Source organism: Ziziphus jujuba, chromosome 4, assembly GCF_031755915.1.
Source record: "Ziziphus jujuba cultivar Dongzao chromosome 4, ASM3175591v1".
Classification (NCBI taxonomy): Eukaryota; Viridiplantae; Streptophyta; class Magnoliopsida; order Rosales; family Rhamnaceae; genus Ziziphus; species Ziziphus jujuba.
Window position 1 is genome coordinate 6,262,138 of NC_083382.1, and position 60,948 is coordinate 6,323,085.

At 33.7% G+C, this 60,948-nt stretch overlaps 3 protein-coding genes and 2 long non-coding RNA genes across 16 annotated transcripts; 1 reads left to right on the forward strand and 4 right to left on the reverse strand.

The window, feature by feature from the left end:
• Nucleotides 1–22,056: 22,056 nt before the first annotated feature.
• LOC125421920 (uncharacterized) lies at nucleotides 22,057–25,405 on the reverse strand. The gene is made up of 3 exons (XR_007240374.2): nucleotides 25,175–25,405; nucleotides 23,281–23,504; nucleotides 22,057–22,839 (listed from the first exon to the last, which is right to left on the reverse strand). It is a non-coding gene; the product is annotated as an uncharacterized LOC125421920 (long non-coding RNA).
• A 187-nt stretch (nucleotides 25,406–25,592) lies between these two features.
• On the forward strand, nucleotides 25,593–32,157 carry LOC125421919 (uncharacterized). 8 transcript variants are annotated; one of them, XR_007240369.2, is made up of 8 exons: nucleotides 25,593–25,885; nucleotides 26,497–26,743; nucleotides 27,461–27,548; nucleotides 27,902–28,010; nucleotides 28,208–28,530; nucleotides 28,732–28,797; nucleotides 28,906–28,975; nucleotides 30,789–32,157. It is a non-coding gene; the product is annotated as an uncharacterized LOC125421919 (long non-coding RNA). The 8 variants fall into 8 exon arrangements; XR_009638696.1 differs by having other exon boundaries at nucleotides 25,604–25,885; nucleotides 26,925–27,548; XR_009638700.1 differs by lacking the exon at nucleotides 27,902–28,010 and having other exon boundaries at nucleotides 25,606–25,885; nucleotides 26,925–27,548; nucleotides 30,789–30,880; nucleotides 31,755–32,157.
• A 9,333-nt stretch (nucleotides 32,158–41,490) lies between these two features.
• LOC125421918 (disease resistance protein RPV1-like) lies at nucleotides 41,491–46,173 on the reverse strand. Of its 2 annotated transcripts, none has more exons than XM_048472056.2 (4): nucleotides 45,347–46,173; nucleotides 43,903–45,010; nucleotides 43,251–43,538; nucleotides 41,491–43,152 (listed from the first exon to the last, which is right to left on the reverse strand). In XM_048472056.2, exons 1-4 carry the CDS (start codon nucleotides 45,847–45,849, stop codon nucleotides 41,605–41,607), a joined length of 3,447 nt encoding a protein of 1,148 aa, XP_048328013.2. In that variant the 5' UTR covers nucleotides 45,850–46,173; the 3' UTR covers nucleotides 41,491–41,604. The 2 variants fall into 2 exon arrangements, with proteins under 2 accessions (XP_048328013.2, XP_048328014.2); XM_048472057.2 differs by having other exon boundaries at nucleotides 41,491–43,149; nucleotides 45,347–46,172.
• Nucleotides 46,174–48,661: 2,488 nt separating this feature from the next.
• LOC107416357 (uncharacterized) lies at nucleotides 48,662–49,329 on the reverse strand. The gene is made up of 2 exons (XM_016024843.1): nucleotides 49,140–49,329; nucleotides 48,662–49,029 (listed from the first exon to the last, which is right to left on the reverse strand). Exons 1-2 carry the CDS (start codon nucleotides 49,327–49,329, stop codon nucleotides 48,662–48,664), a joined length of 558 nt encoding a protein of 185 aa, XP_015880329.1.
• Nucleotides 49,330–53,709: 4,380 nt separating this feature from the next.
• On the reverse strand, nucleotides 53,710–60,392 carry LOC107416378 (pre-mRNA-splicing factor ATP-dependent RNA helicase DEAH7). Of its 4 annotated transcripts, XM_016024863.4 has the most exons (13): nucleotides 60,235–60,392; nucleotides 59,491–59,711; nucleotides 58,659–58,807; nucleotides 58,389–58,486; nucleotides 58,010–58,118; nucleotides 57,650–57,827; nucleotides 57,291–57,520; nucleotides 57,033–57,209; nucleotides 56,378–56,449; nucleotides 56,089–56,265; nucleotides 55,830–55,891; nucleotides 55,570–55,722; nucleotides 53,710–55,482 (listed from the first exon to the last, which is right to left on the reverse strand). In XM_016024863.4, the coding sequence occupies exons 2-13, from the start codon at nucleotides 59,705–59,707 to the stop codon at nucleotides 53,886–53,888; spliced, it is 3,219 nt and encodes a 1,072-aa protein (XP_015880349.2). In that variant the 5' UTR covers nucleotides 59,708–59,711; nucleotides 60,235–60,392; the 3' UTR covers nucleotides 53,710–53,885. The 4 variants fall into 4 exon arrangements, with proteins under 4 accessions (XP_015880349.2, XP_024928631.2, XP_060672539.1 ...); XM_025072863.3 differs by lacking the exons at nucleotides 59,491–59,711; nucleotides 60,235–60,392 and having other exon boundaries at nucleotides 58,705–58,807; XM_060816556.1 differs by lacking the exons at nucleotides 58,010–58,118; nucleotides 59,491–59,711; nucleotides 60,235–60,392 and having other exon boundaries at nucleotides 58,705–58,807.
• Nucleotides 60,393–60,948: the final 556 nt, after the last annotated feature.

A 60,948-nucleotide genomic window follows, 5' to 3' on the forward strand; every position in this document is an offset into this window, starting at 1 on the left:
TTTTCTATATATACATTGATTTTTCAACATCTAAGCCTCTGATGTCCTAATCACCTAGAAAATTGTCACAAATAGTCTGTTTAAAAATTGATTTTCCTTTTGTAACAAAATCACTAACGAACATTGTGAACATGTGTAATTTTCTGCATCTGCTGGCAGAATACAAATAGCTTCTATAATTTTAAAAAAGTAAAAGGATGGGACATATATGTTGAAATCATTTATAAGTTAGTTAATCATATATGAACTGCGATTTGAGTTGTGGTCTTTTTCATTTTATTGGTTGCCTTATTGAGGATTGTACAGACATTTTGAAAGGTTTCCAAGTCCTCATTTTCAATCCAGTCTGCATTAACTTCCATATCGAGTAACCAACCTTGGGTCCTTCACTCTGCTCAACAAGTTAGGTGGCCATCTAAATTTATCATCATATTAATCCCTGCTCAAGATAGGTGACCATTTAAATTTACTCGAATCTTCATCTTCATCTGTTGAGAACAAATCAGGTGAGATATCTAGATACTCGTCTTCATTGTGCAGGTTCAAATCCTCACTTTCATCTACCCTGATCTACTTAGGTTGGCATCCAGATCCTCATCTTGATTGTGCAGTGTCAAATTTTCTATCTCTTGCTCACATACCAAACGAACGCCACAATCAAATCCATTGTCTGTGAAGACATGAAAAGCACTGTCATTGAAATCAAAAGGAAACTCAATTGAAGTGCAATTGCTCTGCCAATTTGAATGGAGGTAAGTAAAATAGCCGAACATGATCATTGCTCCTACATGAGAATTCAGCATCCATGAGAAGTTTAAGTCACAAGTTTTGTCCCTCGGTTTTTACATTGCACATGCTAGTGAAACCTCCTACTATATTTTTACTATTCTCTTTTCTTCTTTTAATTGAACCAGAGAGAGTAAAACCAATCCATTTACTGCTGCACAACTTTGGATCTAGATGTAGACTTATAGACAGCTGATAACTTCTATGAGAAAACCAGGCTGAAACTTCATTTCCAGGAAGAACAATATAAAATCTTTTGCTTGGATTAGGGGAGTTCTGTCATATTTAAGAAGAATCATCATGTGGAAGCTCTGGTCCCAATGATTTTAGATTTTCACAAAACTTCAAATCAAGAATTCCAAGCTTGGATAGTTGAGTGATACTATGGCATGTAGGCAAGAAAGAGTTATGGCTGAGGTGTAACTCTTCTAAAGAAACTAAGAAACCAAAATCTTCAAGTATTGCTCCCTTGACAAGATCACAACTACTTAGGTCCAATTTTTTCAAAGACCAGAGAAAACCTGAGATTAGACCTTTGCCAACAATGATATTCATTGTATTTTCCAATTGTCATGATTCTAAAAATCCACCTCGAAAACATAGTATCTTAAGGTTCTTTAGAAATGCAATGGAAGGTGGTAAGTATTCTATAGAAGTGCAGCCAAGATGAAGCTCCTCCAAACTGTTTAAATGCCCCAAGTCCTCTTGTAATCTGCACAAAGTTAAACAATAAGAGAGTTTAAGAACTTTGAGAGAATATGAACCGGTTAAGCTTGGTGGAAGATTTTTCAGGCTATGGCAATGCTCTACGTCCAGTAAAGCAAGCCTTGAAAGAAGTGTAATGGATGGATGAATCTACACTAGATTTGAACAAATTATCAAGAATCAATTTCTTTAAATTTGGAACCACGTTGAAGTCTCCAAGCTTTTCAAAATTCTTTGAACCACTAGGTCAATGATTTTCAAATTGTATAAAGGCTGATATAGATATATATATATATATATATATATATAAATAAAGAGAGAAGATATATTTATTTCATTAAATAAAATATTTAAGTTGTAAGTTTCAGAAGAGATTAACAGCAAATAAGAGGCTCTAATGGTACCTTGATAAAGTTGTTCAAAACTTGTTTCAAACTGCTGCACTGCAATTCCAGTTTAACAAGTCGATATGGTTGGAAACTTGATGGAAAACTTGTGAAAGGAAATCGAAACCATTTAATTATATGTAACCCATTTGAAAGATAAAACTTTTGAATCGGACATTGCAACGAAAGTGAGCAATCTTAGTATTTTTCATTTTTGAGAAGGCTTCCCATCTGATCTGTTTCCATATATTACCACCAACCATCCTATCTTCAACTTCTTCCGTTCCCTAATAGTCGAGATCAAAACAACAAGAGTAAATCATTTTTCTTCCAAAAAAAAAAAAAAAAAAAAAAAAAAAAACAGAGAGTAAATCATTAAAGCATGTTTAAGAGAATAAAAAGGATATAGGAGAAAATATTAAACTTGCAAGTAATTAAATTATTCTGTCTTGAAATTGAGGGCAAAATTTCTTTAATGAAATATGTAAAAACAATTTTTCAAGGACTCTAGAATAAACATTTTCTTTTTTTTTTTTTGGAAGAACCATCATCCTACTTTCCTAAGTTATGAGAGTTTGACTCCCAATAGACGCATAATTTCATACCCTTGAAAATCATCTATAAAACAAAAAGTTAACTTTTCAAGAGAAATTTCCCGCAAGAAGTTAAAGAAATTTTTTTTTTTTTTAATTTGTCTTTCTCTTTTATATAGTTAGTTCTAATTTTTTTTGTTTTTTTGTTTTTTTGGGTTTCATCTATTTGACTGGGAAAAAAAAAAAAAAAAAGGGGACTTTGAACTCTTCTTCCATATAGGACCCACATTCCTTGGTGGTCAGTCAGTAAACGCTCTGTTTGCGGCACATGGTTAGAGTAGTGGTTGAGTAGTTTTGTGAAGATTTAGGCTGGCAAATTTTCTTTTCTTTCTTTTATGTTTTTTGATCTAAGTCGGTAGATAAGATTTGTGGGTCATGGACCTATGGACTATGGTATGCTTCCCGATTGAACATTGGCCTACACAACTTGAAATATTTATAATATCACCCCTGTAGTTTGATGAAATATTCAACTGCATCCCAATATAGATATAGTTAGGAATGTTAATGGGGCGGGACGGGATTGGTTTTTAAAATCCTATCCCCATCCTTGTTGGTAATTTTCTATCCCATTTCCGCGGTTTTTTCTTTTGTTTCAAAGGCAGAGTAAAGATGGGGATTTCCCAATCAGGGATGGGGCGGGACGATTTTTCCCGTTTATTTTTTTTTTTTATATTTGATATAATTTTTTTTTAAGAAATTTATATAATTTTTTTATGAATAAAATATAAATAAAGTGACTAAAATGCAATAAAAATAAAATGAAATACATCAAGGTCTAAAAAATTACAATTATAATAAAATACATTCTTAAAAATACAATAGTCCAAATACATAAAATACATAAAAAAAAAGTAAATATATACGGTCCCGGTCTGACCCCGATTTCGGACCTTAAAGATTTATTCCGAGCCCGTCCTACGATCCCGATTTTTCGAAAAAAAACTATCCCGTTAGGGACGGTATACCATGGTTTTCGGGGTGTGCGGGGCAAATTGCCATTCCTAGATATAGTAGCATGGTATAGATATAATGTATGTAGAGTCAAGGTATTACAGTAGAGAAGCTACATGAACATTTGCAGAGATTACTCAAATGATAAAGAAAGGGTTAAAACTACAAAGGTGATTTATTAGCCAGCCAACTAAAAATTTGGCATGCTGCTGCTAGCATGTAAAATCATGCTTCTTCTGTAATATTTTTTCTTTTTTTTTTTTTTTTTGGCGCTGAAATTCTACTGTAATGTTATGGTATGCTTCTAGATGATAGCAACAGGATCGGCCCTGACCATCGCCTGGTCCGCAATGATACAAGCCCTATTTTGGTTAGGATAATCAGTTTTCAAAATATATATTTTAAATATTTTTTTAATTTTGTGTAAATAGTTAATATAGTTTAAAACATTGAAATATTAATTGTTTTAGTAAAAATATTAATTAATATTGTCATAATTTGTTTTCCCCCCTTCTCCAATAGAGTTATAATTTTGTGTGATTAATCTTTATATTTCTTGGGTATATATGACAATATTAATTGTTTTAGTAAAAATACTAGATGGGCCCCTTTTTTTCACTTTAGGTTGTTCTTACTAATTAGCCATTAATATCTTTCAATAATACTGTATTTTCAAAACAAATAATCCAACCATAACTGTCCTTTCCCCCCCCCCCCCCCTTTTTTTTTTTTCTCTGTCCAATAAAACTATAATTTTGTATGATTAACTTTTATACTTCTTATATACCAAATCTATTTCAGAATAAAAATTACTATTTTTGTTCATTGTTTTTAATTTATTTTAAATATTGATAAAATGCTAAACTATAAAGTTGGCCCAAGTACCCCAAAATTTCAGGCCGGCCCTGGATAGCAAGTACTTGGACGGTAGAAATATTGTTCCCTTGGACATTCATATATAAAAGTCTGCTAACTAGTTAGTCATCCATTCAATGAAGTTGGATTTCGAACGGATATTTTCATGTTTTCACTTGATTCTAAAATTATTATGAGTAAAACCTCTGTTTCTTATACCAAGAGAGTTCCATAATTTTTAAAATGCTTCTCCTATTTTAACATGAAAGCCAAAGAGAACAATCTACTGTGTCTCAGCTTTCACACATACAGGTCCCTATGCTACATTGTTCTGATCGATCTATTAGTTACTACGAACTATGTAGTTTTCTTTATGGTGGAGAAAAAAGGCAACTCTGTTACTATGCAACAAGTTCTATATCACTTAAAGAGCCTGGACCCCTGCTTTGTGATTACCAATGCTTGATTACTCGTCGTCATTTCTAAGAAATACATTCTATAAAGTTACTTGTTTATGTTTATCATTTATCAGTATTCATGCAAGGTCACAGTGGTTTAACTTGTACTCAGAAAAGTGGATAAGATCACAGTGTATATGCTCTTGTAAGTTATTTTTAGGATGTACATATCCAATGCTTACTTGTAAGTAAGCATTTGTCTTAGTTTCTCCACTGTGCATTTTTGTAAAGGTAAATTAGGTACATATAAAAACTGTAATAATTTCATTATATCTAATTCGGCTGATTCGCCTAACACAGCATGAGGGAATTGATTATGACAGGGCAAATGGTGCATCTCACAAGCAGTTCATCGCGTTTAATTTTCCTTTGAACGAGGCTTACTGTTTTTTATCATATTAAAAATGTTCATCAGGTATGTTTATAATGTTTTATGTTTTCTATATATTGCATTAATTTTCATTCACTATTTAATTAATGGCTTCATCTTCACTTCAAAGGTATCTTATGATCCCTTTGAACTCCTAATGCACAGTCTTTCATTAAGACTTGTGATACAAGTAATAACATGACTTGGACACAGAAACCCTTGGATAAAGGAAAAAGGATACAATACAGAATAAACATTATCATATATGTGTTCATTCAGTTAAATGCATGCATCAATATATTTGTAGAGTTTTATTTTCCTTTATTTTTCCTCTTGTCATCTAGTTGAATTTGCTAAAGTGGTTTTCAGTTGCGTATGGACGATATCCTGCATCTGCTGGTAGAATAGAAATGGCTCCTGCCAGACTAAAAGGAAGGAGATGGAATATTACGAACTAATTGGAAGATCCTGTAGACCTGTACGTATGTTCAAATCATACTTATGTATCAACTGTCTTCCTTAAGTTCTGGGGTTTTGCCTTTGTTTTTGGTTTTCTTTCTTACCTCAATACTGCTTTTAGAGACTGTGTTTTAGGCATATAATGATATAATTTAACGATATCATAACGCATACAAATTAGAAAAGTACAATAAGCTAGTACAAAACAGAAAAATGTGAGGTGTATATTATGTGAAGTATTCAGTAAATCCCTTCTTCACCTCATTCTATCAAAGTTATCTGCAGCCTCATATTTCTTGCCTGTAGACCAAATGAAACACTACATCCATATCTAGGGGATTCAAAAGTAAACTCAGTTTGACCGCAATTATTCTGCCACTTTGTATGGAAGTATATATCATGAGGCAAATAAAATAGCCAAAGTTGATAACTGCTGCTATAGGAGAACTAAGGATCCTTGACAGGTCGAAGTCCCAAGTCTTGACTACATAGAAAATCCAATACGTGTGTGAACATAGAGAAAGTGAAACCCGTCCATTTACTGCTGCTTCGATTTGGATCTAGTTCCCAAGCTTATCGACCCAAAACTGTGATGAGTGAACTAGGCTGAAATTTCAATTCTTGGAAGAACAATTATCAAGTCATTTGCTTGGACTAGGGGATTCTTAAAGTGTAAACCTATTTAAGAAGGAGGTTCTATCATGTTTAATAATATTAAGCATTAAATACAAACACACACACAATTACAACTACAAAGACTAGAAGTAGAGAGACCTGAAGGTATCTTTGAAAGGTATTTTTTCAGTGATGCAATTGCTGTCCTTTTGCTGGCTTGCCTCCTTACCAAATGGATATGGCAATTAGGTATGAGTGGCATACCACTGGACAAGAAATTTTCTCTCACAATCTTATTCTCTATGTCTGATAAGTTGAATGAAATCTGCTCTAGGTAACAAAAGAGAAAACACACCCAAAAAAAAAAAAAAAAAGAAAATGAAAAAGAAAAAGAAAAATAATAATAATAATAAAACAGAAAAGAAGAAAAACAGGGAAACTCACTCCCATACATCAAACAAATTAGATAAGGAACCAAAAAAAAGGAAAAAAAGAAAAAGAAACCTGTTTCAAGGCACCGTCTTACTCGTCGTAACCCCTGTTTCTGTGAAAGATAATCAATATTCATATCCACATCCTCATGGTGTAGGTTCATATCTCGTATGTCTTGCTCATATATCAAACGAACAGCACATCCATATTCAGTATTTTTGTAGCCTTCATTGTCGTTGCTACTGGATCCAACAGTAAACTCAATTTGACTACAATTGTTCTGCCATTTTGTGTGGAAACATATATCACGTGGGATATAAATTAGCCAAAGGTGATCAGGCCAGTCATAGAAGAATTCAGGACTCTAGACAAGTAGAAATTCCATGTCATGTCCTTTGATTCTTACATCGAATTTACAAGAAAAACTTGTGTGTGTGAATACAGAGAAAGCAAAACCCTTCCACTCACTGCTGCACCAATTCGGATCTAGTTGTAAACTTATCGATTGCCCGAAACTTTGATGAGTGAACCAGATTGGAATTTCATTTCCAGGAAGAACAATATCAAATCTTTTTCTTGGGTTAGGGGGATTTTGCAAGAATGAAGACGAACCATCATGTTCAATGATAAATATTAAGCACTAACAATTGGAAACACAAAGACATAAAAAAGGTAGAGAGCGTCTACCTGAAGGTATCTTTTCAGAGATGCGAATGCTGTCCTTTTGCTGCCTTGCCTCCTTACCAATTTAAAGCACCCCAAACAACTTGCAGAACACCACAAGTCTCATTGGTCTTTAAATGGATCAAGAAATGTTTCCAAGAAAGTACAGTTATCAACTCATACCATTTCTAAGCTAGGTGGAAGCTTTGGTCCTCAAATCAAGAATCCTAAGCTTGTATAGTTGAATGATACAGGCAGGTAGGCAAGAAATATAGTTATTTTTGAGGTCCAGCTCCTCTGAAAAAGCTAAGCAACGAAAATCTTTTGGAATCGCTCCATCCCCAGGACTGCAACTACTTAGATCCAATTTTTTCAAAGAATAAAGACAACCTGAGATGAGACCTTTACCACCAATGATATTCATCATATTTTTCAATTGTTGGGGTTGTAAAAATCTTGCCCATAACTTTAGGTTTTTCAGAAATACAATGGAAGATGGTAGGTCTCTTACAGAAGTGTCGTCGAGGTGAATCTCCTCCAAACTATTTAGATGCCCCAAGTCCTCCGATAAGTTGCGAAGACTAATACAATTAGAAAGTTTTAGAACTTTGAGAGATTTCAAACCTTTTATACTTGTTGGGAGATTTTCTAGACCGTCACAATTTTTCATGTTCCGTAAAGTAAGCCTTGTAAGAAGTACGATGGATTGGTGAACCTCCACTAATCCTGAACAGTGCTTAAGAATCAATTTCTCGAGATTTGGAACCAACTTGTAGTCTTCAAACTTGCTAAACTTTTTTGAAAATCTTAGGTCAATGACTTTCAAATTGTATAAAGGCTGTTATATCAACAAAAGGAGAAGATTTTATTATTTCATTAGACAAAATACATGTTAGAGATTAACATGAAAATAGGAGGTTCAAAATGTACCTTGATAGGGTTGTTCCATAGTAGTTTGATATTGCTCCGCTGCAATGTCAATTCAACAAGTCGATGTGGTTGGAAACTTGATGGAAAACTTGCAAAGGGAAATCCATCCCATTTTAGAATCCTTAACTCGTTAGAAAGATATGCAATTGGTGTGGAATCATGATTCACCGGGAAATAATTAAGACTGAGCAATCTCAGTTTCTTCATACTTGACAAGGCTTCACAATGGAATGTTTTTTGTGCTTCTAGAGAACCACATACTATGGCTTCAACTTCTTCTGTGCCCTAATAGTAGAGATCAAAATACAAAGTGAAACACAATATATGAGTTTTTTAAGCTATATTAATACACACATATAAAAACATGTTGGTAACTCTATATATGCAGATTGAAAAGGGCTTAAACGAAATGATCATAAGGGGAACCAAAAAAAAAAAAAAAAGAAAGGCTTAAATGCATTTTGTTTCAGTCTTGTATTCAATATACCATTCAGAAAAAACAAAAAATTAATTGCTACAACAAAAAATGAAGATAAAATTTGATCACATCAAATTCCACCATAACTAAATTTGTAGAATGCTATGCTATGAAATGCAAAATGGAAAAAATCAAGATTTTAGATCAGCAAGCTTCTTACTGTATTATTCTCTAAAACTTGACATAAATCATTGTAATTCCATAACCTACTCCATCTTCCTGGTTCATTTCTGGATTTTTCTCAAACAACTTCTATGCCCATTTCTTGTAGTAAGTCATGCATCCAAAGTTTGTTATCAGGACCTGCATATGAGAGATTTATCAATAAGATTTCTTATCTCGATTCTTGGATGGAAACTGCAACTATCCATAATTTTGATAATTTCATCTTCATTAAGTCTGTTGAAGAAACATGCAATATCTAGAAAAATATTCTTATCTGTTTCTTGAAGTTCATCAAAAGTTATTCGAAGTACTTTATGAATCTTCTTTTCTAGATACTTCTTCAGTCTATCCAAAGAACTTTCCCATTCATACATAGTTTTGCCACATAAAAAGGAACCTAGTACTTCTAGAGCTAATGCAAGACCCTTTGCATATGCTATGAGTTGCTTACACAGCTCTGTGCAATCCTTCAAAGGATGACTACTTTTTGAAGGCTTTCCAAGTATTGTACAATACTTGGAAAGCCTTCAAAAAGTAGTCACCTTCATTGTCATTTAATTGCCCAACTCTATATATTGTACAATATTTATAAGTACTTGCTGGATTTTTCGAACAAAAAACACAGCAAAAACGAAAGAGAAAGAAGCTTAAACTGGTGTGGTTTTTTCACCCTCGTTCATTATGGACATAACATATACCCACAAGTTTTCAGAAACAGTAAACCACCTAATTTTCACCTACTACTGCGGTAATTATATTGCCAAAAGAAAAGCCATATTTTGGCTATCTAATACAGCAGTATTTTTATAAAAAACTGAAAGTACAGTAATTAATCATTACAAAGCAACTTATGATAGCAATAAAAGTGACATTACACTAACAGTACTTGTAAGCAAACTTTCATCTCTAGTTGTTACAAGTATTATATTTCCATAGCCAAACCAACTGTCTTTCTCAGCTAATACTTTTAATTGATTTGAATTATCCACATCATCCAAAACAATAAGAACATTTTTATGCCATGATCTACTTCTAATCATGTCATTTCCTTCATAAACATTCGTTGCTTCTGTAAGTAAACCATTTAGAATATCTGAAAGAAGATGGCTTTGTAAATACACAAGACCATTTTTCTTTTCACAAATTTCCCTAACATTTGCAAGAAAACTGTAACATTCAAATGGAGAAGACATCCATTCATAATAAGCTTTGGCAAGAGTTGTCTTCCCTATTCCACCCATCCCACAAATTCCAATAAAGCGAACATCATTTGGTGATGAAGTACAAACATAACTATTCAGTTTCTAGTCTTGAATCCATACCAAAAAGGTCCTCTGAAATGTTTAACCGTGCAACTCCAACTTTAGTTGATACCTCTACAATCAATTCTTGTATAAATTTTGCATCATCCCTTAAAAATTCAAACAATGGGACTATATTAAATGAAAGCATAACATGAATTTTGTAAATGTAATTGTTCTATTTTAGGCACCACATTTGGTAATATCCCTAATGGATTTTAGAAATTGAAATTCTTACACAAGAAAAGGAAAAATATCAAAATATGTATAACTTGTTCATATTATTCTTGTAATCAAATGTTGACAAATAACTATCTTTATATATGTATATGTATATGTTTAAAACTCAAAATTCATATGTTTAATAGAAAAGAAAAGAGAGCAGACCAAGATAAAAGGAAAAGGACAAATGCTATATTGTTTACCTATCATGTAAATGCCATCCAGCTAGATTACCAATTTCTTTGAACGCATCCCTCCAACTTTGTACCTTTCCTAGGTTATGACTAAGAACTTGGTCATGTCTCCTGAATGCTTCACCAATACTTCCAATCTGCTTCCGTACATGAGATGGATCCACATGGTAGAAAATTGGCAGAACAATCTATTTATAGTCCTTCATGCATTGAAGAATCTTGACAAGTTCATCCAAATACCATGTCGAAGAAGCATAGTTTCTTGAGAGAATGATGATCGAACAGCATGATTCTTCAATGGCTTTCAACAATTCTGGAGAAATGGATTTGCCTCTCTCTAGTTTATCATCATCTAAGAAGGTGTAAATTCCTTTTCGACGAAGAGCTGCATAAAGATGACTTGAAAATTTTTTACGAGTATCTTTGCCTCTAAAACTCAAAAACACATCATATTCGGTTCGAGGTCTAGAGGAAGAAGCAGAGATTAATGAATAAGATCTTTTCATTCTTGCAACTGGGAAAGAGGACAAGGGTACAGATCAAAGGGCCAAGTCATCAAAGAGATCAGATTTGTGTAGTAACTGGGTTAGGAATGCAAAAAATTGTACTTTTGCACGTAGCTGCTAGGATATCATTCCAGCTATGCGTTTCTGACTTTTGTAGCGACGATCTTTTTTATCTAAAGAAAGAAAGAGTGTTTGGTTTATTCTTGTCCAAATACAATTTCTAAATTTTAATAAAAAATTTGGCCATATCTGATAAATATTTATGTAGGAAGCTTCCATGGAAAAAAGAAAGAAAGATTGGGAAATCATTGGTGTACGAATCAACTTATTTATTGTTCATTTCTTAGAAAGTGTACAAATTGCGTTGGTCCAATGGGACCCCCATTGTAGGTTTGGCTAAATAGATGCTTGACAGGGTCTTGTTTCATCACTTGAGTCTATAGTTATTCCTAGCAAACCTGTTGCTTATTATATATACCAATAAAGTTGTACATTTTTTAAAATCCTTGTTCTAGATATAAAATAACCTCTCAACTATAGAATTGTAGAAATAATACAAAAATGAATTAAATTCTCCATACTACCTCTACTAGTAAAACAACATAGACATTTGAGGGGTATAGATTTCGTCTACCTTTTGACATTTGATTAAAATATATGAACAAGAATGGCAATGGGAACAACCTGCTCTCAGAAATAAGAATTACAGAAAAGATTTGGAAAGAGGATCCCAATTTTACTGAACAGAGATTTTATTGAAGTGGCATCCAGTTCGGTTGGAGAAACAGTTTCTAGTTAGTAATGGACAGGTTCGATACACCTTCAGGATATATTTTTGTGATGGATGTGTTAAATTCTTCTAACTACATAGTCAACATTTGTTATAAAAAAAATAAAATAAAATAAATAAAAGAAATTCTGGTACTCACCACTGGAAAAATCCACACTAAGATCTATACCACTTCTCCCCTGCTTTAAGACAACCAATGCTCGATTGTTCGTCAGCATTTGTAAGAATGGCACTCTACGAACTTATTTCTTTTGGATAACATTTACCAGTGTCAAAACAAGGTTGCAATGGTTTTAACTAGGGGTGGGCTCGGTTCGGTTCGGTTCGGTTTTGTGAATTTTTTAAACCGAACCGACCGGTTCGGTTTGGATTGGGTACAAAACCGAACCGAACCGACCGTTACATTCAACCCAAACCAAACCAAACCGAATGAATATTTTTTGGTTTGGGTTGGGTTCACGGGTTGGGCCGGGTTGGGCTTTCTGATGGGCTTCGGCCCAAATTTTTTTATTTTTGGTTTAGGCCGGTTTGGGCCTTATGATGAGCTTCACTTTCAGCCCAATTTTTTTTATTTTTGGTTTGGACCAGTTTGGACCTCATGATGGATTTCGGCCCAAATTGTTTTATTTTTACTATTTTGAGATATGAATTTTGATACATTGAGCCAAAATTGTTAAAAATCTCTTTTAGACATTTTTAATTATCAATCTTTAATTATATTATTATTCATGCATTATATTTTAAATTAAATATCTTTTTCAAACTATTATCTAACTTAAATAATTTTAACATACATTCACCTAAATAAAAATACTAAATAAACTAACTATTAAGCATCAAACATGTGAAATAATACAACATAAAACTATACAACTACAATACAAGTTTATAGCTATCACCTAATTATACAAATACATCATACAACAACAAATAAATTCTCCAACAAGTTTACAACCAATATTAGTTATAAAATAGAATACAACCATATTTGATATCTTAAACTTCAAAATTAACTTAGAATTTAATAAACTAACAATACATAAAAATAAAAATTATTTTAAATAGTCTTCTTCCACACACTTCATTCCACGAGCAACCACCATCAACCACAATCCCATTATCACAATATGCCATGCAAAGCCATATTCCATTCATCCTTCAACAAGCATTAAAATTACACATTAAATATTAAATGTAACTAGCAATCAATAAACTTAAGTGCAATTTAGTATATTACTAAAATATTATCTAATTTAAAAAATAATTGGAATTAACAACAAACTTACCAAGCAATCATAGATCAATTAGATGGAGGTAGATTTTGTTTTGTAACACAAGATGCTCCTAAACAAATTAAAATATAATATTAAATTAATCAATAAATACTAAAAAGACGTTGTAAATATTACTAAAAACATTTAAAAAAATATTACTAAAAACATTTAAAAAGCTCTAAAAAACATGATAAAAATAAAATTACAAATAATTAAAAAAAATTCGTACATGATTCAATAGAATCATAATATGCAACATCCTCAATTGGTACTTCAACTCTATAATCATATCTCATAGGATTTGATTTCAACCAATTTTGTGAACAAATCAAAGCCTCCACCATCTTTGGACCCAATGAACTTCGAAATGCATCAAGAATACGTCCTCCGGTACTAAATGCAGATTCAGATGCTACTGTAGAAACTGGAATGGCATATACATCTCTTGCAATTTGAGATAAAATTTGATATTTTGTGCAATTATTTTTCCACCAAGCCAAAATATCAAATTTCTCACTTTCCACATCCTCACATGGATCAAACAAAAATCTATCAACCTCATTCTTTATTTCCAATACATTTTTCTCCATTTTTCTTTTTTTAAATTGTGATTCTTTCAAACGCCGACGATCATCTATACTTCCATCATCCATTGAATCCACCATCATCCCACTTTGTTGTGCTTGTATTGATTGATTATCATTAGGATTAGACACTTTAGAACTCTCATCCATAGAATCAACTTCTTTATAAAAGTCATAAAGATTATATAAAGTATCTTTCACATCCTTAGTCAAAGATTCAACCATACCACTTTCATAAGCATCCTCAAAAAGATATGATACATATTCTAGCTTATATCGTGGATCAAGCACAACGGCAATAAGTAACAACTTGTTGACATTTCCAAGTGAACCCCAATATTTCTCGAACTTTGTCAACATTTTCTTTGCCATATCAGCCATCAAATGGTTTTGACTATTACTCCATTCAACAAGTGCATTATACATCAAACTCAATTCATGAAAACATATATTAGAAGTAACAGTCAAAGAGGCACTAAATTTTAAGGTAACCTCATAAAAAGTATCAAGAAATTTCACAAAAACCCTTGCACTATCCCAGTCTTTACTTTGAGGTGGCCCAGCTCTCTTCCTTCCAACTTCATCCTCCTCAAAATATCCAAGAAAAAAACCATCATCATCTACCATCCTATCAAAAGCTTTTTGATACTTCAAAGCTGAATTCAACATCAAATAGGTAGAATTCCACCTAATAGACACATCAAAAACCACGGTTTCTCTAAATTCCATCTTCTCCTTGTCTACACATTCTTTAAATTTGGATAACCTTGAAGGCGATGATCGAACATATCTAATAGCATTACGAATTCCAGCAATACTATCATGAATTTCCCTTAATCCAAATGTCACAATCAAATTTACAATATGTGCAGCACAACGAACATGCAAAAACTTACCATCCAAAACATTTCCTTTCCAATAATCTAATCTTTTGTTCACAAAATTAATAGCCACATCATTTGAAGAAGCATTATCAACCGTTATTGTGAAAACCCTTTCAATACCCCATTCAATTAAACAATTTTCTATAACCTTACCAATTGTCTCACCCTTGTGATTTTGGACAATACAAAAATTTATAATTCTCTTATGCAACTTCCAATCATCATCAATAAAATGAGCGGTAAGAGTCATATAATTGTTATTTTGAATGGAAGTCCATGTATCCGTCGTAAGACAAACCCTTTGCTTCCTCAATGAAAACACACTTTTCAAAATTTTTTTCTCATCTAAGTACAATTGAAACACATCTCTAGAAATTGTTCTACGAGATGGAGGTTCATACTTAGGGTTCAAAGTATTACAAAACTTTCTAAACCCTTCCCCTTCAACATGGCTAAATGGCAACTCGTCTATGATGATCATTTGAGCACATGCAAGCCTACATGCCTCTTTACTAAATGTTGTACTTGCAGACACCAAATTACTACTACTACTATCGAAAGAAAGAACTTGTTGGCTTTTCTCCACTGTCCTATTAGGGTATTTCTTGCATTGGTTCATCAAATGATTCCGTAACGTACTAGTTCCACACCTCTTAGTATCACATGCATAATCTACCCCACAATATTTACATTTGCATCTAGGATTACTTGGATCACTATCTGGAATTTTTTCAAAATGTTCCCAAACCCAAGATGGAGCCCTAGAAGGTTTTCTCTTTTGTGTCTTATAAGATTTATCCGATTTTGAAGGTTGAGACTCAGCTTTCTCTGATTCATTTAGATATTCTTCCAATTCATTCATATCATACAAATCATTGTGGTCCTCATCCATCTATAACCTATTAAAAACAAAAACATCTATTGAAAAACATATAAAAAGAAACAAGAAAACAAAAAGTATAATAAGATTTCATGCACATCCATGTGAAAAGAATTAGTTTTACTTAATTTACTACATTAAGGTGCTTGCTGTTTTTTTTTTTTTTTTTTTTGGTTATCGGTTTACTCAAAAAAGGAAAAAAAAAAGAAAAAAAAAATATGTTGACACATTAGAATCAAATCCTTCAATTGAAAAAAACAGAAAAATGAAAAATAAATTTAGGATCAGTTTTAAAAGATTTAGGAGTAAAGTCCGTATCAAATAGAAGAAAAATGTGAAGGGTTTTTAGATGCATATCCGATGACACATTTAATGGTTTGATGTTTTGATTTTGTGGATGCAATCAATATGAGATTCAAACATTGTTCATAATAACTTCATAGAAATCAAATAACACAAATTTCACTTCACAATCTCCAAACTTCACAACAAACAATTTCACAACCTAAGCTTCACTACACTTTCCAAAACTAATTTTCACCTTCCCACTTCTAATGAACTTCAAATTTCACAAATTGATGCAAAAATAATGAGAAAAAAGTCTAATAACTTACCTCCAAATTTCTCAACCACCAAAATCAAACGGAACTTGGAATCCTATCCTTCTTGAAGTTGTATCTGAATTTCTCAACCACCAAAATCAATGAAGTTGTTCCTCTCAGCAAAAAACATGTGCAAACCATTTTAGATCTGAATTTCCCTTACATATTTACTTTAAAAGAAAGAAATATAAAACTTTTTATGTCTTTTCTTTCCCTACTAAATAAAAAACAGCATATATATACATATAATCTAAACAAATATATACAAAAAATGCAGGACTACGCGAGTCAACCCAACCAACAGATATTTGATCGCAAAATCGACAAGAAGAAGAAATTTGAACTTTAATTGGAATCTTAAAAATATATTCCGACAAAAAATCAACCATACTTCAATTTTAAGCTTCCAGCTCATGGAAAATTGATGTGTATTAGACAAATCACATAGAAAGGGAAACAAAAATAAAAAATCAACATCTTAGCTTCTGGGGTTCTACAAATATATTGACAAAAGATTACAATTACTGTTTGGAGAGAAAAGATGATGAAATCTGAAATTTCAATCTGTTTACAAAACAATCAAAGCCCAAAATAATAATAATTAATTAATAAATAAAAAGTGTAAGAGAATTACGTGGCAGTAGGCTGAAACTGTTAAGCGAGCTAGAGACGCCGGCCGTAGAGATACGGGGAGGAGTCTGAGAGTGGGTGCGATTGGAGGGGAATACGACATAGATCTTTTTCCAACTGAAGAAATTTTTTAAATATAATCGGAGCAATACATATATATATATATATATATATATATATATATATAATCCAATTATCCTTATGGAGAGCTAGCCAAGACTCAAAATCAAACACTTTCAGTGAAGGAATGGAGGAGAATAGATCAGAAAGTCAGACAAAAGACAGACCGACTGAGAGAGAGTTTGAGAAAGAGGCGGCAGCAGATATGTCAGGACCCGTCCAGAATTCCTTCCCCGGAACCCTAGATAGCCCTGATCCCAGGGAAACCCTACCGAACCCTCCAACAGAAAATCCGGCAGAGCCTCCCCTAAGGGATTTACTTACCACAAATTTACCTGCACTGAAAACACACTTCAAAAATATCCCCTTATTCCTCCCACAAACTACAAATTGTTTCCACAAATTGCAGCACTTCAAAAATAAAACAACAACAGCAACCTAGTGCATAAAGAACAACCACACGTCCAATACAGTATACAGAGCATTATACAACAAATGTGGAATTTATAAAAATAACAGATAAGAATGTAATACAAGATAGAGAGGAAAAAGGGAAGAAAAACTGCTTGAACCTTCGGCAACGAACTGAGACGTTGGGCTTGCCCCGGACAATCAACGTCTCCAACCTGGACCTAGGGGAACGGAATTTAAGAGTGTGAGATGCTAATCATCTCAGTGAGTGACCCTATCTACTATACAATATAATACCACAGTAATACAGTAGATAGATAATAATTAATTGGAAAATAATAATTTCTCTCAAAACCCTTACAATTCTCTCAGTTGGAAAAGTTCCCCTTTTAAAACATTTTCACAAAACCCTTGTACGTACTTCTCAAAAACCAAGGAACCAAATAAATTAATAAACAACAAATAAACAAACAAATAAATAAACAAATAAATACCCCAAATATATAATTAGAATATAATAAATTATAGTAAATAATTTTTGAACACCTTTGGGGTTTTAAACTTTAATTGCAATTTACACCTGACGCACCACACCATATACCGGTGATGCCCTCCGATACCCAGCGTCCCGAGCACCGACTGGCGGGAGGTTAAAGAGAGAAACCTGCAGTGGTCACTTCGGCGTCCCGACAGTACCGACTGCTAAAAACCATCACCCGGCCAAGGAGGGGGGCGGCTGTGCACAACAATAACCTTGCCTGCCCACGGTCCAATGGCAACTCACGGGTGAAGTAATAACCGCACGCTAAACCAGATAATAACCGCGCACTACCACGTGTCCATACACCATACACCAGAACACCAATACTGTATGAGTGCGTCTAAAAATAAACAATAATAACCAACCGTACCGTTTTACAAAATTACCGTGGGAAGTATACCAAATTTTCACAAAACACCATCCCACATATTTTTATGCAACAACCCGGTACGAAAACATCGATAACAGATAAAACCATACCTTTTCTCGTAATACGAGATTCAACAATTGAAATACCGCGGGCATAATTTATAAAATTAAACCAAATATTTTCGTAAAATATTTAACCCAATTATGCCCGGAAATTATTACTTAAAATCATATACAATTAATACCGAAATCCACTTCGCTCATGCATAGTAATAAATTAAACCACAATAAAATAATAATCGGGAATTTCTTAATGATCCCAAAATTTCCATTTATTACCAATGGGTAAATATATATAAAATAATATTTTTTCCCGATTATATTTAAAGTACACCACATAAGCAGAAATTACAAATATCAAATTAATACCACATAAATACAATTGATTATCCCAAAAATATTTTTAAAGGTGGGTCACTCACCTGGAGCACGCAATTAACCTACGATCCATCACGGGATCAATTTCACGACTCACCGGTGCTCCTAGAACAAAATTCATAGACAGTCAAATAAATTAATATTTTAATCGGATAAATAATACCCGGTACCCGGGGGGTCAAAACACAAACTTTAACCAAAATGGTCGAATGATATACCAAATCGAAGCTCGTGGAACGAGGATCACCAATCCGGTCTCCGTCGACCCCAATTCCGCCGGAGGTGGCCGGAATTTGGTCGGAAAGTTTCGGCCGGTGTTCACTTCCCCATATCTCGCAAACCGCTTCGAATTTCTGGGATTGGAGGCCATTTTTGGATTCAGAGGACCCAAAATAGGGGGATAGGAGGCTCAATTGGGAGTGGGCTGGCCGGAAAACACAAGAAAAGAGGAGAGAGAAAATCCGGCGGCCGGCGGCTTCTCCGGCCCGATCGGCGCGCGTCCGGTGGCGGCTGGCCGTGAAACTTGGCGGCCAAGCTCGCGAGGTGGCGGGCTTCCTTGGTGGCTGGCGCGTGAGGGCTATGGGTGGCCGGAATTTGAAAACACAGAAGAGAGAGAGGGACGGTCGGGAGAGAAGAAAGAAAAGCTGCGTGTGTGTGTATTTCGGGGAAGAAGAAGGAAAAAAGAAAAAAAAAGAAAAAGAAAAAGAAAAAGAAAGGATTGGTGTTTTCCCACGTGGGGAAAAGAAAAGAAAAAGAAAAAGAAAAAGAAAAGAAAAAGGAAAAGAAAAAGAAAAAGAAAAAGAAAAAGGAAAAAGGAAAAATAATAATTAAATAAAAAAATATATTATTATTTAAAATAATAATAAAAATAATTTGATTTTTAAACATGGTTGACATGTGGCTTTTCATCATGGTGACACATGGCCACCTTCATTGAGTCACACGTGGCACATCGTTATGTGTGTAAAAATAATATTAAAATAATACGGTATTTGAAAAACTTTACAGATCCATAACTTTCAAACCACATGTCCAAATCGGACGTACCGCTAGTCTACGAACTCGTATCGATGAGCACTTCACAACCATGCATGAGTCAACACTCAACCTTGCATGAATAAAAAGTCAACTCCGGCACCCCTTGGACAGTTTGGACCTCAACTTGTTTTGCTCATAACTTTCAAACCGTAGCTCCGTTTTCAACGTGCTACCAGTCTACAAACTCGTGCCAACGTGTACTTTGTAACGGTACCTCAGTCAACCTAGAATTCCAACCGGGTCAAAAAGTCAACTTTTAACCCCTTCGATCAACGGTCAACAGTCAACCTCGGTCAACGTGCAAAAATTCCGACATGGTTCGGGACGGGGTGTTACAAGATAGGCAGAGATTTCGACTGGCAGAGAGCAAGAGATTTCGACTTCGACTGGCAGAGAGCAAGAGATTTCGACTGGCAGAGAGCAAGAGATTTCGACTTCGACTGGCAGAGAGCAAGAGATTTCGACTGGTTTTCTTTTTTAATTTTCAAGCAAATTCCTGGAGGCTGGAGAGGTGGAAATGAAAGAGACGAGGTCACGAGAGGCGAGAGACGTATGGGTCGGTTCGGTTTGGGTTGGGTAAATTTTCTACCCACCCGTAACCCGAACCGAAAACTACGGGTTCAATCCATATGTAACCGAACCGACCCGCTTAACAGTTAAAAACCAACCTAAACCGACCCAAATAGTTCGGTTCGGGCGGGTTGGTCGGTCCGAGTCGGGTTTTGCCCAACCTTAGTTTTAACTCCTAGTTAGAGAAAAAATGGCTTAATTCCCAGTATATATGAACTTGCAGATTAAATTTGATTACCATACCCAATGCTCACTTGTAAGCATTTGTCACACTTCATGGGCAACTCTGTTGTCTTTTGTTGCCATATGGTTCACGATAGAAGAGATGCAACTCTTTTCCATAATTTTTCGATAGCTATCTTGTATTGTTCTTAAAGAATCTTAAAATATGAAAAATCTTATATCAAGAATCTCACTTGATATAGATAAAAATATTATAGTAAAATATGAAGATTAAACTCCTCCCATCATATTTTATTTTTTTAATATTAGAGGTGGAGAATTCGATTTCTTGTTTATCGCAAAACAAAATAATGGTTTTACCATTAATTGTCTCTGTAGGCGCCTCCACGCATTTTCTTTTTGTTTTTTGACATTTAAAGAGGGGAATTTGATTTTGGGATTATTGTATAACAAAAAAATGGTTTCGCCACCAGTTGACCCTATAATGGTCTCTACATATCTTAAACTCTAAATCTATTACAAATCATAAGTTAGAAGTATTCATCTAAGAAAGTTTTTTTGAATAAAACATAAGTAAAATTGATATATTACAAAATTAATAAAGATAAACATTTAATGTTTATAGCAAAATTTAAAAACAACTTAAAATTCTGTTGAGATAATATATATATATATATATATAATGTTAATTGGTAACTAAAAAGTCAAACAAATATATATATATATATATATGAAATAGATTATCAAAAGTTTGATATACAGTGTGTCCAAAAAATAGTTTAACATATATATATATTAGAATTAAAATTAAATATACAATACAAAAGTACAATATTTATCACCTATTCCATTATAATATCAAATATTTTACTTTCACGATAAATAAGTGATTTAAAAGGATAAACATTAAATTTGGAACATAAAATATTAATATATTTAAAAGTTTGTAATTATTTTTTGTTTTGGGGGGCAAGAATAATTTTGTTGGGCAAAAGTAATATGTGAGCCCAAATGAAAAGTGGCCTGACAACAAGCACAATAATGGTCCTGAAAGAGATTTATAGTTGGGCCCAGTGGGCGCAGTAAAGAATGAAACATAAAGTACACAGGGCTGACTAAGGTACTCACCGCGAAAACATGGGCAGAACAATGTATAAACTTCTTTTCAGTAACCTTTACCAGTATCGATTCAATGGTTCAAACTCCTACTTTTTAGCTAGGTTGTGCCATTTCAATTCTCACTTGTAAGCATTTATCCTAGGTAAAGAAAATAATAATTGAATGATGTTTAAATTATACCTCTTCATCTACAAAGCACTCTATGAATAACTTGATTATTCGACTTGGTAAACTAATTTATGATAAAATACTTATGCTGCAGGAAGCTTCCATGGAAAAGAAAGAAAGCTTGTTGAATCATACGTCAATAACAGCGAGGTAAAGTAACCGCATCAATTTGTTCATTTCTTACAACGTGCATAAATTGCATAGATACTCAATGTGCCAGCCATCATAATAGATTTGACCAAATATCTGCTTGGTTTTTTGTCTTGTTTGATCATTGGTTCCTATAACTTTTATTAGCAAAACCAGTTGCTTACGCCAATAAAGTAATCCCAGTTTCCAGCTATTTAATAAACTTTGAGCTATAAAAATGTAGACATATAAAAGATGAAAATATCTCCATATTATCTCTACAAATAAAACAGCATATACATTTTAGGGGGTAAATTTCGTTTACCTCTTTGACTTCTGATGAAAATACACGAACAAGAACAACAAAGGAAACAACGTGCTGACTCAGAATTACAGAGAAGATCAGGAAAGGAACTCTCTAATATACTGAGCCGAGAATTTACTGAAGTAGCATTCAGTTTGGTTAAAGAAACAATTTCTAGCTAATAATATTAATGGACAGTTTTACTCACCTTCAGCAAGCATATATTTTTGAGATCAATCTATTACATAGTTCTAACTATATAATTAATCTTTATGATGAAAAAAATAAGTAAAAGAGGCAATTTTGACACTCTACAACGACTGTAGAAAATCTACAAAGTCTATGCCACTTAAAAGAGCTAGGTACCCTGCTTCCAGACTAACAAAGCTCAATTGCTTCTCATCATTTGCAAGAACAACATTCTATGAACTTGTAAATTCCCATTTGGTAAACGGAACTTCTAACCCATCAAAGTTAAACTCAAGCACCTTAGGATTGTTAGACATAACTCTTCTCCATAATAGGTTATGAACTAAGTAATCAGAAAATCTAAGCTTCTTCACTTCAAGCAATGGTCCAAAACATGTCCAACTATACATATTTAGCTCATCAACTGTAAGCACACTTTTAATTACTTCATTTCCTTCTATTGGATTCCCAAAAGAATGCACTCGAGCTTTAAATATATCTGCATCCTTGAAAATCCGCTCCTTCCACTTGGAGCTTCAGTGATCTTCAAAATAATTTACATAAATTGAATGGAAGTCAACCATTTGCTCATACACTATTTTTCCATCCTATGTTCAAGCCAATCCTAACACATATATGTTAATATTTTTGCACTAGTGGTATTTCTGATGAAACCATCGATAATCAAGCTACAAAGAACTACAAAAAAAAAAAAAAAAAAAAAAAAAAAAAAATCTCAATGGCCTGTTGGCAATTATCAAAGACCATCGGGAGAAGTTTACCCCAAGTATCCACATTTATAAATAAATAGTTAAAGACGTATTATCAATAAAACTGATATAAATCTTACTAACTTAAAAAATATATATCAAAGTCTCATAATTTTGCATAGTTATAATAAATATAGTAAAACAAGAATGAGCTAGGATTTAAACCAAATCACACATGCAACGCATCAAAATATGTAAAAGAATATAAAACTTACCATCTTAGATGGGAGAGAGGAGATTGGGACATTAACTGGAAGCTTGGTTGGAGGAATAAGCTTGGTGCTTTTCTTCTCAGACTGAGATTGCTACCTAGAAGTTCATCGAAGCTTCGATAAAGGCAGTGACGTGCTTCCGCTCGCATCTTTTGGGTTGTAGTTTCTCACCTCCCTTCTTCAATTGAAATCACAGGTTCTACTTTGGTGCCATTCTAAAGTACAGTCTATAAATATAAATTGACAACACCAATCAATTTTTATCTACATTTAAGCACATAGTCAAATATGTATACATCTATAAACAACCAAAACCCTAAATTACAAATAAAAAATAAATATAATTCAAACCAATAAAAAATAAACCTATAAATATAAATTGCCAACACTAATAATTTTTCATCCACATTTATTCATGAATAGATCAAATAGCATAAAAATTGATCAAACACATTTATTTATGTATATTCATTGAAATTATTCCACCTTTTTTTTTTTTTTACCACATATAGGAATCTTATAAAACAAATGAAAAATATCAAAACAATGCATATTACTGTACTATATTCATTAAGAGAGATCATAATTGAACAAAAAAAAAAAAAAAAAAACTGTATTGGTTTTGATGTTAAAGCTTTTCTAAGGGTTAAAAAGTTCTTCCTTGATAATCATTTCCATGGTTAAAAAGGAAAAAAAAAAAATTACACATGTATTTTTCCTTCGTTTCCTTTAATTTCTATGCAGTTATTTGTATTTGGATTCCTATTTACAACTATTATATGATATGCGTGTTTGATTACCTTATAAACCATGCAATTTCAATATTTTTCACGAGTTCTTTTTTGATAAATTCAAATTATTGTTTTCATCGATATTGTTTACAAGTTCTTATTGTTCATGAGTTCTGTTTGCTAAATTCAAGTTATTGTTCTCTTCAATATTGTTCACGAGTTCTTTTTGCTAAATTGCCAAATTCTCCTTCAAATTATTGTTTTCTCATTTTAAAACAAAAAAAAAAATTTGCATTTAATAGGAGAGATTAATTATTTTGGTAAAAACAAAAATTAATTATAATTTTAAAAAAATTATAATTTTAAAAAAATTATAATTTTAAAAAAAATTATAATTTTAAAAAAATTATAACCTTTTAAAAAAAGACATATTTTAATCTTTTTTGAACTCCAAAAAAAAAATTTACAAAATTTTTAAAAAAAATTGCTAACGTCATCACATGATGTGTAGTCTGGCCTAGACGACATGAACAACATGTTGTCTAGAGCGAACGACATGTCGTTGGCTTCTCCTTCAACCTGCACTCACCCAAACTCAAACAAATCGTGTTTCGCACCCGACTCCCGACCCAGCTGTAACTCCCACCTTTGGCCACCTTTTCCGGCCAAATCGATCCCTTTTTTTTTCGTTTCTTCATTTTCTATTGATACCCAATATCAATTTATTCTAAAATCTAGTTTATAATAACTTCCATTTAAAATACTTAATTTTACATAAATTTACAAAATTTTGGATTTTAAACCTATTTTTAACCCAAATAAATCGATTTAAAATTCTAAATGTATCACAAATTACTCAGAAAATGTCATATACTTAGAAAATTAAAAGCATACTATCTAAAAATCAATTCTACATACATAATATACACAGCAATAATATCTATGGTTTTACAAATAACCCAATTAAAATAAAATAAAAATAAACAAATGATGCTTACCTTAGGGATGCTTTTTGAGGGAGAAATGTGAAAGCCAATAGTAAAAAAAGAGGAAAGAAAGCAAGGGTTTTTGTCTGTTTTGAATGAAAAGCTTTGAAATAAAAGCAATAATATCTATGGTTTTACAAATAACCCAATTAAAATAAAAAATAAACAGATGATGCTTACCTGAGGGATGCTTTTTGAGGGAGAAGAGTGAAAGCCAATAGTAAAAAAAGAGGGAAGAAAGCAAGGGTTTTTGTCTGTTGTGAAAGAAAAGCTTTGAAAAAAGAACGGTGTTTTTAGTGGAATACTGGACAAAGCGAAAAGTAAAATAAAGAATATGCACATCATTTGTAATTTTTATTAAGGTTAAAATAGATTTAAAGGGTTAAAACATAATGATCAAAAAAGCGTGGATAGATATACTTAGGGGTAGGGTATTGGGCCAAATTCTCCTTATTATTAGGGGAATTTGGTACAATAACCACCAAAATAACAGGTTAAGGATATTTACCCCTTACTTCTTCAGTTTTTTTTTTTTTTATTTACCCACCACTTCCTATTTTATCCTCAATGAAAATAAAAAATTACTTTACTTTTCTTTCCTCCATCTAAGAAGCCCACAATTCATAGTCCCTGCACCTCTGTTTTCCTTTCTTTCTTCTTCCTCGAGAAAACCCACGCATAATCCCATTGAAAAAAAAATCCCTGCTCCACCTTTGCTCTTCTTTCCTCCGTGAAAAGCATCCTTTACCAATTTTCTAGTCATGTGTTACAAGCAGATGATAGTGCGGACAACTACGACACCGCTGATGAGGACCTTGTTGGTGAGATGGCATTTTCCAGTCATGGAAAGCAAAGGTGTAAGTGCTTGGAATGCAGGAACTATGACTATAGGTAAAAGGTTGGCTAGGCTTCCTGCATTTTTCAGAGCCTTTTGGTATTTGTGATAGTTTCCTCCTCCTTTTAATTTTTCCTTTTTCCTTTTGATGTTTGAAAAAGATAATTCGGAAATATTAAAAAATAAAAGGGTAAAACAAAAAAAAAAAAAACACTTGAAACAGACTGATAAATTTCATTTTGGCCTAAAACAACTTGAAACAGAGGTGTAAATTTCATTATGGCCTTTCAAACAGGGATATTGGGCTAATTCCCTTTATTATTATTGTAAAATCAATAGAAAAAGGAAGAAAAATGATGCACCTTGTCGATTGTTGATGGACTCGCATACAATCTTACCAATAAAGAAGTCAATTGTTAGGCCCACTTCATAGATAACTTGATTGTTTTATGGTTTGTTTCACTCTGTAATAGAATATTTATTAGGGGAATTTGGTCCGATGCCTTTATTTTAAACACCTTAATGAAAAATACCCTCCCTCTTTTAAATCTTTTTTTATCTACCCACCCTCTTTTCATTATTCCAACCTTATCGTTACTCTATAAACCACGTACAATTTCTTTCTCATTCTTTCTTCTCATAGTGCTTTCTGATTTTGGATTCGAAGGACAATCTTGAAGCTGTGGAAGGAGTTTTATGCTCAATTTCAAGCATCCAAATGGTGGACCATAACACACATGAAATTGATTCCGAAGCAGTGGAGAGAGAGAGAGAGAGAGATAGAGTTGCAGGAAGCTTTTGTGTGACTAGTTTGCTGATTTCTTTCTTCGACCATAGACTTGGAATCGAATTATGAAATCACTCAGACCACTGAGTTCTTTAGCAGTGGCGGCTTCACCAGAGTCGCTTTACAGGTGATTACTCCTCTTTGATTCTTGTGTCTTTTTTTTTTTTTTTTTCTTTGGAAAAACTAAAACATATGAAGTAGCAGAAATAGATTATGTTGCGCCACCTTTTTACTAAGTTTTAAAGGCGATTGTGTTTTGGTTTGTGAATAAAACTAAACTAACCAAGTTTGTAAATTTCATTTCCTAGATGAGCTCCTAAATGATTTAGTGATAGTTGGGAGAGTTTTGCTGGACAAGCTTAGGTGTCTACGAGAATCTCTATGAGATCCCACTTCGGTTGGAAAGGGGAACGAAGCATGGCTTATAAGCATGTGGATACCTTTATCTTGTAAACGCGTTTTAAACCCGTGAGGGCTGGGTTGTAAGAGGATTCCCCAGCCCTAAAGCGGACAATATCTACATGCGGGTGGTCTGGGCTGTCACAGATGGTATCAGAGCCAGATCCGGATCGGTGTGCCAGTGAGGAAGCTGGGCCCCAAGGGGGAAGGATTGTGAGATCCCACATCGTTTGGAAAGGAAAAGGAAGCATGGCTTATAAGCGTGTGGATACCTTTCCCTTGTAGACGCGTTTTAAACCCGTGAGGGCTGGGTTGTAAGAGGATTCCCCAAGTCCAAAGCGGACAATATCTACATGCGGGTGGTCTGGGCTATCACAATCTCAATCTGATATTGACTGGAATGGCAACATAAAACATGTATCTTTGTGTATGATGGCCGACACAGCGTACGGTAGCTATTGCGTGGATGAGGTCGGAGCATTGCACATCAATGCTGATTATGTCGTGCACTACGGCCATGCATGCTTCAGCTCGTGAGTTCTCGTTAATAATACCTTTACTAAAGCCTTTTTTTTTTTTTTTACAAACTATATTATAGGATTGTTTGTTTTAAAGCAAAAAAGAGGAAAAAAAAAAAAAGCAATGAGTTTTTGTACCAAACTCATAAGACATTATTTTGAGAAATTTTGTCTTAGCTGTAAATTGTTGTGTCTCAATCTGTTTGCATTTTTTTTTGGCATCAAGATTGGTTTTGAAGCCAATGAAGCTTCTTCTTTTTTTTTTTACCTTTTGAACTTAAAAAGTAGTTATTTTGTTTCAGTATATTATGCAACAATTAATTTTAGTTTCATAGTTTCAAAAGCCTCTTCTTTTTTATTATTGGTAGGACTACAACTCTTCCAGGATTCTTTGTTTTTGGAAAAGCTTCAACTGGTGTGTCCAATTGTGTAAAAAATTTATCAGATCATGCTGTGAGAAATGGCAAACATGTCCTGGTAAAATGGTTTACTAGAGAATTATTATTATGAACTTCTATGCTATACTAAATTTATAATAAGCATGCTTTTTTTTTGTTGAATTTTTTTTTCACCTTTAGGAGGATTTGTTAGTGAGATCATGTCGTTTCACATGTAGCCAAAACAAATTATCTCAGCTATCCATTCTCAACATAATTCATTCAATCTAAATGCAGGTCCCCTTTGGGCTAGAATATGCACATTTGATATAGCATATGAGAGATGAAGTGGTAGAAGCATGTATGTGTAGCTCTAGATTAGAAATCCAATTTGCTGAAACTATGTCTTCAGACATAAATCCATCAGAATCTCGTAAGATCTCCAATGGGAGCTTGGAAGCAGCTAGTGTCTTCTCTGATGATAAATGTATCATGACAGTAGTTGGTAATAGATATACCATTGGAGGCTTGGTCTGGGAATTACATGAGGAACACAAAATGGAGGACTGCTTGTTTTTTGTTTGCAAGTGTTGTACTGACGTTAAATGGTTGTGAAATAGGTATACATATAAGTTACCCAGTTTTGTATGAAATTTATTGTGTCTGCATCTAATATTGCTTGAGATATTTATTGTGTTATTAAGTTTACTTTTCCTTTTGCCAAATTCTTCTAGTATATGCAAGTCCTTGTGCTAGTTCTCTCTCTCTTTCTCTAAATTAATAAATCTTTCTTTAATTATTGTATTACTGTTTTTAATCAGATATGATGCAAAGTCAAATTGCATGGTGACAGACTTATCTCAACAAAGAAGAATTCTTAAGCATAGGTATGGTCTCAAATAACAATACTCTCTTTTCTCCTTTCTAAAAATCCACTTCGCTGCTTGTATTAATGTACAATTGGTTTTACTGAAAGAGTGATGATGTTTGTACAGATGTTACCTGGTCAAGAGAAGGTAAAGGATATGAACACTGTTGGTATTCTGGTTGGAACTCTTGGTGTAGGTGTGTTCCTGTAGGCTCCTTTAATATTTCTCCTGTAGTAATTTACTCTGCATTTTTCATCTTTAGATAAGGCATGGCTTTACACTGTGTTGGGATTCTAGTAAATTTTTATGGATCTTATCATGCACAGCTTGCTAAAAGAAAACTTTGTTGAATGAGTTATTTTTTTGCAATTCCATAGTAATTTTTTCGACATATATTATTTATTTATTTGTTTTTCTAATTTCCACCATCATAAGGTTAGCATATGTATGTATAATTCCACAACTATTGATGCAGCTGGTTACCTACACATGATTAATCTGCAAAATGATGGTTTGGTCATTGATTATATATGAATTTATTGCTCATAAACTCATCAAATTGTTTGGACGTTATTTGGTTTGAAAGTGGTCAAAAGATAAGAATTTTTTATGGGATTTATATTACAATTATTTAATTTTCTATTTTCTTTTGTCATTTTTAATATCCATATGTCAATTAATCCATTTGAGTGTCTCGTAAAAGCTAATTTATTCCATAAGACCCCTGCTTTAATGGATTTCTAAAGGTATATGTGGAGAATATAAGATATTTTTCTTTCCATCATTTGGTCAAGAGGCTCAAGCTAATATTACTGAGAAGTTCATATTCTAAAATGAGATTGAAATGTAAACATAATAGAAATTTTAACCTTTTCATGAAAGCGTGTTAGGAATTGTTTTTTCTTTCTTTATCCTTTTTTTTTTTTTAATAAAATTCAAACTCCAAGCATGGCAATAAGTTGGGGAAATTGTTTCATTATTCAATATTAATGTGATGGTTAATAATGCTCCTAACGAACAATAACTTCCTCAAGACAGTTTATTTCCACATGTAATTATCAATGTCATACTAAGAAGACAAGATCAAAATTTGAATCTTATATGTATATAAGCTGAAACTTCATGAAGAAATTTCCAAATTATCATTGCTTTCCTTTGCCACCTTTGCAAAAAAAAGAAGCACACTTGAATGCCTTCTATTATATAGATTCTACAGTTTTATGTCCTCATAAATTACATGTTGTAGAAACGATTCCAGATTATGATCCATGTAGAGAGGTAACTATCCATCCAGTGCCATATTTCCTTTCAAATTCTTATTAACACAAAAGGGTCCTTATAGAAATGAAAGAGAAAGAAATAAATTTTGATGTATTTTTAAAGGTTCCCTACATGCATAAATTGTATGTAACAAACTTTTGCTACTTTGTGAGTGTGTGAGAGTGAAGGTTGAAAATATATATAATGTGCGTACAATATGAAATATATTCATGTATTGGCATAGCATTTTTGGACTTGAATTTGTTGGATAAGTTTTAGGAAAAAAGTTTATTGTGATATGCAGCCTCTATGTGAGCTTTTGTTTCCACGAAGAGCATATGTTTTCTTTGAAATTATATACTTGCTATTACTTAAATTTTAAATGACATGCAAATAGCTTCTTGATTCATGCTATATGGTTAATAGTCCAATGCACCTGACAAGCTGCAAATGTACCTTTCGAAACTCACTTGCTTATAAGAATAATCCAAATGGTTGGACAGCTTTCTATTTTCAATTGATGCGTGTAGAATACCCTCACCTCAATGGCATGAAGAAATTGCTTAAATATTTGCTATGATATGAAAATTGACATAATTTTTTGTAACATTGTCTCTTTTTTATTGTGTCATTTTGATCTTCTAATAATGCTCTGAATTGTCAGACCACTTGAATATTTTATATTTTAATTTAAAGCTTTTTTTTATGGAATTTATGATTTTCAATTGAATACTTCATACATGAAACAGGTAAAACTGAGTCTTTAGATCCAAAAACAACTATTCTTGTACCCGAAGACAAATATAGACTTCATGCAATTGATACATTGGACCCTGACATGGTAAGGCCTAAATTCTATTCTTTAAATTTATTTAAGTTCTTATATTATGAAGCTAATTTTTGCTTCTATTTTGCTACTTGTATGAATTTTTTTTAAGGAGAAACTTCTAGATTTCCTTTGTAGATATTTCTTACTGTCCTAGTTTTGGAAGATTACCTACATCCTTCTAGAATCCCAAACCTGTTGTTGATATCCTGAACAATTCCTTCCTTCTATCTTGCCAGTTTTGTTGTTTGTGTTGTTCAAAGTGTAATATGAAATATTTATTCCAGTTCAAACTAAAGCTCAAATAACCAATTCTAATGGCATCTTATGGAGTATATGTAGGCAACATCAGAAATTTTTATATTATAATGAGCGGCCCATCCTATTAAGTGGCATCTTTAACAATGTATTTATTTATATGTTTTTACTAGTTGGTTTATGCAGACAAGTTTCACTTTGAACTATATGTCTCTCACAATAACTTCATGTAAGATTCTTTAATAAAAATTTTCAATCTTTCACTCTTAATATGGTAATGTTGCTAACCTGTTAACCTTACTAGTATATGTAGGAAATTGATAATAAAGCTCTGCCTCCTAGAGTTTATTACTTTACATTTTGAAAGGCAGAGGATGTGGTTAGCTCTTAGCAACATGCTAGAAAAGGATTTTGTCTTAGGCAAAATTGCAATCAACAAAGCAAACAACTTTGATGACAGACACCTATTGTCTTCAACATGTTGCCTTCTTTTGATTAAAATAGAAAAAAAAAAGTTCACTGACAAAATAAGTGATGGTGATTGAAGTAGATCAGAAATTTCAGGTTTTCATAGAAGAAAAAAAAATTGAACAGCCTTTGCAATTGTAGAGCATAAAAGTTACTAGTGCAGGTTCTGCCTTAGTGAAGAATGTTTTATTTTCTGGAGCTTCTTGGGTTGTTGGTGCTTTAAATAAGATTGTGAAACCAGCCAGAAGATTGAGGAGAACATAGGAAAGTGATTGAATAGGAACAAAAAGAAGAAAAATGGCATAAAACTATGCTCAAGCTTATCCATCTGAGTCTACACCAAGCAAGGATCAACCATCTGAGGATGAACCTGCTCAAGGTTTGATGCTGAGATATGGTTCTGTAAAGTAAATACTTTTTAGCATTTGTATTCAATTCTATTTAGAAGTGGCCCTTTTCTAGGCCATTGGGTGATTGATGAGAGTTCATCTATGCCTTTATATATGACAATTTCCTATAATTTACTGATGTTTATGGAGCTATCTATTTCTTTTTTCATATGTTCTTGAATGGTGACTTGCAAGTGGCATAATTTTGTTTTTATAATTTCAACCTTTAATTGTTTTCTTCTCCTATTGCTTGTTATGCTTTTGCAGAGCCGCATTGTGCAATGGATTTATGCTGTTTTTATTATTGTGTTTTTTTATCTTCTGACTGATTGCTTCAAAATGTTTGTACTCTTGGAATGTACGTCGAGTTATGAGTTGTGAAATGGAAGTTTAGCCAACATAATGAATACTCGGGATACCGCATTTATATTTTAGGTTAGAGATGTGCAACATAACATTAATTGGATGTCGAAGTCACAAACATACGATCTACATTAAAAATTTATTAAAATACACATCAACAACGTATTTCTTCCTAAACCAACTTATGTAATACGGGCCAAATAAATGTCCTCTTCACTGCTTCTGTACTCGATGAACTTCAAAGCAAAGACATCACAATCACCCCTGCAGAATTACATTTAATGAAATGGCATCAAATAAGTTGATAACGAAAACCAACCATGTGTATTTCCACATGTAAGCACAATAAAAAAGCATCAATAAAAGTTAATTTCAAATGACAACACATTCATACCCATTATTTTAGTGGGGTGCATCTTTGATCATAGTCATCCTGAATGGATCTAAACTGGGAAGCACGTCTAGATTCTTATCGTAATACTCCCCAAACACCACAATTCCATCCGGCAGCTTCGATAGTGTGTGTTTCCACCAAGAACTTGCTAAATCTAATTTTATTAATGATAACCGTTGACAAAATAAAAGGAAAAAAAACATTAAGAAGTGAAAACATTTAAATAGTGTTTATCTGAAACCAAATAAGAGAGAAATAGAACTTAAGTGAAAACATTTTTAAAAAAATGAATATAAATGGTGCATCGGTAATTACCGATGCTGACGGTTTCATCGGTAATTACCAAAGGCCCTTCGGTAATTACAGTTGACAAATTTTTTGACTCCCACAAGTCCCCTAATGTGTGTTTCATGCAACAACATGTAAAATTTACCGAAGGCCCTTCGGTAATTACCGATGAAACCATCGGTAATCAAATTGAACTTCCTGAAAAACTTACCGAAGGTTTCATCGGTAATTACCGAAGGGCCTTCGGTAATTACAATTAACAAATTTTTTTGACTCCCACATGTTCCCTAATGTGTGTTTCGTGCAACAACATGCAAAATATACATTCATCAATGATCCTAAACAGCAAAATTCCCATAAAGTTCAGAAAAAGTTCTAAAATTGCCAAAAAAATTTGATTACCATAGGGCCTTCGGTAATTACCAATGAAACCATCGGTAATCAAATGCCCTTGCTAGAAAAATTACCGAAGGTTTCATCGGTAATTACCGAAGGCATTCGGTAATTATAGTTGACAAATGTTTTGACTCCCACAAGTCCACTAATGTGTGTTTCGTGCAACATCATGTAAAATATACATTTATCAATGATCCTAAACAGAAAAATCCCCATAAAGTTCAGAAAAAATTCTAAAATTGCTAAAAAAATTTGATTACCGTAGGGCCTTCGGTAATTACCGATGGTTTACCCTTGCTGGAAAAATTACCGAAGGTTTCATCGGTAAGTACCGAAGGCCTTTGGTAATTACAGTTGACAAATTTTTTGACTCCCCCAAGTTCCCTAATGTGTGTTTCGTGCAACATGTAACATCCCGTCCCAAAGTACAACGGAAGTTCTCCAACTTTGATCGTTGCCCGTTGACCGTTGACCGAAGGGGTCAAAAGTTGATTTTTTGACTTGGATGGAATTCTAGGTTAATTAAGGTATCGTTACAAAGTACACGTTGGCACGAGTTCATAGACTAGTAGCACGTCAAAAACGGAGTTACGGTTTGAAAGTTATGAGCAAAACAAGTTGAGGTCCAAACTGTCCAAGGGGTGCCGGAGTTGACTTTTTATTCATGCAAAGTTGAGCTTTGACTCATGCATGGTTGTAAAGTGTTCATCGATATGAGTCCGTAGACTCGTGGCACGTCCGATTTGGACATGTGGTTTGAAAGTTATGGACCTGTAGAGTTTTTCAAATATTGTATTATTTTTATATTATTTTTAAAACGTGTAACGATGTGCCACGTGTAACTTGATAAATGTGACCATGTGTCACCATGTTGAGATGCCACATGTCAACCGTGCTTAATACTCTATTATTTTATTATTGTTATTTGTTATAATAATATTATTTTTAATATTATTTAATTAAATTATTTTATTTTCTTTTATTTCTTTTTCTTTTCTTTTTTTCTTTTTTTCTTTTACCCCATGTGGGAAAAATGCCCAGCCACCCCGAAGCCTCCTTTCTTTCTTCTTCTTCTTCCTCCTTCTTCTTCCTTTCCTTTCCTTCTTCCTCTCGGGCTGTCGCCGTTTCTTCGTTTTCGGCCACCACCTTGCTACACGCGCTGGCCACCGTCCAAGACCACACGCCGGCAAGCTCACCAGCCAAATTTGGCGACCGGCCGGCTGGCGACGCGCCCAGATCGGGCCAGTGAATTCGGAGGCGTTGGCTTGAAATTTTTCGGCGATTCCGCTGTATTCTGGCCAACCCAGTCCAAATTAAACCTCCTTTTCGCCTATTTTGGGTCTTCTGATCCCAAATATGGCCTCCAATTTCCAAATTTTGAAGCGGTTTGTGAGGTACGAGGAATTGAATCTCGGCCGAATCTTTCCGGCCAAATTCTGGCCACCGCCGGTCGAATTGAGCCCAATGGAGGTTGGTAATGTGATCCTCATCTCACAAGCTTTCCATAGACATATAATTTGTCAATTTTGCTTAACGTTTGTGTTTAACCCCCCGGGTAGCGAGTATTATTTACCCGAATAAAATATTAATTTATTTGACTGTGTGTGAATTGTGTTCTAGGAGCATGAGTGAGTCGTGGAATTGATCTCATGGTGGATCATGGTTTAATTGCGTGTTCCAAGTGAGTGACCCACCTTAAAAATATTTTTGAGATAATTAATTATATTTATTTGGTGTTTAATTGATACTTGGAATTATGCTCATGTGGTGTAATTTAATTATAATTGTGGAAAATTATTATTTTATAAGTACGTATATATTTGTTGGTGCTAAACAAAATTTTGGGTTGTTAAGAAATTCCCGATTATTATTTTATTGTGATTCAATGGTATTTATTACACATGAGCAAGTATTTTCAGTAATTAATTGTATTTGGATTTTAATATTGTTTTTGGGCATAATTGATTTAAATATTTTAAGGAAAATATTTGTTTAATTTGGTGGTTTAATTTTTATAATTATGCCCGTGGTATATTATTTGTTGAACCTCGTGTTACGAGAAAAATTATTGTTTTATCGTTATCAATGGTTTCGTACCGGGTTTGTTAAAGGAAAATATGTGGGATGGTAAATGTAAAAATTGGTATATTTCTCATAGTGATTTTGGAAAAATGGTACGGTTATAATTAATTTAATAATTATTTTAGACGCACTCATACAATATTGGTGTTCTGGTGTATATGTGGTTAGCGCGCAAGTTATTATGTCTCCCGTGAGTTGCCATTGGACCGTGGGCAGGCAAGTTTGATATAGTGCACATAGCCGCCCCCCTCCTTGGCCGGGATCACGGTTTCAGCAGCGGTACTGTCGGGACGCCGAAGTGCTGTTTGCAAGTTTCTCTCTTTAATCTCCCCGCCAGTCGGTGCTCGGGATGCTGGGTATCGGAGGGCATCACTAGTATATGGTGTGGTGCGTCAAGTACAAATTTTTCAGATAGAAATTTCAAACCCCAAAGAGTACAAAAATTATTTATTATAATTTATTACATTTTATTTATATTTGGGGTATTTATTTATTTGTTGTTTATTAAATTATTTGATCCCTTGGTTTTCGGGGGATACGAATATCGGGTTTTGTGAAAATGTTTTAAAAGGGGAACATTTCCAACGGAGTGAATAGTGAGGGTTTTGAGAGAAATTATTACCTCAATTGTTTATTATTATTTATTTATCTAATTGTTGGTATTAATTAAATTTTTTTATTTGTTATATTAATAATATTAAAAGTGTTCAGTAGATAGGGTCACTCACTGAAATGATTAGCATCTCACGTTTTTAAATTCCGTTCCCCTAGGTCCAGGTTGGGAGACGTTGATTGTCCGGAGCGAGCCCAACGTCTCAGTTCGTTGCCGAAAGTCCAAGAAGTATTTCTTCCCTTTTTTATCTCCATCTTGTATTGCTTCCTTATCTGTCATTTTATAAATTCCACATTTAATTGTATAATGCTATGTATACTGCATTGGACATGTAGTTATTAGTTATGCACTGAGTAGTTGTTATTCTTTGAAGTGCTGTAAATTTGTGGAATCAATTTGTAGTAATGTGGGAGGAATAAGGGGATGAATATAGAAGTGTGTTTTCAGTGCAGGAAATTTGTGGTAAATCTTACCCTTAGGGGAGGTGCTGCCGGATTTTCCGTTGGAAGGTTCGGTGGTATTTCCCTGGGATCAGGGCTTGTCTAGGGTTCCGGGGAGGAATTCTGGACGGGTCCTGACAAACAACATGCAAAATATACATTCATCAATGATCCTAAACAGAAAAATCCCCATAAAGTTCGGAAAATGTTCTAAAATTGCTAGAAAATTTTGATTACCGTAGGGCCTTCGGTAATTACCGATGAAACCATCGGTACTCAAATTGCCTTTGCTGGAAAAATTACCGAAGGTTTCATCGGTAATTACCGAAAGGCCTTTGGTAATTATAGTTGACAAAGTTTTGACTCCCACAAGTCCCCTAATGTGTGTTTCATGCAACAACATGCAAAATATACATTCATCAATGATCCTAAACAGCAAAATCCCCATAAAGTTCGGAAAAAGTTCTAAAATTACCAAAAAAATTTGATTACCGTAGGACCTTCGGTAATTACTGATGAAACCATTGGTACTCAAATTGCCCTTGCTGGAAAAATTACCCAAGGTTTCATCGGTAATTACCGAAAGGCCTTTGGTAATTACAATTGACAAATTTTTGACTCCCGCAAGTCCCCTAATGTGTGTTTCGTGCAACAACATACAAAACATGGGCAGAATTTTTTTTTTTTTGTAAAAAAAATTATGGTGGAGTTTAATTTAAATGGTAAAGTTTCCTCTCTATTTTTGTGTATATGTCAACCTTAGATGATGAAGAAGAAATATGCGGACTTTTGTGTGTTGGAGGATAAATTTTATATAAACCATCTTAATATTTATTATACATGATTTTTAATTGACAGATAGATTTTGAATATGATTTTTTTTTATAAATATAGATTTAGATATGATTAAGATAATATTAAAAAGGTGTAAATGATATTTTCCTAAAATTGATCCGAAATAAATAAAATTTCTACATCTGAATTGATCAGAGAACAAGAAATTGGTTCGTATGTGTAGTTTTTTGGATCAAATTACAGATGTATCTTAAAATGTATGGAGCCATTCTTCAGTTTTGATTTCAACACAATTTGCTCAATGAGTTTGTGTAAGAAGGAATTTTACATGAACATGACACGTTATGCTTTCATTTTAGCATTACCTCTTCAGTTAGTTTCAAAATATTTTTCAAATAGAAATTCAAAATCTGGACAAATATATGGCGATGGCACGCCAATGAATAGGCAAGGCAAATATTAAAATCTATAAAATTTTCAAGACGCCTCTTAGACGCTGCATGGGTTTCACTATCATCCTGATTATGAAACCAACAAAAACCAATAGGATAACAAGAATTGTGAAAAAAACTAAGCATTCATCATAAAAATCAAACTTTCAAAACAATATATAAAGTCTTAATATTTGATTTTTCTACATGGATGGATAGCAAAACCTATAAACAGATGGTCAGACTTTATCCGTTTCAAAGTGTAAAACACTACTACACGTACAGTTTAACTTGTGCAACATAAATGCTAACCCAGAAGCCAATTGGAGCTGCTGATAGAATACAATGATCATGCCAAGTTTACAACAATAGGCCTCACTTTTCTTTATCACTATCATTGTTGAAAACTGAAGCAACGGCTACTTTTGGCTTCTTTGTAGTAGCACCAGATGATTTCCATATGGCAAGGAAAATAATATTTTATGGACATAAAACTCATTGACAAAACTATTAGAGTTATAGAGAATATTAAGATCCTTGAACTTATACCTTAGAAGTGCCACCTTTAGAAGAAAACCCAAATTTCAAAGACTTCCTTTGTTCCTGATCTGCGAGTAAAGAAGTACTTTTCACTTCACTCGAAAGTTGAGCAGACCCATATTCTTCCTACTACTGTTGCTTGTGGGCATCAGCCTTAAATGATATTAGCGTTTAGTAGAATGGATGCTGGGAAAGTAAAATAAGGATACCCTAGTCATTTTTCATTATTTTAAGGTTAAAATGGGTAATGAAGGGTAGAAAAAAAAAAGATAGCAAATAAAGGGATACTAATCGTTTAAGCTCATCCTCATGAGCGTATTAGGCCAAATTCCCCTATTTATTATTATTGTTGTTGTCGTCGTCGTCGTCATTGCAAAATCCATAGAAAAAGAAAGAAAAAGGATGGGCCTAGTTGATTGTTGATGGACTCGCATACAATCTTTCCAATAAAAGAGTCTACTGTTAGGTCCACTTCAGGAAAAAACTTGATCGTTTTGTGGTCCATCGATTTAAATTTGAGAATGTCACAAACATCATTTAGTGCATAAATTAACTATTAATTATATATGTGTTTGTTATTTGATTCATTAATATATTAATATAACTTAGATATAAATATAATTAAATATAAATTTATAAAATAATAATATATGTACACTTAATATGTAATTTGTAAACTAGATGATACATTTACTATTATTTTTTAAATTCATTTTATTATAATTGTTATTATCATTACTGTTATTATTTTTTTTTAATTTGAATATGGCCAAAACTTATTGTTTGGGTTTCTAGAGAACCGAATAAATAAACAGTTATCAAATATGTAAGATGTTCTTCTCGCCCATAATTTTTACATGTTTTAACTACACAAATATATATATATATATTATATTATAATCAAAATGATAAATATATCCTTAAAACAGTATCTGAAAAATAGTATGAATTATATAATCCATTTTAAAAGAAAATAAACCATATGTGAAAAATAATATGAATTACATATCCATTTTGACATTTTGATATCTTTGCTTGCCTGACGTTGGGTGTAAATTATTATGCATATGCACTATAGCAGACCTATATATATATATATATATATATATTAAAAAGAAGAAAAAGAAGAAAACCGGGGCAGCTCACTCCCATGCATGACATGGAAAAATTTGCACATAACACAAATATAGAGCAATTTTTCTAAAAATGTCCTTTTTTTTTATGGTTCTGCATCTTACTTCTAGAATAATGTAAGGGAAAAACATTTAAAAAAAAAAAAAAAACATTTCAGTAATGTTGCTTACTGAAATCTTTTGGTTGTTATTGTTAATTGTTTTTTAAAATAGTATTGTTTATTTTCTGTAATAAGATTTCGATGTGTAATTTTATCAACATTATGTGATATAGATGTGCACAACAGAATATATGTAATTACTTGGCTTTTGAACTAGATTTTCAATGTTGTTAAGCATGATATGCAAAAAGCAATAATGCTAAAACTCATCCACTTGTAGATTAACTATTGAACATCTAAACAAAATTTGCAATTTTTCTAAGAGTGTCCTTTCTATGATGGATCTGTATCTTATTTCTAGAATAATGTAAGGGGGAAAATGAAAAAAAAAAAAAAGAAAAATAGTAATGTTGCTTACTGAAATCTTTTAGTTTGTTATTGTTAATTTTTTTTTAAAGTAATGATTTTTTTTTTAATAAAATTTTGGTGTGTAATTTTGTCAACATTATGTGTTATAGATGTGCAGAACAAAATATGGGTAATTATTTGGCTTTTGAACTAGATTTTCAACGTTGTTAAAGCATGATATGCAAAAAGCAATTATGCTAAAATTAATCCACTTGTGGATTAACCATTGAACCTCAAAGCAAGAAAACAACATTTCATCTAAACAAAATTTTATAGATACTTATTCAAAAGAAGTACAAAACCCCAGTTAACACTAAATCTTAAAACATAAAAACTTTCTTCATGCCAGTTTCCTTGAAGGTCCTCTAGAGCATCTCCAAAAAGTTCTTTATTAGCCTCATACTCTTTAAAATAGAGAAAGCCAAGCATTTTTTTAATCCTCAAACAAGCTCTTTAAATTCAAAATTAAAATAAAGATTAAAGCATCAATTTAGCTTTCCAAATATAGGTAAAATTGAAAAATTAAGTTGTTTTTTCAAAACTTTCATTTAAAAAATAAATAAAAAAAATTTTCCTTTGCACACTATTTTTATATGCTCATTTATTATTTTACATTTTCATATGCATTGCTATCATTATATGTTAATTTAAAGAGTGCTATTGGAATGATTTTATAAGTGTTAACTCTTTATTATTGAATTATCAGGCCAAAAAAACTCTTCATTTTGAAAATTCTTTAATTTGCGATTTATCGTAGAAAGTATGCTTTTTGACATAAAGGGTATTATTGGAGATACTCCTTACTTTCTTTCTATGAAATATTATAAAGAGAGCCAACTCTATTTTCTATTTCAAATTTATATTAATTTATTTTAGTGTAGTACAAGTTTCCACGCCAATATCATAATATTTGAGAAGGAATTCAAGTAAAAAAAAAAAAAAAAAGAAAAAAAAAGATGGAATATAAATAGAACAATAAATGTTAATTATAGGGAAAGAAAAAAACAAAAGCGTAACTAAAGAGGATTATTGGAGGACCCTTTAAACTTTCACACCCCCCCCCCCCCCCCCCCTTTTTTTTTTTTTTTTTTTCCATTAAACATCCTTTTATCTGTAAAGATGCTTTTATTTTAAAGAGTTCTTACGATGCTCTTTGCATCTAAGGTACCAAATTTTCTAAGCTGCCGTCCATTATAGCTAAGCTGTGTAGACTCTGGCAATTTTTATTTGTTTGACAATTTACTATAAAAAATTACTCTCTATTCTTACCTATATCAATTAAATTGATTTAAGTTTATAATTTTTGAATACTTTATAGATTATGAAGCTGTTCTTGCCATTGTGCAAACCTAGCATGAAAGTGATTCGGTTTTGTCCTGCTTTAAGCTTAAACCCTGTTTTACAAAAATTCTCCTCTCTTTTCATTCTATTGGATCAATAAAATATTAGATAAGATAAAATAAAATAAAAGGGCATGCCAATGCAGTATTGTTAGTTAAAAACAGTTAAAATGCAATATTTGCACGTAACACAAGCAAAATTAACAATAACTATATTAAGCTAAAATCAAAATTAAAATATAATTTATATATATACAAGATGGAGTTTTTTTTTTTTTTTTTTTTTTTTTTTTTCCCTTCTCATCCTCCAAAAGGATATTCGATGCGGTTGCTGGAAATTGGGTTTATATCTTCTATGTCTTGCTCGTACACCAGACGGACACCACACGATCTAATGTACTTTTCTGTTTCACCATCCAAGTCTTTTGTTGTAAATGAAAACTTAAGCTGACTGCAGTCATTGTTTTGCCGCTCTGCGTCGATGTCATCACGAGGCACATACAATAACCAAAGGTGATCCACTGAGGAACCCACCGCTGAGACCACGTCTTCTTCATAAGTTAGTCCAAATCCACGACCCATTCCTTCAATCATTACATCACACCTTAAAATTGGGCTTGGTATAAGAAAGCATGAAAAAAGAGCGAAACCCCTCCACTTACTGTTGCACCAATTTGGATCTAGTTGTAAATTTATTGAGGGCTCGCAACTTGGACGAGTGAACCAGGGTGGAATTTCATTTCCAGGAAGAAGAATGTCAAATCTTTTGCCGGGGAGCTTCTGAAGGTGTCCTTTTAGTAATGTAAATGCTGTCCTTTCGCTGCCTTGCCTTCTTGCCAATTTCAAGCATCCCATGCAAGTTACAGAACACCCCAAGCTGCATTGCTCCTCCATCAATGGATCAAGAAACGTGTCCAATGAAGTACAGTAATCGAGAAGTACGCATTCTAGACCAGGAGGAAGCTCTGGCCCCAACAATTCGAGATCTCTACAGTAGCTTAAATCAATATACCTAAGCTTGGATAGTTTATTGAAACTGACAGGTAGGTGAGAAAAATCATTATTGCTGAGGTTTAAATGTTCTAAAGAAATTAAGCAGCCAAGATTTTCAGGAAATGCTCCATTCCCAAGACCGCAGCTGACTAGTTCCAACTTTTTCAAAGAAAAAAGAGCAGCCGATGATGAGAGACCTTTTCCAACAATGATATTCATCATATTGTTCCATTGTCGTCCTCCGCTACAAGATAGTGTTTTAAGTTTTTCAAGAAGTGCAATGGAAGATGGTAGATCTCTGTCTTCTACAGAAATGCCTTTCAAATTAAGCTCCTCTAAACTATTTAAAAGCCCCAAGTCCTCTGGTAAGTTGGTAAGGCTTACACAACCTTCAAGGTTTAGAACTTTGAGACATTTCAGACTACCCATGCTTGTTGGAAGATTTTGTAGATGAATGCAAGCTTTCATGTTCAAGATAATAAGCCTTTCAAGAAGTCTGATGGATAGGGGAATCTCCACTAGGTTTCTACAATCTTCAAGAATCAATTGCTCTAAATATGGAACCACCCCCAAGTCCTCGGGTAAGTAGGCAAGGCTTACACAACCTTCAAGGTTTAGAATTTTGAGAGATTTCAGACCACCTATGCTTGTTGGAAGATTTTGTAGACTATTGCAAGCTTTCAGGTTCAAGATAGTAAGCCTTTCAAGAAGCGTGATGGATGGGTGAATCTTCAGTAGATTTACACAGCCTACAAGAATCAACTTCTCTAGATTTGGAACCACCCCAAAGTCTTCAAACTTTCTTAAATTTGTTGAATGACTTATGTCAATGGTTTTCAAATTGTTTAAAGGCTGCTGTATTGAAAAGAGAAAAAAATTAGTTATTTGATCAGACAAAATATATATTTTCCAAAACAGATTAGCAAAGAACAAGAAATTCTAATGGTACGTACCTTGATAGTGTTGTTCCAAAGGTGTTTGCTCAACCACAACTTCAATTCAACAAGTCCACCTCCTTGGAAATTTGATGGCAAATATTTGGCAGGAAATTCATGCCACCTAAGGAATCGTAACTCTTTAGAAAGATGTTCAATATTCAGTGTCTGACCATCTCTCATTTCCAAGACAAGATTATGAATAATGAGCAATCTTAACTTCTTCATATTTGAGAAAGCTTCAAAATCGCAAACCAATTTCTTCGGTTCTAGAAAACAGCATACTATGGCTTCGACTTTTGTTCCCTAATAGTTAAGATTAAAACATACAAGTGAAACATAATAGGTAAGAGGTTGTATATAATGTACAGCAAAATGCACATTCAAACTGTATATACATATATATATATATATATATATTTAATTTATAAAAACATGAAATGAAAAAGATTTAAATGCATTTTGTTACTTCCTTGCAATTTTAAGCTTCAAAGTCATCTAAATATATTGCTATTGGCCAAAAAAAAAGAAAAAAAGAATTGTGAAAACGAACAAGGACATAAAAATATGATAGCCTTAAAATTACAACATACTGAATTTATGAAATTGAAATATTATAAAACACAAATGCCAAAAATCATGATTTTATTTGTATGAGAAAACCTCTTACCATGTTATGCTCTAAAACATGACATAAATCATCATAATCCCATATTCTACTGCATGATCCCGGTTCATTGCGAGATTTTTCCCGAACAATTTCCTTTCCCATCTCTTGCAATAAGTCATGCATCCAAACTTTGTCATGAATGTCAACATGTAAGAGAGATTTATCAATAAGAATTCTTATCCCGATTTCTGGAAAGAAACCACAACCATCCATAATTTGAATAATATTGTCTTTTTCAAATCCGTTGAGGAAGCATGCGATATCTAGGAAAATACTTTTCTCTGGTTCCTCAAGTCCATCAAAACTGATTTGAAGTACTTTCATAATCTCCTTGTTTGGATACTCCTTCAGCCTATCCAAAGCACTTTCCCATTGATTTACATTTTTTCCACATAAAAAGGAACCGAGTACTTCTAAAGCTAATGGAAGACCGCCAGCATAAGCTATCACTTGTTCAGACAACTTCTCATACTCCTTTGAAGGATGAGTACTTTTGAAGGCTTTGTGAGAAAAAAGTCGAAGACCTTCACTATAATTCAATTTCTCAACTCTATATATTTTACATTCTATATATGTACTTAGAAGCAAACTTTCATCTCTAGTAGTTACAATTATTCTACTTCCAGAGCCAAACCAATTATTTTTCCCAGCTAATGCTTTTAGCTGGTCAAATTTGTTAACATCATCAAGGACAACAAGTACTTTTTTATGGCGCAACCTACTTCTTATCATGTCCATTCCTTTATAAATATCCCCTACTTTTGTAGGGAAATCATTTAGAATGTCTGAAAGGAGAAGATTTTGCAAATAAACAAGACCATTTTCCTTCTTTTCACAAACTTCTCTAACATTTGTAAGGAAGCTGCAACCTTCAAATTGAGAAGACATCCAATCATAATAAGCTTTGGCAAGAGTTGTCTTCCCTATTCCGCCCAACCCACAAATTCCAATAAAGTGAACATTATCCAACGATGGGGTACGAACACAAACATTTAGTTTCTCTAGTCGTGAATCCAATCCAAAAAGGTCTTCTGAAATGTTTAACTGTGCAACGCCAAGTTTATTTGATACCTTTACGATAAAGTCTTGTATAAATTTTGCTTCATTCCTTAGAAATTCAAACATGGAAACTATAGTAAGTGAAAGTATAGCAATTAGTTTAAATGCAATTTCTCCACTTAAATAAATTTATATATTTGTGCACAATTTTGTATTTTGTTAATTATCACTCATATTTATAATGGGAGATATGCACAGTAACAAGGAAAATGCTACCGGCCGGTTATCACTTCACTATATAGATTTTTGATTATGTATTAAGGTAATTAACACTGTAACACTTGTCACTTTCTCAATCATAGATCAGAATGGAAAAAGGGGAAGACATCATGTAAAGCGTATATGGAAAAAGGAAAAAGGAAAAGGACAAGTATATATTGCCTACCCATCATGTAAAGCACATCCAGCAAGACTGGCAACTTGTGTTAAAGCGTTCCTCCATCTCTGCACCTTTTGACTAAAATCTTGTTCATATCTGTGGAATGGTTCTCCAAAACTTCCAATCTGCTTCCGTACATGAGATGGATCCACATGGTAGAAAATTGGCAGAACAATCTGTTTATAGGCCTCCCTGCACTCAAGAATCTTGACAAGTTCATCCAAACACCAACTCGAAGAAGCATAGTTTTCCGAGAGAACGATGACCGAACAGCGTGAATTTTCGATGGCTTTCAACAGTTCTGGGGAAATGGATTTGCCGCTCTCAAGTTTATCATCGTCTAAGAAGGTGTAGATTCCTTTCTGACAAAGAGCAGCATAGAGATGACTTGTAAAATTGTTGCGGGTGTCTTCACCCCTAAAACTCAAAAACACATCATATTCTGTTCTAGGAGAAGAAGAGGAAGAAGAAGAAGAAGAGGAAGAGAACATTGAGTGAGATCTTTTCATAGTTGCAAGTGGAAAGAGATGATAAGAATATAGCTCAAAGAGCCTATATTATTATCAGAGAGGTCAGATTTGTGCAGTAACCGGACTAAGAAGAAGGAATGCAAATTAGTAACACCTACATATAAATTTAAGCTCAGATCTGCCCATAGGATTCCATTCCAGCTTTACGCCTTTTTTTTAGGCTTACTTTATCCAAGGGCTACACATTTTAGTGGGAACCGTCCCGGAAACAAGAAAAAGAGAATAAAAAATAAACAAATGAAAAAGAAAGAAAGCGTGTTTGGTCCATTACTTCCTGGAAATTAGGTGCTCTGTAACCAGCGTAGAACCCAGTGGGACCCCCATAGTTGGTTCGACCAATTAGCTAGCTGCTTGACAAGTGCTTGTTTGGTCTGACTGATTCTATCTATTTATTATTTTCAAAACCTATTGGCTTATACCAACAAAATTGTACATTATCAAAAATCCTCTGTTTTAGTTACATAATTACCTCTCAACTGTATATAAAAATCTTAAAAAAAAAAAAAAAAAAAAAACACAATAATGATATAAATCAAAATCTCCATGTTACCTCAACTAATAAAACAACATGCACATTTTAAGGGTAAATTTTGTCTGTCTCTTTGACGTTTTGCTCAAAACACATTAACAAGAACTACAAAAAGAGAATGGAGTGCATCCCAGAATTACAGAAAAGATCATGGAAAATGATTTACCACTTAAGGACTTGGCCTTCTGCTTCCAGACTATTTGAGTTGTATTTGTATCTCTGGCTCTCTATTGTGTTTTACTTCTTGGCACCCAAACAAAGAAGATATCCATGAAACAAGAACAAAATGCTTTCAGCAGCCCAATGAACTGAAACTTTTGAGGGATCAATTTAGCTTTGCGCAACAACTTCGGAATCACTTTCACAACACACATACTGCCACCCTTCCTCCTTTGCCATAAGAACAGCATGGAGAATGGCAAAAGCCTCTGCAACTTCTGGTTGAGGTAATTTGAATAGAAGTAATTTGAGGATGAATTTGAATAGCATTGGGGTTAATAATAAGTAATCAAAACTATCTATTTCATCTGTTCTATCTCATCTTCTCACCAAGCTGAATATACTTGCAATAAAAATAATATGTTAGAACCGAAGGTTTCAACATAATTAATTGAGCGGTTTTCGTTTGAAGCCTTTGTTGGCAATTTTTCCAAAATATTAGCACAAACACATGGCTTTCATATCCCCCCATAGTTAGGTGGAGTTTTGTGATTCATATTTTTGGTATTGTGTGGTTTCAATGGATATCGATATTTGGCTTCCTTGCAGTGTTTGAATTAGTAAAAAACATTTTGCATCGGTTGAGTTTGTGATTTTTCTCTGTGGGGAGAACTGGGTTTACCCATTTTGTTATTGTTTATTTATTTATTTTTTATTATTATATATTAGTAATATCCTTATGTTTCATTTATCTTAGTTGGTGATTTAGTTTTCATTTTTTTAAAATTTTTTGTTATTGTGTGGATTGGTACGTAAAACGTGGAGGGGTTTGGGTAAATCAAATCATAATTATGTTTCAGAATTACATTGCAAAACTGTCAGTGGGGATGACAATGCTTTTGAGGTACTTGAAATGTTACTCGATGCTTTAAGGTTTGCTTCTCATTGTTCTGCTTGCTCAGAGCATCATTATGAAGTAATTGGTTGTAATTTTGTAAGCTTTCTTTTATTGAAGAAATTACCTTACGTTGTGTGCTTTTCATTGATTTTAATCTGTCTGCTTAGTTGCATGTCTGACTTGGAGGACAAGAAATCAACACCTGTATGTTTATGGAATCATTATAGCAGTCATTTGTGCTTTACTAACTAGGGAAATGTTTTTAAGTTTGTCCATTTAGAGTTAAATCTGGAATTTGTGGATTGATTTAAAATGAATATGCTCGTAGTTTTGCAATCAACTTGAAGTTGTATTATTACTCTTTAGTATTTACCAAGTGGACTCTTCTTTCTATGATTTTTCACCTTTCCCTTTAGTTCCTTTTAATTCTTTTTGGGTTTTTATCTGTAATTGTCTACTTGGCAATTTCATTCTCACTTAATTTTCTCTTTTGGCAATGGAAATTTGACTTAGGTAATATAGAAAGTCCATGTTGGATTTTGAAATGTTATATCGACAAATGGTCCAAGATACAGGGCAGTTTTGTAAGTGTGCTTTCTTTTGATGGTTCTACAGCATATTTCTAGAATGAAGACAATTTTGGTGTGAAAAAGATTTCAGTAATCATACGGATTATTATTTTGCAAACTAATCCATTTATGAACCTAAAAAAAAATCTCAACAAAACTTCATGGATTCTTATTCAAAAGAAGTACAGAGCTATGATGAAATTAAATCTTAAAACATAACAGATTTCTTCCTGCCATTTGTTGAGAAACATTTGACATATTGTGACCAAGCTGTCGTATTATGCACCAAACAGTGTTGGTTCTTGTTTGTACAGTTATTTTGTTCAGGGATTTTCTTAAGAGTATGAAAAACCATTTCATGATATGCCAATAACTGTGTTGTTTCATTATTTCTACCCAAAAAAAAAAAAAAGAAAAAAAAAAAAAACAATGTTGTTTTATTAGGCTAGAAATTAGAACATGTATAATTAATCAAGAATAATATATTCACTAGAGGTTTGAACAAATGTAATTTTGACCGAGTCAAACAGAAAAAACACAAAATTTAGCATACAAACTTCTATCAAAACACCATAACTAAATGTATTTCAGAGTTTCTAATTATAACATATAGCAGCAGAGAGTTAGAGAAGTATTTCATTCTGTACCCAATCTGTAACTTTTCCCAGTGAATGCCTGAAAACCAACCTTTTCTTCCTTCTTCTTCTCCATTATTATTCTTTTGTCATCCACTTTCTTCGATTCTTCCGAAGGCTTTCCGACAGCATTGGAAAAGCCAAAGACAACCTTCCCAGCTTTACGACCAACAACACTAGTCTGTTTACACTCTTCACTGGCGGAAACAGAGGTTAAAACAGGGGACCCATCTAACCGCTTTGCTACACCAATGAATGGTCTGAACTTTGGTTCCTCATCATCAGCTGCTACTACTTGTTTTTCCTTCTTTCCAACTTCCATGGAGGCTTTTTCAATAACCTTGTCAGCTGGTTTAACTTTCTCAGGCTCTTTATAGTCCAAAGGAGGAGCGAAGCGAAATCATCCTCGCAATCAGTGTCATTAACACGAATCGCCGAGACCGGTTTGGTCTCCAAAACATCGATGTAAAACTTCTTGCCCTCATGCATGATCATGATGGTATCTCCAGCAGACGAACAAGTAAAGCCTCTGATCAGAGCAGATTCCAAGACGGATTTCGGGTCGGAAAGATGTACAAAATCGGTCGTGTGGGGCTGCATCTTGATGTAGCTTCCTTTGACCAGATTGACGTTCTTGATCATGACAACATCTCCTTGTTCAACACCCATCTTCTCCACAATCCAGTTGGGTAAAAGAACCTCGCCTTCTTTGGAGCTGAACTCCACGACACCGCAGTAGGAGGCTCAGCCCGTTTCTGGACTCCGAAGGTGGAAGAGCATGGGGTATTGGATGTCCATGTGAAAGAGACGAAGCAATGCAGATTCAGGAAGTATGATCTTGTCGCCGCTTTGGAGATGAGAGTGTTGGGAATGTTTGAACTGAAAGCAACGATAAGATTGTTCGAAAGAAGAGGATCCATAGAAGTTGGGGTCCATGTGGTAAGTGCTTTCCCAAGGCGGATTCACCATGAATGGATAATCCATGACTACCAATTGAGAGTGAAAAAATTAAAAAAATAAAATAAAATTGCAGAGTATAATATATTATTGTGTATAGACTTAACTAAAACGAATGCTGTTTGCCTATGTATATGTATGTATGTATAGCCATATATTATATATATATATATATATATATATAGATGATATATAGTGGGAGTTGTATGTCACTAGGAATGGGGTTTCCTATTGTCATCCGGCTTTGGAATTAATTTGTGTTTTGGAAAGATTACATATACAATTTGCAATAGCAAAAACCTTTTTGAAACTTCCTTTTTAATTTTTTTATTTATTCTTATTATTTTTTCGTATACATGAGACGTACATACGTGAAATGGGAGGAATTTTTCTGTGCACAATGTGTACCAAGGTGGAATCTTTGTTGGTACACATGATCAATAAAAAAATGCCATATATAGCATAACAATCTAGTCATTTTACAAAAATCCACTTCAGCTTTTTTGATATTGCTAATTCCGTTAACCCTCCAATATGCCTTCTTTATTTTATTTTTATAAGGAAAGAACCATAAGCCTCATCAATGTGAACTTGCTGCCAGACTTGTGAAGGAGTTGTCAAAGAATTTTTACTGGCAAGTTCTTCGAATTTGTATGTTGTAGATGTAAATTATGATTAATTTTCCACTGTAGAGTAAATCCAATATGTGATATGGTCCTTTTTTTTCTTTTTCATACTGTTCATGGCGTACAACTCTTTATGCGCTTTAGACAGAAGTATAAGTTGATTGTTTCATAACCAGTAACAGAAAGTGGAGTGGTGTTTTAAGAAGCTCACTTTTTGCTGATGGTTTTCCAAGAAGCTGCAGAGGAAGAATACACTGATATCTTTGAAACTGATTTGGCGTCGATCTGGTGGAAGGGCTGCATGAGGCAGAAGATGACAACGAGAAGGCAGTAGAGGAGGGTGGTGAGGGTCATGGAGCCCACAAGGCCAATGGGATGTTGAGGGCGGGGTTCTTGGTTTCTTCGGCTATGGTGGCAACGGCATCGAAGCCGCCTTTGAGAATGTAGAACGTAGAACTTGAAAACGATACTATAATATAGGATTTCTATATGTTGACAGAGAGATTGGAATATCAATGAAAAAGGGGCAGAAATTGAAAACCCTAAGTAGAGGAAATTAAGACTTCGCCTAGGATGATGTAGATCTAGTGATTGGTGTGGACGAGAAAAGATCAAATATGGAGGGAATAACGAGAAGATCTGAGAACAGAGGACAGAGGATGGCGTGGAGCTAAACGAAGGTGGAAGAGGAGCCAAAAAAAAAATAAAAAATAAAAAATAAAATAAAAAAAGGATAATGAAAGGTTAACGGAATTAGCAATATAAAAAAGCTGAAGTGAATTTTTTAAATGAATATGTTATATATGGTATTTTTTTAATGATCATGTGTACTAACAAGGATTCCACCTTTCTATACACTTTGTGCACAGACAAATTTATCCGTGAAATGGATCTCCAAATAAATCATAATTCCACAGGAATCCAATATGAATGCTGGAGAATACGTTGCTCACTTGTAATTATAAGAATTATATTTTTTATTTGTCCAACTGCTCGAAAAACCTTTTTTTAATCGCATCAATCTACAAATTTGTAAGCTTTTTATTTTATTTAATTAAGTCCCATTTAATATTAAGATTTTATATTGGCCTTTGCCAAAAAAAAAAAAAAAAGAAACAAAAAAACAGAAAAAAAAAAAAAACAAAAAAAGTCTATATTGGTCATAAGAATATTATATAATATTACTACGTTTATAATTGAGCGTTTAGAACTACATTGAGGGCGGAGTTTCATGACGCATTATTCATATCTAGACTCTGCAACAGAATAATAACAATATTATTATTATTATTATTATTATTATTATTGTTGTTGTTGTAAAATCCCGAGAAAAAGAAAAAGGATGGGCCTAGTCGATTGTTGATGGACTCACATACAATCTTTCAAATAAAGGAGTCCATTGTTAGGCCCATTTCATAAAAAGCTTCATCGTTTTGTGGTCCACGGTTGTAAATTCTAATAATGTCACAGATGTACCAAATTCAGTATGCAAATTCTAACAATGTCACAGATGTACCAAATTAAGTATATAAATTCTAATAATGTCACAGACGTCCCAAATTAAGTATATGTTTTTTTTATTTGATTGTGAACTTTGGAGCTAGTTGTGAACTTAAGAAAGTCTTGAAATGTCGAGGAATGAACCAGGTTGGAATTTTAGATCCAGAAAGAACAATATCAAATCTTTTGCTTGCATGAGGGGGATTCTGTAAACAATTATGAAACATCATGTTTAGTAATATTAACCACCATGTTTAACCATGTACAAACATACACAAACAAGTAAATATAAAGAAAAGAGTAGAGAAAACCTGGAGATATCTTTTTAAGGATAAAAATGCTGTCCTTTTGCGGTCTTTCCTTCTGACCAAACCAATGCAGCTTATACAAAGTGCAGAACATCGCAAGTTGCATCTGTCCACTGGATCAAGAAGGTGTGCAATTAACTACGGTGATCAACCCTTACCATTTCTAGGCTCGGTGGCACCGCTGGCACCCAATGTTTTTAGATTTTTACAATGCCATACATCAAGATAACTAAGCTTGGATAATTCATTGATACAGTAAGTAAGCTAGAAAAAAAGTTGTTGCTTAGGTTTAAATCTTCAAAAAATGCTCCTTCCAATAGACTGCAAAGACTTAGATCTAATTTTTTTCAAAGAATAAAGACCAGCTGAGAATATAACTTTGCCAACAATGATGTTGCTCAATTTTCCCCTTGTCCTGATGCTAGATTTCTTCCACAAGATAGCGTCTTTTGAGGTTTCTTAGACGTATAATGGAAGATAGTATGTATCTTATAGCAGTGCCTGCCTCTCACGTTAAGTTCCTCCAAACTGATGAAATGCCCCAAGTCCTCTGGTAAGTTGCAAAGCCTTGAACAACCATCAAGCTCAAGAACCTTGAGAGGCTTCAAACCATTTATGCATGTTGTAAAATTTCCTGAACTTGTGCAAGAATTCAGGTTCAGTAAAGTAAGCCTTTTCAAAAATTGTAATAGTTGGGTGAACCTCCAGTAGTTTTGAGCAACCTACAAGAATCAACTTCTCTAGATTCAAAACCACCCTGAACTCTACGAGTTTTTATTATTTTAAAAATGTTTATCGGGTACGAACATTTTGGCCTATATGTGGATTCTCTCTACACTGTTTATGCTAAATCTCTAAGGATAGAAATATGTTTTCCATTTTGCTTTCTATATACCACATTTTTTTTTTCAGCGTTTAGTTTATGATTTTACGAACGGTCTTTCTTCATTTGCAAGGCCAAACTTAAGTTATAGTATATTTTAGTGGTAACTTTGTAACATCTTTCTCACAGACTTTGTCATACTAGAATTGATCTGACTTGGACACAAAAACTTAAAGACGTAAGGAAAAGTTCTTTCTTTCTATTTTGTTCAAATTTGAGGGTGAAATCATCAATTAATTTAATGGTATCTGGCAATTAAATATGGTAGCTTTGTGAGGTTATGTACCACAATTTATTTCAAACTTCATTTAAATCTTCTGCATGCATTTCACTCACTCCAACTCTTCATTTGAGTCTTGAGTGGTGACATATTGGTATATTACTATCTATAATTTATGACATGTATTGACGTTTTAGGACCGGTATCTGAAAGAATCTGAGGAAAATTAGTGGTTCTGCAGGGACAAAGAAAAGTGAACTTATTATGTTTTCACCGAAACCATGTAATCACTATTGCATTCACTAATAAAAAAAGGAAAAAGAAAAAAAAGGAAAAAAAAAAAAAAAGAACAGGACGAAATAAATATTGAAATAGTATATATAGTGCATAATCGAAGAAACCTCCTTCTTGTATAAGTGGAAAGGTTTAGGTCTCGAAGAGGTTGAGACACAAGTTTACTATTATTGCTCGTATTCCTCTTGGCTTTAAGGCCCCTGCTGCTCTTATTTTTGCTAGATGATAAACAAGGCTGAGGTGTTTACAACATCCGAGCCATTTTTCTCTTTGGATGAAACAAATGAATCACAGAATATATAGAGTAATATATTTATATACAAGTTACCACAATCAAAGTCTCCTGTCATAAAGATATGGAGCTCACCGATGACTAAAGTTTCTATTTCCACTACCATCCACAAATACTGCAATTTTTCTCTTTTTTCAGTAAATATTTACAGACCAAGCTTCTTGGGTCTTAAATATGTAGAAGTAACCTGCCGCAAGCCCGGGGTAGACACACGTTGCTGTTGCCTAGCCCTCTTTTCCCTCTTCAACTTATTTTCTCTCTCAGCCTTAGCTTGCTCCTTCCTCAGATTCTCCATCTCTTCCTCCATGGCCAATTTCTCTTCCATTCTTTTCCTTTTATGTTCCAATAATGACGTTTCTGACCGCTTAATAGAAAAATACATAGGACCAAGCTCAGCCAACCACTGAGGCTCTACAGCTGTAGCACACTGCATGTATTCCTTTGTTGTCAGAATCAATTCATGATAAACTACATACTCTGAAATGCAACCCATTCCATACAGAGCACTGCTTGGATGCAAGTGACATGGCATTCCATTCCTACAGTTAACATACTCCCCCACACCCTTCAATCTGGCTGCATTGTGAAAATATGCAGAGCAAATGGCCCTTCTAACGATGTCTGTATCAGGCCAACAGGACGTTAGAGGAATGTTCTGTTGCTTCAGGATATCCACCAGCTGTGATCTCACCTCTCTAGCTTTTTGTAGCCCTTTAACATGCAGAAAATGGTCATTACACCAGTCCCCTCGATGATCATGTTGTTCCCATTGCTGATAAACATTGTAGAGCGTCAAGTGATCAGATTCTGGAATAAAGAATTTTTCATGCGCAACATCACTCTCCTCTATCCTATCTTTGGGCCTGAAGAATACTGATGGTACCGAGAGCATTGATATAATGGTCACAACCTCATTTATGCATCCTAGCCGTTCTCCCATCAATAGTATCTTAGCAAGTGGGGGGTCCAGTGGGAACTCTACCATTTTCCAGCCAAGATCAGTCAAGCTCCCAACATTGTCAAGAGCACCCAAGACCCACAAATGGTACATAGCATTGAGGATATTCTCTTGCGGAGGTGGATCAATGAAATCAAAATCCAATAAGTTATCAACTTTAAGAGATTTCAGCAACAAGACTACATAACTGAGGTTGGTTCTTTGAATCTCGGGCACAGGACTAGGAAGCATTTCATTCAGGTAAGCACTTTCAGTATAAAGCCGATGACATGTACCTGGGCCAGTTCTACCAGCGCGTCCAGCACGCTGATCAGCAGCAGCACGACTGACAGGGAACACTTGGAGGGCATCCAAACCCATCCTAGGATTGTAGACTTTCATTTTACCATAACCTGTGTCGATGACATAAAATATTCCATCAATTGTCAAAGATGTCTCAGCAATGTTTGTAGCAACAATGCACTTGCGGGCTCCATCTTCAGCCTTTTCAAATATCTTTGCTTGCAAGTCAGCAGGCAACTGTGAATATATAGGAAGGATCAAGAGCTTTGGAACTGCTTTATGCGTGGATGAGATAAGTTGTTCCACACGCTCTGCAAGGGAATAACAAGTTGCTTCAATCTCATCTTGGCCGGTCATAAAGATGAGTATGTCACCTGGTGGGCTGGTTATGTGGATCGTCATGGCCTGCTTCACAGCAGCTTCAACATAATCTTCACAAGGGGTTTTACTGTACAAAGTATTTACAGGAAATGTTCTGCCAGGGATGTGAAATATCGGTGCACTGCAGAAAGTTCTTAAAATTAGATATATGAGCAAATTGACATATAAGTTATTACATTATTGAAGTATAAAGTATAGACAAGCTAACCTCCCAAAGAAATTTGAAAATTTTTCTGCATTGAGAGTAGCAGATGTCACAATGAGCTTGAAATCATGACGCAGGGCAACAATTTTTTTCATTATTCCAAACAACACATCCGTGCTAAGAGACCTCTCATGGGCTTCATCCATCACAATGACACTGCAAGAGTAACAACTTTCCAGTTAATGATTGGTTTAGGCTGGAAATTACCAATAAGTCTAAAGGAGAAATAGTTGTATCATGTAGAACTCTACTATTTCACATACCAATACTTCTCAAGGTTGGATTCCGCAAGTGTCTCGCGCAAAAGTACTCCATCTGTCATGTACTGCCAATTTGGAAATGAAAAGAATCAGGATAGTACAGTACACCATATATGTCTCTAGAAAAACTAGAAAAGAGAGCTGTAAACAATCAGTAAATTCAAAGTCTGTCATGCTTTATGAACAATAAAATATAAATTCCTATTGGGAAGCATCATCACATTTGATCAAGGGTCCTTTTGAGGCAAACAAGATAAGTTACCTTTATAATAGTATTGCATGAAGTCATATCCTCAAAACGAATAGCATAGCCAACTTTACCGCCCAGCTCAGTCTCCATCTCCTCACTAACCCTTTTCGCAACGCTCATTGCTGCCACACGCCTAGGTTGAGTGCAACCCACAATACCATTTATAGTGTATCCATCTTCATGCAGATACTGTTAGCAAATCCCAGAAATAAATAAGATGTCAGCTGATGACATACCCACTCAACACATACAAATATTAAAACAATTAGCACCATCATATTAGTAAGAACAAGTGGAGAACCTGTGTCAATTGAGTTGTCTTTCCAGAACCTGTTTCTCCAACAACAACAATAACTTGATTTTCACGAACCACCTATCAAAAAGATGTTCAAAACCAAATCAGATGTGCATCAAACGAGCCTATCCAGGACACTGCATACATATGTAAATATATGATAGGCATTTATATATACTCACACACACACAAATCATATCTGTTGAAAAAATAGTTCCCACCTTAAGTTGGGAACCTACTGTTGTGGCAAGTTTAAAGGTTGCCACTTCACCCCTAGGATTTTAGTTTGAAAAAAAAAAACAAATGTGGAAATCCTTGCACGTGCAAAATCAGCACATTTCCCACCTTATGTAGGAAATATGTTCCCAGCAAATCATAACTCTCTCCCTATATCTCTCTCTATCTATATATATATATATATATATATACATTACATGTACATATATATATATATATATATATTTATGCATTTTAAAGGCATGGCCAACTGTAAATAGAATTCACGGACACAAACAATAAAATCCACTCGTAGAATGCGTCCCCAAGTGTAATAAATTCAGACGTTATTTAAATCAATGTTGCATTAACAAGCAGCTAGAAAACTCATGAACTGTGTCAAAAGAAAGCAAAGTAACAAAATTACGTAGGGGAAACATCACACCTGCAGTAACTCGTCTCGCACTGAATAGATGGGTAGATACTGCCATTGTTCTGCTATGGTTTTTGACTGTGCAAAGTCACTCACATCTTCATCCTTCTTCAAATGCTGTGAGAATCTTGAATCTTCCTTGAAGTTAACTTCACCGTCTTCAACAACTGCAGCAGTATCTGCATCAATCTAGCAACACAACTGAAAACATTAGTCTCAGGCCTATAAAGGGTACAAGCAAATAAAAAGTACATTTGTAAAGGACAATACCTGTTCTTCTGTTTTTCCAACACCAAGGACATCGCCAAGTCTTGAACCTGCAAGCTCCCAAAAACGCTGGCGTGATTTGTTCTTACTTTGCTTTTCATGGATTTCCCTAACTAGAGCAGATCCTTTGCGTGAAATTATGGCCATATCAGATGTAGGATCCTTTATGGGCATTATTGGCTCTGCCTGTTTAGTGTAAACAACCCTCCTATCCAGGAAAGGAGGTTTGGTATCTGCAACAATAAAAAGCAGTGGATCTATTTAGCAAGATGAGATAGCCATTTTTGCCTATAAATAATCAATTGGAATGGCTCAATGTATTATTCAAAATAATAATAATGGCTCCTTGTAAATTATCTTACCATGTACAAGAAGAATAACCTTGCGTTTCTCTTCATCATCAAACTCTGTCCGCACTTCTGTGCTTCGAACAGCTCCTGACCTCAATAATTGTCGATCTTCCCATCGAGCATTATCAGCAGTGAGTTGAGACAACTGTTTGCTCTGAGCAAGTGTCATTTCCGTTCCATCTTTTCGGACCTGTACCAGAAATCAAACCACAAAAAAAGTCCATATTAATATAAAGATTGCAAGCATATAGTATATAGTCCTAAAACTTCAAAATCCAGCTGACCACAAATAAATCTATACACATACTTCTTGTGTGCCAAATAAGACCAGTGTGAATACATATTTTCACAGAAACAAGAGTCCAGACATACCAGTCTCTTGACCAGCTCTGCTTCTTTCTTGTGGAAAGAAGCCTCATCACCAAGAAAAAATGATGAGGTATCCACATCCAACATTGTGTTACCCTCTTCTCTGTCATACCTAAATGATGAGATCATTTGAGTTGGTTAAAGCTGACACCTAAGGTGCATTAGTAATCATAACAATGTCTTACAATGGAAGCATAAACTAAGCGTCTCAACTATTAAAAACATGTATCCTTTTAAAGGCCCACAGTTTCATGTTTTCTTACTAATTTTTTCTAACTAATTTTAGGAATTCAACACTAATTTTGGTAATTCTTGAAGCTCATTATATAGATACCAAATATGAATCCCATGAAAGAAGAAACTTATCCATCTAATAAATTACCATGCACGGTCAGAATTATATTCCATCTCTAGGCGCATACGTTCAGCAATCTCATATTTATGTTCTTTGGTCAAATCAGTACTTCCTGGTCCTCCATCCTAGAGATAAAATTCAGAGAAAGTCAACATGATAAATAACGCATATTAAAAACCAAACACATAACTCTACAATCAGAGCCAACATCTTACAGTAAAAAATATACAAATCTATTGTGGAAAAGAAATAAAAAGGTAACACACTTCCTCCAATTTTCATAACAAATTTGGTAACCTCATAAGACTGCGAGTGTTCTGTAGAAAAAGTAAGTTGATCCGACCTGCCACCATGTCTAAACTTTGAAAATTTGACTGATGATGATCCAGTAGCACGTATCAGAACTGGAGAGGGAGATACATGGTCCCAGTGAGAAGCACGAGAACCTGCATAAGTAATTCCAACATGATGAAGTTATGAGCTTAAAATTAGCAAAACTAGCAATTACAACCAATTCCATCATCTGATATCACAAGAAAGCTCTGTATCATATAAATAATATACAAGTATAGTGTGAGGTGTTACTACGCAATCATGGGGAAACAAGTTAAGCATCAGATGAGGCCAAGGCTGACGCCCCAACTAACATTGGGCATGGTGAAGGTTGACTGTGCCTACTAGTGTTGCAATAATTTTATCTAAAGTCATCTTTCTCTGCAATACACTTCCATTATGACATTAGAATCAGTAAAAGCCATGTAATTTCAAAGACAACTACAAATCTATTGTAAACTATTTACAACAGTTCAAACTCTAGCAGAACAAGTACACTCTGTCAATGAACAAGTAGTCTATACTACCAAAGACAAATTTCTAGAACCAGGAAGGAATGCTTAAATTATTGGAATCAAAGTTCAAGAACCTTCCGAACTTAATTCCATGTTTTTATTTATTCAGGACATAAAAGAACTGACATAAAACTTGGATCCTGCAAAATGATGAGCTTGCAAGTAGTTTTCGAAGCATAACCCAAATTTTGTACCATATACTGCTTATGGCCTTTTGTTTTTGAGAGGATGTAAACAAACATCAAACGAAATCCAAAAAAGAAAAAGGAAGAACCTCATACCAGGTCCCCTCTTTGAGCTTTCATATCTACTTCGCTTCCTTCCATATTCTCCACCATAATCATAACACTGTTCTTTACCATCATCCCTATGCCTTTGTCTCTCACCCCTGTTGTTACCCCTGTAATCACTTCTCTCACTACTGCAGGTATACCTCTCATACCGATCCCTGTAGTCTCTTCTTTCACTACTTCTATCATCCATCCCTCTCATTACCATCTTTCTGAATCCATCAAACACGAAACAGAATTGAAAAAAATAATATGACAATTAATTAATTAATAATAATAATAATAAGAGAAGTAATTACTTAAATATACATCAAAATTCATATAAATGTCAGATAGGATAACATAGTACAGCTCACATCAGTAGCTGAAGACTTATCTACAACACAACTGTCAGGTTAAAGATTTTTATCAAGCTTCATGATTAAACTTCCTGTTTCCAGAAAATAAGGATATTACAAACCGGAAAATCGTATCCCCATCCCAAAAGAAAAAAATAAATAAATCCGAAAATTATTTGAGAATTTATAAATTTCTCAGCAATGGTTTTATCTTCCAGATTCTAATTCCATATTACCTAACAAACTCCTATTCAACTTGAACAATATTCCAAACTACTGTTGTACACAATTAAAATCTAAAACCTAGAAATCAAACATTTTGTTCCAAAATGTGATTTCAGAAATTTCCAGTCTTGATTTTCGAATTGTAGAATTGAATAAGAGATCGCGACGGTACCTTGAAAATAGACGATGACGAAAAACGAAGACAGCTCCGCGGACAGAGATCGAGCAGGTCAAAATCAAATTGAGAGAGAAAGTTGCTGTACCGAGAACATCAGCCGAGTGGATTTCTTGTGCTCCACGTTAGCGTTCTCAGACCATGATAATTTGACCATAATACCCCTTGTTAAATATCCAATGAATTATCAACCACATGGTTGTTTTAAATAAAAATGATTAACTCTTTACAGTTTTATTTTTTATATATTATTATTTATTTTTTTAAATATTTTTAATTTATACCATCTCAAAATTATATATTTTTTACAAATAATTTTTTTTTTATAATTCTAAAATAACTTACAGTTTTATAAAAATTAATTTCACTAAAATATTTTTTTTTCTTTATTTCTCGTTTTGAATTAGGATTGGTTTTTATTTTTCTAATTTTTTTAACGACATAAAATATTATTTATTTGAAAGCAAAAAACCAACCAACAATGGAGGGTATTAAAGATTGGGATTAACATGACCATCTTATTTTTCAACATAATTGCTCTTTTCAAGACCAAAAAATTTTATTATTATTTTTCCATTTCATTTTTCAAAACAATTCCATTATCTATATCTTTTTCATTCTATATATTTTTTACATTCAATTACATATAAATTATCAATTATTGAAAAAAAAATTGACATATTTCATAATGTATGGTATTTAATATTCGTA

Coding starts and splice junctions, on each gene's coding strand:
- LOC107416357 (XM_016024843.1), bottom strand. CDS start 49,329: ATGGGTGTTGAACAAGGAGATGTTGTCATGATCAAGAACGTCAATCTG. Junction 49,030..49,139: donor CATCATGATCATGCATGAGG/GCAAGAAGTTTT, acceptor TGGACTATAAAG/AGCCTGAGAAAGTTAAACCA.
- LOC107416378 (XM_016024863.4), bottom strand. CDS start 59,707: ATGGTAATGAGAGGGATGGATGATAGAAGTAGTGAAAGAAGAGACTAC. Junction 58,119..58,388: donor TATAATTCTGACCGTGCATG/GTAATTTATTAG, acceptor CTCATCATTTAG/GTATGACAGAGAAGAGGGTA. Junction 56,450..57,032: donor TGCGAGACGAGTTACTGCAG/GTGTGATGTTTC, acceptor TCTTTTTGATAG/GTGGTTCGTGAAAATCAAGT.
- LOC125421918 (XM_048472056.2), bottom strand. CDS start 45,849: ATGAAAAGATCTCACTCAATGTTCTCTTCCTCTTCTTCTTCTTCTTCC. Junction 45,011..45,346: donor GGATGTGCTTTACATGATGG/GTAGGCAATATA, acceptor TGAATTTCTAAG/GAATGAAGCAAAATTTATAC. Junction 43,539..43,902: donor ATGTTTTAGAGCATAACATG/GTAAGAGGTTTT, acceptor CTTAACTATTAG/GGAACAAAAGTCGAAGCCAT.